This window comes from Heptranchias perlo, chromosome 27, assembly GCF_035084215.1.
Source record: "Heptranchias perlo isolate sHepPer1 chromosome 27, sHepPer1.hap1, whole genome shotgun sequence".
In the NCBI taxonomy this organism is placed as follows: domain Eukaryota; kingdom Metazoa; phylum Chordata; class Chondrichthyes; order Hexanchiformes; family Hexanchidae; genus Heptranchias; species Heptranchias perlo.
Window position 1 is genome coordinate 32,369,820 of NC_090351.1, and position 72,089 is coordinate 32,441,908.

General features: G+C 39.3%; 4 pseudogenes; all 4 read left to right on the forward strand.

Annotated features, from left to right (window-relative positions):
* Window positions 1-8,348: 8,348 nt before the first annotated feature.
* On the forward strand, window positions 8,349-15,813 carry LOC137344540 (pepsin A-like; annotated as a pseudogene).
* An 8,865-nt stretch (window positions 15,814-24,678) lies between these two features.
* Window positions 24,679-32,662, forward strand: LOC137344729 (pepsin A-like; annotated as a pseudogene).
* An 8,654-nt stretch (window positions 32,663-41,316) lies between these two features.
* Window positions 41,317-49,539, forward strand: LOC137344730 (pepsin A-like; annotated as a pseudogene).
* Window positions 49,540-58,193: 8,654 nt separating this feature from the next.
* On the forward strand, window positions 58,194-65,749 carry LOC137344731 (pepsin A-like; annotated as a pseudogene).
* Window positions 65,750-72,089: the final 6,340 nt, after the last annotated feature.

Consider the following 72,089-nt stretch of genomic DNA (forward strand, 5'->3'; position numbering starts at 1 on the left):
GCCCTTGACATCAAGGCAACATCCCAGCAAGTGTGGCACCAAGGAGCCCTAATAAAGCTGAAGTCCATGGGGATCAGGGGATAAACTCTCCAATGGCTGAAGTCATACCTGACAAAAGGAAGATGGCTGTGATTGTTGGAGGCCCATCTTCTCAGCCCCAAAACATTGCTGCATGAGTTCCTCACGGCAGCACCCTCGGCCCAACTATCTTCAGCAATGACCATTCCTCCTTCGTAAGGTCAGAAGTGGGCTGTTTGCTGATGATTGTACAGTGTTCAGCTCCATTTGCAATTCCACAGATAATGAAGCAGTCCATGCCTGCATGCAGCAAGACCTCGACAACAACCAGGCTTGTACTGATAAGTGCCAAATAACATCCGTGCCACACAAGTGTCAGGCAATGACCATCTCCAACAAGAAGGAGCATAACTACCTCCCCTTGACATTCAATGGCATTACCATTGCTGAGCCCTCCAACATCACCATCTTGGAGGTCACCATTGACCAGAAACTCAAATGGACCAGCCACAAATAATGCCGTGCCCACGAGAGCAGATCAGAGGCTGGATACTCTGCAGTGAGTGGCTCATCTCCTGACTCTCAAAAATCTTTCTCCCACCCAATAGGCACAAGTCAAGATTGTGATGGAATACTCTCCAGTTGCCTTGACGGGTGCAGCTCCAACAATACACAAGAAGCTCGACACTTTCCAGGACAAAGTAGTCGCTTCATCCACCACCCACCCACTGGCTTAAACAAACACTCCCTCCACATCCGGCGTACTGTGGCTGCAGTGTGTCCTACCCACATGATGCACTGCAGCAAACTCGCCACGGTTTCTTCAGCAGCACCTCCCAAACCCGCGTCCTCCACCAACCAGATGCAGAAGGGCAGCAGGGGCATGGGAACATCATTACCTCCAAGTTCCCCTGCAAGTCACACCATCTTGACTTAAAGGAACTTCGTTCATTTAATGAGCAGCCTCCTACTGTTCCTTTAAGGCTGCTCTTTGTCGGTACGAATGGGTGGAGAACGTACGGTGCACATTCACCCATTTTTACATCAAAACTTCCTTCAGTTACCCATTTTTACCTCAAAACTTCCTTCAGTTACCTGACATTAAACTTAAAACACGAATCAAATGTATTAAAGAAGCAAGCACATTACCCAACAGTGATAATATAATTCTATATTTACAGCAGAAAGCCTATTATATAACTCCTCCAGTGAACAAAATTTTAAAAGTTGGAACTCGAAGAAACATTTGAAAAAAAAATCTTTCAGATAAACAGTGATTCCTTTATTTCTGGAATATTTTTCTGACCGATTCCTTCTCTTCGAGATTTTCAAACTGACCCCCTCGATTCAAACTGAATCGCTCCTTTTATATTCCAGAAAAGTTACTGCGACTTCTAGGACTTTGAATATCGGACTGCTCAAACTTAAATCGGAAATTATTACTCATATACAAACCAAGCCAATCATACCACATTGTTTCAGTTAGAATTATTGCTCTCCAGCCTGAAAGTGAAAAAAATCTTTCAAAGCTGTATCGAAATGAGTTTGGTATATGAATTTGAGCTGCATTTGATATATTTTATAAATTGCTTAAGTACAATGACGGAATTTAAAAAGAACAGGCACAAACCGAAAAGTGGACAATATTCCTCATTTTCGTTGCAACCTCCATCCCCTCCCAATATGTAATCAAGTGAAACTACCAGAATATCGACATAACCACAGTAACCTCGTCATTCAACTGTGGCCATTTGCCTTCCACAGATGGCGCTCCGCGGTTCCAGCAGTGGAAAATTAAATTACCGATCCTGCATTTTTAGTTAATAAGTGCAATTGAAAATAAGAGAGACACAGGCTGTGAGTTCCATGGTGAAATAGCAAGATCAGTGTTGCATTAAATTCAGGGATTTTCAGGAAATAAGCAACACAACTTATTTCATGAATGAAACTGTTTCTTTGCTCTATTATTTGGTTCTGAATTATTTTCATCTAGAGTTAAAGAATGTGCACTTTGTTTAGCAAATTAACTTTCATGGATCGGAATGGGCAAGGATTAGAGAATTTCAAACACCTTAAAAAGATAATTTATTCACTATAATATCACATATAATTGAGATATATTGGATGATGTTAAATTACATCTTCAGTGAATAACTTTGGACAGATTTAAGTAAATACAAACCTAACAAGACATGTGTAAGATTACTGGTTGTACGTACCTAATGATCAATACACGGAGTGCACGTATTCTGTATAATGTGAGTCAGTGCAGATTTCATATAGTACATGAATAATGATCTCACCATCTGGTGGAGAAGGTCGGTAGTAACAATATTTTGATCAAATTCAATCAAATATAAATTTCATAGGACAGCCTTCCATCTTCAACGAGCTGCATTAATGAGTAAAAGACTATTTTCCTTCAAAGCTATAACATTCACAGCGTGCAGGAAGGGCTCTCTGGAAAAAAATCATTTGAACCGCTTGATTCCTCACTAGTTTGCTCTCAAGTGCCCTGGTTCAGGTGCCTTATTACTTAATGTGTAGCAAATGGCAGTGCTACATTGGAATTTCCCTTCAGAGTCTCTGATTTAGTCCTTTGTCTTTTTCTTTTGGGGTTCAGGAGTCCATGTGCACATTCAAACAATTGCCTTTGAAAGGGAAGCAGCCAGTTAAAGGGAAGCGTCACTCTTCTGGGAGAATGGCTGAAGCAGTCGCAGCTGGAAACTATCGCAGATTCTTGGATTCAAGTCCAGGGGTCCTTTTATCAGAAGCCTCAGCCAAAAGAGCGCGATTTTGGGCCTTGAGGGCAGGAACCCCAATGAAAGGTTGGTGCAGTGTGTCTGGAGGGAGGAGGCAGAAGCAGTCAGTGCGACCTCCACCACCCCAAGAAATGTCACACAATCCTAGAAGAGGTTCAATGATGGAACAAGGGTAGCTAAGGTAAGTCTAGACACTCTTGCCACTGCACATCTTCTACCACTCAGGAAGCTTTCCTTCATCTCCTTACCTCTCATATTCACTTTCTCTCTGCATCGATGTGTCAAGAGAACTCACAACTGCAAAGGGCAACCCCTACAAACACTCCAACACCTTCATTACTCAAAAACTCTCTGCCAACTCATATTGCCTGCCACATGTGCTACAGCTAGTCTTCAAGGACAGCTGATTTAAAGGGACCTTCACATTTCATCATCTTAGGACGCATGCACCTCTGCTACTCATATGCCCGTAACATTGTTTTCTCTTCTTCCAAAGGAAATGGTTCATACAGGGCATGTGGTGACAGGGCTGTGCCATGAGATTCAGAGGCACAAATGACAACATGGGTACAATCAATAACCTCCTCAATCCTGGGAATGCCAACAGATCTGTAGAATTCTCTTGCCATAACACTTTGCTGCAGTTGGTCAACAGTGAACTTGATGGTCATAGCTGAATAATGTATCGAAGAGGTTACAGATGCATCTGTGGTTAGCAAAGTGGCTGACACGATAGGTATCCCCAGTGCTAGCCTATAAGGAACCCAATCTGTAAGTGCTTACACAATCACAGTGCTACGTTGATCTGCAATGTTGTCTGGAGGTTATCCTGAAGTGGATGGCATAGCTCCATCATTGCCTCCCTGCTCAGCTGCAGTCTCTTTTGACACATCTCTTCTATAATTCCAAAATAGCTGTGCCTCATATGGTAGACTTGGTATATTGTATTGGTGGAACATGACAGTTCGTCTTACATGCCACCTAACAAAACGGTAACCTTATGCATGCCCCAGTATTAACAATCTACCAGTCTATTGCTGGGTATAGAATGGAAATAGTACAGGATGCACACCATATGCCCCTGACCTGTCTGATCGGTAGAATAACACCTTTCTAACAAATCATATATTTCAGGTTAAATTACAAAACACATTTCTTCTAAGATATAAATTTGTACAGAATTATAGAAAAACTTCATTAATCATGGGGCTATCAATGTCGTTACTGAGTTATTTATATTTTGTGTATTCAATGCGTCATCCATTGCACCTGAATATTTTGTAATGTCCAAAAATGAAGTGATTGCTCAATGAATTAACCAGCGTAAAATACACTTGCTAGTTCTTGCTGTCAAAAATTGTCCAATAGAAGATCTCTCAGAATTCAGAGCTCTCCAGAAGAACTGATAAGAGCTGCACTGTTAAATTCATTGGCACAACTTTTTTAAATGTTATAATTCTTCTGTAAGAAAAAATAAAGGCAAACATTGAATACAATTTCCCACATTTTCTTTACTTTTGTTAACACTTCGCCATGTTCAGTTCATCAATGAAAATGATTGGTGATCGTTTCTTTCCTTCTCAAATCCCTGAAAGACGTTACATTAAAAGCCGGCAACGGTAAGATTTCCAACTACTCATGTGTCAGCCTTGGCTTAGTAGCAACACTCTTGTCTCTAAATCATAAAATTGTGGGATCAAGCCCCACTCCAAAGACTTGAGCATATAATCTAGGCTAACACTCCAGTTCAGTACTGAAGGAATGCTGCACTGTCGGAGGTACTGTCTTTTGGTTGAAATGTTAAACAGAGACTTCTCTGCCTTCTCAGGTGGATGTAAAGATCCCATATCACTATCTGAGGAAGAGCAGGGCAGTTCTCCTGGTAACCTGGCCAGCATTCCTCTGTCAAGCAACACCACTGAAGCACATTACTTGGTCACTTATTTCATTGCTGTTTGTGGGACCTTGCTGTGTGCAAACTGGCTGCTATGTGTCCCTACATTATAACAGTGACTGCACTTCAAAACTATTTCAGTTACTGCAAAGCACTTGTGCGACATCCTGAGGTTGTGAAAGGGGCTATATAAATGCAAGTTATTTACTTCTTTACACTTACACAAATTACACATTTCTCAAGTAAATTTCGCCAAAATTTAGTGCACGAATAAATTAACATTCCTCAATGGAAAATGTCAATGCAAATGTTTGCAGGATTTTTTGACATCAAAAACTGTTTTCTTGTGAAAGCTTTAACTTGAAGTCATGAGCGATTAATAGCAAAATGCTGAACAAGAAGAGTAATTGTTAAATCAAAGGTTCTAACCAATTAAAAGAAAAAAAAATTAACCATTAACAGTATTTCTAAATTACATGGGAAAATTAATACTGAGGATTGTACTGTGTAAGTGTGGCATAATTTAATGACTCCTTCATGTGCACAGAGAATCAGACCTATAAATTGGTTGGCTGTAAATCGCAAAATTGCATGAGCCAGCAGCTCTTAGAGGGCTGCTGTTATGCCCTTGAAGGAGAGTTGTCTCAAATTGTTCAGCTGAAGAGAGCAACCAATTTGAAAGCATCATGTGTGCAATGAGGACTGCACCAGAGACTCCTGCCTTCAAATACAACTCCTTGGAAGTGATAGTTGGCAGCATGTGGAGTGCGATAGTTTGAGAATTTCTGCTGGAAATTTTAGCATACATACGCTGATTTTGAACTAACACTGTGAGGACTTGCAACTGGGAATTTGGTGAGTATGGGAATTCACTGGTAGGTGTGTTTTATTTTTTTATCAAACTGAAATTTAACTGAGATTAAACTTAGTTGACTAATTTTAAAAAGCTGTAAGTCAGTGGCAGTTAATAGTTAGCAGACAATCAGCTGTAAGTAGGTTCCTGACTAGGTATTAATAATTTTGGGTGGAAGTTGACTCACCAATTGTAACTAGGATGTGTCAGAATGGTTATATAGTACAAGGAGCTTTGCAAAAGCACAGAGCTTGGTAAAGACAGAAAGTGAACCATTCACGGGTGAATTGCTAACAGAGTGAGGACTTTCAATGGGAATTTAGTGAGCGTGGGAAGGAGGTGCAGAGGGGGAAGGAAGCGCAAAGTGATTTAAACCAAGGGACTATAAACTAATCTATCAACTTTTAAAACTCAAATAAAAAGTACATAACATTTTTAAAAATTAATTACTAATTTTTTTGATATTAAAGCTTAATCCATTTACCAAATATGATCTAGATCTCAAGTGATTCTATTAGTCCTAGATATAAACTACTGATTAAATAAATAAAAACTAGAGATGGCAGTACAGGGTGTGTGTTGGAATTGTAGTATGTGGGAGTTTGTGGACAGCAAGACCATCCCGGATTGCCACATCTACAGTAAAGATTGATGAGGGCAATGCGGTTGATGTGATGCATATGGACTTGCAAAAGGTGTTTGATAAAGTGCTGCATAATAGGCTCGTCATCAAGATTGAAGCCCATGGAATAAAAGGGCAGTAGCAGCATGGATACAAAATTGGCTAAGAAACAGGAAGCAGAGACAAGTGGTGAACGGTTGTTTTTCGGACTGGAGGGAGGTGTACAGTGGTGTTCCCCAGGGGTCGGTACTGGGATCACTGCTTTTCTTGATATATATTAATGACTTGGACTTGGGTGTACAGGGCACAATTTCCAAATTTGCAGATGACACTAAACTCGGAAGTGTAGTGAACAGTGAGGAGGATACTGATAGACTTCAAGAGGATATAGACAGGCTGATGCAATGGACGGACACGTAGCCGATGAAATTTAATGCAGAAAAATGCAAAGTGATAAATTTCGGTAGAAAGAATGAGGAATGGCAATATAAACTACAGGGCACAATTCTAAAAGGGGTACAGGAACAGAGAGATCTAGGGGTATATGTGCACAAATCATTGAAAGTGGCAGGGCAGGTTGAGAAAGCTATTAAAAAAGCATACGGGATCCTGGGCTTTATAAATAGTGTACAAAAGCATGGAAGTCATGATGAACCTTCATAAATCGCTGAGCTAGTCTGACCCATTTCTCTGCCCTTGTTGGGTCAGCTAAATTAATAGATTATGCATTAGAGCAATAAATAGTAAGTTAAATATTACCCATTGCAGAAAGGGCAACAGGTTATCAAACAAAGAAAGAGTTGATAGTCCTGTGTAAAGAAGGCAGTCATTCCTCCTTAATGGAAAAAAACGGCTAGAGTTTCTTGGGCAACAAAATAATACAAGGTGACTAACGGCAACTTAAGTGGATGGCATATCTTACAAGAACCGACAGGAAAACAGGGGACATTTGACTGTGTTACATCTGTTCATTTGCCTCAGCAGAACATGATGGGAGTTACCCAGAGGTCTCCAGTATGGCTTTATGCGCAATGTACACATTTCCTCTTTTGTCTCCAAAAAAGTGCAGACATATGTTGAGGTTCTCATTTATTGGCAGCTGCTGAATTCACCCACGTTCCCATTCTTGACTTGAGCTGTTACAGTGAGTGCAAGTGGGCTGTTGGGCATAGGGGCGATCACAGCAGAGCCTAATCCTCTCCTTATCCAATGTCCATGGATGCAACCTTCCAACAGAGTCCATTGGATAACAATCAGGAGTGGGAATCTTGGTGTTGTCCCTTTCACGGGCTGGAAAATGCTGGAATCAATTGCATTACTGCGATTAAAATCAGCTAACACACAAATGTCGAAACTGTTGTTTTGTAGGCATTATAGCAAAGTCCCACAAACATCAATGAAATGAATGACCAGTTAATCTATTTTGTTCCTGTTGGCTGAGGGATGAATGTTGGGTAGTACACTGGGAGAATTACTACTCTTTTTTGAAACAGTCCACCTGAACAGTAGAAGGGTCCAGGGTTTAATATCTCATCTGAAAGGCAACACCTCTGACAATGCAGCATTCCCTCAATGCATCATTGAAGTGCAATCCTAGATTATGTGCTCGAGTCCTGGACTGGAGCTTAAAGCTTTATGAACCAGTGGTGTGATTTTTACCAATAAGCCAATATCTACGCTTGACATAAGAGCATATTTCAAATGCACAAAATATCCTTTTGACATATCTAATTGAGCAGTGCATCGCTCTTGCAGCTAATGGTGTCAATTGAACCCCCTCAATTAAAGTAAAACCAAGTAGCGCACTCCTGGGCATTCAGTAACGGATATGTTTCAACATCCGCGTGGCTAAACAGCTAAATGTTATATCCAGCAGTGAAGCAGTTAATTTATCTTGTGATGTACACGTGGCAATACTATTTTGTGGTTTTGATAAGACTGTTTTTAACCCAATTTGCAAATATATTTATGATTGCTTTATCAGTTATAAGGCTAATCTTTAATAATACAACACTTAACATGGTTTATTTTAATACAACTTATATTAATTAAGTGCCTTTTAAGTTGAAGAGTGTCCTTAATAAAAGGGATTGTGTTTGAGATAAACTAACCATGAGTACATTAATATTTACTTCTCATGTTGAATGATCTTATCTGGGTCCTCGTGACAATGGAATAGGTTGGTCTGAGCGAGTATAAATGTTGCTGCATAGACCCCAAACTTTAAGTTCCGAAGAGTGTCTGAACCAATTCAACGGACAAGATGAAGTGGCTACTCATCACGCTCGCTTGCATTCAGCTCTCTGAATGTTTATTCAAGTAGGAAATCATCTGATTTTTGGCTAAATTTTGGAGAATATATTTCTTTGATGAAAAAATTAATGAAATATCTTCCTTGTGTGCGTTTGGAGCCCCCACGGCTGTAACTGCAAGAAAAAGAGGGCTGGTGTCCAGCAACTCCCTGTCATGGGTCAGACTTGGATGTGGTAGTGAATGTTGATAAGCACCTGTGGAACCATATTACAGTAAAGAGCCAACATCTTTAGGAAAGGAGAGGAGCGGGGAAAAGTGACAAAGAAAAAGGATTCTGTAGTTACATTTTTAACTTCATTACCTAAGGTTAAGAGATAGAAAGAATAATTTGTCAGCAAGGAACATTAAAAGTTGATGAAATTTCAAACTTACTTCTTATCTTTACAGAGTGCCCTTGATTAAGGGTAAACCTGTCCGTCAAGTTCTTCAGGAGAAGGGACTTCTTGAGGACTTCCTCAAGAATCATCCATATGATCCCTGTTCCAAATTTGAAGGACCCTCCCAATCCCTGGGATCAACTGAACCATTGATTAACTTCCTGGATGTAAGTAATCTGTGAGTTTTGTAAACAAAAGTTGGAAAATATTAATATATTTATATTAAACTTACATTTATTGCAGCTATCGCCTATAATTTGTATTCTGCTCAGAGCTAGGTATTATTCAAAGGTAAAAATTCATTAGCAGATAGTTTGTGCTGATATAATTTAAATATAAGACAGCATGGTCAAAACGCTCAACATCATCTCAACCATGAAATACATTATCAGTATAATACATAGAAATAGAGTGATTTCTTCTTCTTACTCATTATCTCTCTTCAATTTAAATGGCCTGTAGACTTCTGATTCTGTACCACGTGATTTCAAAAGCAGTGATCGGGGGATTTACCATTACTGATGGATACAGAGGAATATTAACCTAATATCACATGGGTATATTCCCACTTGATACATTGTGGACATTTTGTTTTTGCTGACAGTTGTCGTACTATGGAGCAATCAGCATTGGGAATCCACCACAGAGCTTCACCGTCATCTTTGATACTGGCTCATCCAATCTTTGGGTTCCATCAATTTACTGTTCCCAACGACCATGCAGTAAGTAAATTTTACCCTGCTGTTAAACAAGCTTATGCTCTTGACTTTCCTAATCGTTAGAGGGCTATTGCTAATCCCAACCGATAGTTAAGCAGTAAACTGAACAAAGTCAACAATCAACAATAAAGACACATTCTCCATAATGCTGTGTCTGGTTGAAGTTTAAGGTTAAATTAGATTTAGGTTTAAGCTTAAATTCACTGAGTAGGCTAACAAGAGGACAGCTGACCGTACCTGGCCCAACATGTAGTATCTTCCTTCACACAGACACATATACACTCACAAACCATACTCTGACACACTCACACACATATACACTTCCACAAAGCCAGCCCCCCACCCCAACACACCCACCCCACCACCCCAACACACCCACACACACACACACGTGCACACACACGCGCACACACACATTTTATTTCAGGCTCCCTTAAAAAAAAAAATCCATGCAAGTTCCTGATCCTCTTCATGTACCTGGGTCTCCCTCCAAGAAAATGGCAACCAGTAATACACTTATGAGGCTACAGAAAATTGGATGGGATGCTTGGTAACAAAAATAAATTATATCTTCAATGTGACAATTTAGATTATTTTTTGGCACAAATATTTGAACCAGCATTGGATTAAATGCTGAAACCTTTATAATAATTTGATGAAATGGATGTTTCTTTGCAGTGGACCATCACCGATTCAACCCAAAAAAGTCCTCAACATATAAGTCAAATGACCAGTCCTTATCTATCCAGTATGGCACAGGCAGCATGACTGGTATACTGGGATATGACACTGTCAGAGTAAGTAGACTGTGATCCTCATCAAGTAAATCAAATCCCGTAACAGTGATAATTGCTTTCCAAAAGTTACAGGTTCAAGTCAAAGATACAAAGATTTTGGAATCAAACATAATGAGTTGGATCAGTTGAAAAGCCGGACAGTTGAGTGGATGTCTAATGATGATGTAGCAGAGGGTATCGCGAGCTTCAAGTTGATGATTTGAAATAAAAGATTTATTTATAAAATATATAAAATATAAATATAAAGTGTAAGATCGACTTTCATAAATTTATTGACAGAACTCCTTTTTGTTGGAGCATCATAGAAATTTCATGAAAATACTCTCTTGATCTAACCATTCAGTTCAACTCAGACCTTTACGCCTATTTGTGTTGTATGTGGGATCTGACAGCCTTTGCTCAGTGGTAGCACTGAGTCAGCAGATCGTGGATTCAAGCCCACTTGAGCACATCATCCAGACTGAGAGTGATGTACTGTTGGAGGTATCATCTTTCGGATGAGACGAAAGTTCTCAGGATGGATGTAAATGATCCCAAGGTACTATTCAAAGAAACGCAGGAAAGCTCTCCCACTGTCCTGGCCAACATTTATCCCTCAACCATCACTACCAAAAAAAAGTAGAATTGGTCATCTATCTCATTGCTGTAATTGCTTGGCTGTGAAGTGTTTTGGGACATCCTAAGGTGCGATATAAATGCAAATTTGTTCTCTTTCATTAAATTCTGATTTTAGATACAAAGAGTAAAATAAAAGTACTGCAATAATATTTAACAAATAGTGTAGAATCGTCTTAAAAAATTTAATTTAAGAAAGCATGATTTAAACAGATGAATAAAAGCGGATGTTTACTAATGTTCTCCTGATTTTTATCCTGATTTTATCCGCTGGATAATTAACTCCAAACTTGGCTCTTCTGCAATAGTTTTAGAGGCGAGTTTTATATTGATAGGAGGTACACTAGAAATTGTGAAGTTAACTGGAGAAAAGCAAACTTCAATTCTTGCCTCCCAACTCTACAACTAAAATCTCTTGTAAGTACCAAAGAACTGAAATCATGGGGTCACTTCCAAATTATTTGCACTTTGCAACAAAAGGGCATCAAATTGACCACGAGATGGAACTATCAATGGCAGGAGGTTGTGAAAAACCTACTCGCCATGTGTGATCAATTTATGAAGAGGATGTCATCATGTCATGAAATTTGAAGTTCGAGTCTAAACATCTGTGCTCTAAACTGTTTGTACATAGTTACATATCATAGGGGCAGTCAGCATGGTTTCAAAAGCAGGAGACAAATCCCCACCAACTTATTAAAACTATTGCAGAAGAGCCAAGTTTGGAGTTAATTATCCAGCGGATATAATTCACTGGATAAGATTTTGGTTAATTCCTCATGATTTATCACATTATCTTGTTTTTCTAGCTTTCAAACGTAGCTATCAGCAACCAAGAATTTGGTTTAAGTGAGACCGAACCAGGCAGTTTCTTTACCTACAGTAAATTCGATGGAATTCTGGGCTTGGGCTATGCATCTCTTGCAGCATCAGGTGCCACGACTGTGTTTGATAACATGATGTCTCAACAATTGGTGCAGAAGCCCCTCTTCGCTGTGTACCTATCCAGGTAAACATTTCGTATGTCTTTGTTTCTCCATCGTATAACCCCTAAATGAAGCAGGTACTGTTTTTTTATGCTTTCACCCAAAAAAACTCAGCTTGACTCAGTTGGTAACACTTTTACCTCTGTGTCCGAAGGTCTTGGCTTCAATCCTACTGCAAAATTTCAGCACATACTCCAGGCTGATGAGTCAGTGTGGTATTGACATTGTCGGACATACTCTGCAGTTTTAAGAATGTACGGCATTATTAGAGGTATTGTCTTTCTGACGAGATGTTAAATTGAAGCCCCGCCTACCTGTTCAGGTGGGTGTAAAAGGTCCCAAGGTATTACTAGGTGTCCTGTCCAACGGAAATCCCTCAATCTATTTGTGGCACTCTGCTGTGTACAAACCGACTGCTGCATTTATCTATAGAACAGTGACTATACTTCAAAAGCATTCATTGGTTGAGGAGCACTTTGAGCCATCCTGAGGATGTGAAAGGCACTACATAAATGCAAGAGCTTTCTATCAAAGTTATTCGTTTTCAAACCTTGCATCCCTTCTCTGGTGCTATCAGCCCAATTTAGAATTGAATCCAATAGGATCCCAAAGGTCACAGATTAAATCCTGTATAATTTATTTAAAAGGCATAGTTGCTTTATTTGAGCAGATAGAATCCTATTGGATGGCATGAGTTTCCTGGAGTATTTATGGCAAGGATACTGACACATTGCAATTAATTACTTTTAATAACTGATTTGGAAAAATGATGATTTAGATACAATATCCAATGGGCAGTGACATCACCAAGTGCTAAACCTCTAAACCAGAAATATTTCAATGTGAATGAAATTGTTTCTTTGTCTCTGAACTTTTTTTAAAAATCTATGTTTTACAGAGAGGATGGTCAGTCCGGAAGTGAAGTTGTATTTGGTGGAATTGATCCAAACCACTACACCGGTCAAATTAACTGGGTTCCCGTTACTCATGAAGCCTATTGGCAAATCCTCATTGACCAGTGAGTGATTTTCCCATCTACAACTGGGATACTTCTGAAAGTGGCGTTCGACAAATCAACCATATCAAAAGATAAAACTTTTATTGAGACAATGTGCTGAGGATGTCACTAATAATATTTTTCAGGTGAAAACATTTTTGGAAGGCTGATTACAGTAGAGAGCACATTCACTGTATTTCAGTCTTGCAATCAATGTTTAATCCAATGGTTTGAAAATAAGTAGCCAGAGGCGACATGAGGATGCATTTGATCAGACGAGTGAGTTGTAATGATCTGGAATTCACTGCCTGAATGGGTGGTGGAAGCAGATTCAACAGCAACTTTCAAAAGGGAATTGGATAAATACTTGAAGGAAAAACATTTACATGGCTATGGGAAAAGAGCAGGGGAATGGGTCTAATTGGATAGCAGTTTCAAAGAGCCAGCACAGGCACGATGGGCTGAATGGCCTCCTCCTGTGCTGTACCTACTCTGATACTATGATACCATGAAGTACATATATTTTACTTGAAGAGCTTTTTGTCAATAGCGACCATATGAAAATTCTGTTGGTCGTGAAAGGCCAAAGATCATGTTAATTGAATTCAACTCTCATTCATAAAATGAGGGCAAGTGTCTGTCTGTGGCACCCATAACCTTATACTGTATTGGCATTTTTGTTATCTTATTGATTGGACAGGGGCAACTGCACCTGACATATGGGCCTGTGGTTGTCCTGCAATTTTACACACAATGGCGTCCAAGTGTGCCACCTATTGGTGGAACTATTGGATCTTTACAAACCACTCTTGGTCGGTTCACAGCTGTGCCCATGAATGAGGTTTCCCATCACACTGTCAGGAAGTGGGAAATGGGGCACCTGTTCTTGGCATCATTGGACCAAAAGGCATTAGTGCCAGTGGACGGTAGAACTTGATACTGTCTGCTTCTCTACTGAAAACTGATTTTACCAAACTATGTTGAAACATACAAGCTAAAAGAAATGAAGGATTAAAATACTGAGTCTGTTTTAAAAATGTCAGTTGTGTCAGCATTTACTGAAGATATAACGTATATCATAGCTGATTAGGAACCCCAGCTTGGTATTACTTGTTCAATTGGTCTAATAAGTGTAGTTTTTTTAGATCTTTGACTAACTCTTGATCCAATTATCTCCCTCAGAGTAACAATTAATGGCCAGGTTGTGGCTTGCGATGGAGGTTGTCCTGCCATTGTTGATACTGGCACTTCTCTTCTTGTTGGTTCCAGCTCAGCCATCGACACAATTCAGCAGTATATTGGAGCAACTCCAAATTCCTATGGCGAGGTAGAGATGCCATGTTACAGTATCTGGTGCAGTGAAGGATTGTCTGAGAGTGCATCAATGATTGTTTCACACTGTAGCCTGTCGCAGACAATTTCAGAATTTAAGTACTTACAAAGTGGAAATTGATATATTTTAATAATATTGCAATTTCTCATATATAATTGGCTCTGCAAAAATTCCCTCAGCCTCTTTGGGGGTATTAAATTACATTCCATACAAATGAGGCAACAATCACTGTAGCACAGATGTACGGCCCCAGAAATGCTTGGAGTTGCATCACCATTTGTTGCAAGTGCAAGGTAAAGAATCTTTACATATTTGAGTCTATTCACTCAAGGACAAAAAATAGTGCTGGAATAGGCCACAGTGTCAACACAAGAAATCCACAACCTACAATCCTATTATTGCTTTAACATTTAGATGAGCTCTAATATTTAGAAAGGTTTAGTGTGTTGTTGCTTAATTTATCTTAAATATATTCTGGTAACTGGCAATATTCCTCGATAACAATTTTCTTTCAGCTTGCTTGTTTTTTCCAATTTCACCTCACATTAATTCCAATAGTGATTAACTAGTTATTCCATTTAATTATAGATGATTGGTTGTAAATCCCTACGCTGAAACAATCACTATAAACTGTTGCTATTTTCTTCCAGTACTCCATAAACTGTAACAATATCAACAGCATGCCTGATGTGGTTTTCACCATCAATGGAGTTGACTATCCTCTTCCTGCCAAAGCATACACGTTGAAGGTATGTGTTGATGTCTTTATTGCAATATATCCTTTTAATTAGTCTTATAACAGATACAATTTTTGGATGGGAGCTTATTTTTGTTTATTTGCCATTGTCAACCACTTTTGACATTTAAGTTTGTGCCATTTACTGTGGGGCTGCCAATTTTCTCTCTCTGTCTGAAGAGGAAAGAGAGAAAGAGCACAGAGTCTCTCCTCTGACCCCTTCCCTCGCTCTGTGTGTTGATGCTTCACTTGGTGAGCTGCCAATCAAAGTTAGCATCTTGCACAAGAATCCACCTGCTTGGTGTGGAAGCTTCTGGTACTGGTATTGCCCATTTACCTTGATGGCCATATTGAATTGGAAGCCATTCCCGCAGCAAGCTGCAAACTGCTCTGGAATTTGCTCAATATCTTCTCATTGTCACAGCACTGACACAAGGTGCAGAAGTAAACAGTTTCACCCCTTGTCCCATTTCCTTTTGGAATACTCATTAACATTTCCAACAATTTTCAAAAGATATAAAGGAGTAATTGTTCAGAGATTAATCAAACATGCTGTAGAGATCACTCAAGGAGATAGACAAATGACCCAGTATTAATTGTTCCCCCTTTTCTTACAGTACACTTACAGCGACCAAGTCAGCTGCACAAGTGGTTTTGGCGGCTCTGGTGGATACCTCTGGATTCTGGGAGATGTGTTCATTGGAGAATATTACTCCATTTTCGACAGTGGCAACAACCGTGTGGGCTTGGCTAAGGCTGTCTAATTTATTCATCTATATTCTCATTGAAAGCTCACCCTGATTCCCATTTTCATGTTGACTTAACCAGTCACCTGATTCCCCATTGCAGCAATTGACACCTGGCTGCCCAGTGTGAGAGATGAAGTCATCACATCTTGGATGACTAAAAACAAAGATACACCGTTGACTGCTTGGCTGTGTGTTGGTGCTCAGCAGTGCTGTCCACTAAGTTACAACTGAAAGGCAATGAAAAATTAAATAAATGTCTTGTCAGGGTGGGCTTTTAAAGATCACTAGTTCTGGATTGGAAATGAGAATGTTGATATAGTCTAATTATATCTCCTCTTTGATTGTGTAGCACTTTTACTCAGTTCTTTCTTGGTTTGGACATTCAGCTGTGATATATTATTGGTGCAGTGCTTCACTCCAGAGCCATACACATTTCTGTTGAAGGTGGATGACCTCTGCAGTGAAACCTGATTTGATGTAAATGTGATCCTAACATCACACAGCTGGTTTTTCTATCCTTTGGAATCTCTTTATTAGTGTAGTTCCTAAAATTGCTCAATAAAATAGAATCATGAAATGCACACTCCTGGATTTCCTGTCTCTTTTTTCTTTCATGTCTGTGTGCGGGGAGGGCACCTCAATTCATTTTCACATTTGCGTTGATCGATGCTGTGGCTAACTCATGGAAACAATTACAAAACACAGACAGGAATTTGCAGATCAGATGAGAAGTAGTTGTTGAATGATGTTCTCAGTAATTTGAACAGGTGGTCATGGAGTCCAGGTTTGGCTATCATTGAGGTATCGGTAAAATTCAGATGCAAGTCACCATTGATTCAAGATGACAAACCTGGTTTACATTTTGGATTGAAAGTTAGTGGACCCTGGCCTAGAACATCCAATGGAGCCATCAAGATTTCCCAAGTTTCTGAGAAACAGTTTGTGATGAAATTAAACATAAACACAGAGGAGGTCAGCATCTAAAAGTTAAGTTTGTGTTTAAGATTACCTCCTTGAAGTGTTCACTGGAGATGTCTATATTACGATAACCTCCAACCCAATAATCCAATTATACTTATGGATTTCAACATCAACAAGATGGAAGCTCCGGACAGACTTAAAAAGGTTATAAACTAACAATTCACAGGGAACTAAGGAAGTCAAGGGATGAGATTTGTGAAGTGCTGACAGTCATCATGAAATAGTTATAGGCAGATTCCATTGGATTGGAAACAAGCCGGTATCATATCCATATTCAGTAAAGGTGAAGAATCTAATTTGGCAAATTGCAGATGTTCTCACATCAATAACAGGCCATGTATTGCAATCAGTTATCAGGAACAAATGAGAATTAACTGTATAATAACCTAATAAATAAAAGCCAACTCTGTTTCAGTAAGGGAAGATCCTGTCAGGGTAACCTCACTGACCTTCCTTTTCACATGGCCTATCTGGGCTCTTAGAAAGCTTTTGACTACTCTCCTCATGTTAGGCTGCTACATGTCTGAACACAATGGGAATTCAAGACAACAGCTTTGGAATGGACAAGAAATTTGCTGAAAGATAGGAATCAGTAGATGTTTGCTGGTGGACTGATGTCAGAGTGGGAAGAAGTACTGAGTGGAGTGCCCCAAAGATCGGTGCTGGGTCTCCTATTGTTTCTAATTTACATCGACCTGGAGATGCTCAGTACAACTCAATTGGCCAAGTTTACAGATGATAGTAAACTAGTGGAGGCAGCTGAGACTTTCCTCTTTTTACATTCGAACTATCTTGTGATGAACATCCCGTTAGTCTTTTTGATCAATTTTTGCACCATGGAGCAAGCTTTTAATAACTTTTGAATAAGTACCTGGATCCCTAAACCTGAGCATGCACCTTGTCAAACGCTGCTTGAGAATAAAACATTGCATTTGAAATTTGGCATTGTTTGATTATTTTGTAACATTTTCAGATTGGCTGAGGTAGTTGAATCTCTTTCATTCATGATGATATGACAGTAAACACAAAAAATGTGAACAGGAACAGAGAAAGGGTTAAGTATAATAGGTTTATTAATGAGTTATAACAAGTAGCAAAGATGGTTAAAATACAATAGTATAATTAAGTATGCTGGTTAGATTGATACAACCTGGCTGATTATTCATGAAACAAGTACTTCAGGGTGTGCACCCGCCAGAGTACTAATCAATGGGGAGTCCAGCTGTGCCTCCAGAACATTCTGCCTCATTACCAAAAAACACCTCACTTATATATGTTTGAAAGACAAACTACTCTGTATGTCTGAGCTTCCCATCAATCATCTCCTGTGTCTCAAAATGGAGGCAATCAGCCTCACTCCCATACTCCCAACATTCAGCACAGCAACACTCCTTTCTGGTTCCCCAGCACTAATCTTAACAACCTTCTGCATTCCTCCAATGATACCACCATTAAGGTGACCCAGGTGCTAGTTAACCAAAAGGGTGTTCTCTCTCAAGGTTGTGAGCAGCTTGTTTTGACACAAACAACAAGCCCTTTGTTCACAGCTGATTTAACATGTATTCTACATTAACATAAGATTTATAATAATAATATAGAAAGGTTGTGTAGTGCTTTTCTTACACTGCCCTTGACATCAAGGCAACATCCCAGCAAGTGTGGCACCAAGGAGCCCTAATAAAGCTGAAGTCCATGGGGATCAGGGGATAAACTCTCCAATGGCGGAAGTCATACCTGACAAAAGGAAGATGGCTGTGATTGTTGGAGGCCCATCTTCTCAGCCCCAAAACATTGCTGCAGGAGTTCCTCAGGGCAGCACCCTCGGCCCAACTATCTTCAGCAATGACCATTCCTCCTTCGTAAGGTCAGAAGTGGGCTGTTTGCTGATGATTGTACAGTGTTCAGCTCCATTTGCAATTCCACAGATAACGAAGCAGTCCATGCCTGCATGCAGCAAGACCTCGACAACAACCAGGCTTGTACTGATAAGTGCCAAATAACATCCGTGCCACACAAGTGTCAGGCAATGACCATCTCCAACAAGAAGGAGCATAACTACCTCCCCTTGACATTCAATGGCATTACCATTGCTGAGCCCTCCAACATCACCATCTTGGAGGTCACCATTGACCAGAAACTCAAATGGACCAGCCACAAATAATGCCGTGCCTACTAGAGCAGATCAGAGGCTGGATACTCTGCAGTGAGTGGCTCATCTCCTGACTCTCAAAAATCTTTCTCCCACCCAATAGGCACAAGTCAAGATTGTGATGGAATACTCTCCAGTTGCCTTGACGGGTGCAGCTCCAACAATACACAAGAAGCTCCACACTTTCCAGGACAAAGTAGTCGCTTAATCCACCACCCACCCACTGGCTCAAACAAACACTCCCTCCACATCCGGCGTACTGTGGCTGCAGTGTGTCCTACCCACATGATGCACTGCAGCAAACTCGCCACGGTTTCGTCAGCAGCACCTCCCAAACCCGCGTCCTCCACCAACCAGATGCAGAAGGGCAGCAGGGGCATGGGAACATCATTACCTCCAAGTTCCCCTGCAAGTCACACCATCTTGACTTAAAGGAACTTCGTTCATTTAATGAGCAGCCTCCTACTGTTCCTTTAAGGCTGCTCTCTGCTGGTACGAATGGGTGGAGAATGTACGGTGCACATTCCACCCATTTTTACCTCAAAACTTCCTTCAGTTACCTGACATTAAACTTAAAACACGAATCAAATGTATTAAAGAAGCAAGCACATTACCCAACAGTGATGATATAATTCTACATTTACAGCAGAAAGCCTATTATATAACTCCTCCAGTGAACAAAATTTTAAAAGTTGGAACTCTAAGAAACATTTGAAAAAAATCTTTCAGATAAACAGTGATTCCTTTAATTCTGGAATATTTTTCTGACCGATTCCTTCTCTTCGAGATTTTCAAACTGAACCCCTCGATTCAAACTGAATCGATCCTTTTATATTTCAGAAAAGTTACTGCGACTTCTAGGATTTTGAATATCGGACTGCTCAAACTTAAATAGGAAATTATTACTCATATACAAACCAAGCCAATCATACCACATTGTTTCAGTTAGAATTATTGCTCTCCAGCCTGAAAGTGAAAAAAATCTTTCAACGCTGTATCGAAATGAGTTTGGTATATGAATTTGAGCTGCATTTGATATATTTTATAAATTGCTTAAGTACAATGACGGAATTTAAAAAGAACAGGCACAAACCAAAAAGTGAACAATATTCCTCATTTTCGTTGCAACCTCCATCCCCTCCCAATATGTAATCAAGTGAAACTACCAGAATATCGACATAACCACAGTAACCTCGTCATTCAACTGTGACCATTTGCCTTCCACAGATGGCACTCCGCGGTTCCAGCAGTGGAAAATTAAATTACCGATCCTGCATTTTTAGTTAATAAGTGCAATTGAAAATAAGAGAGACACAGGCTGTGAGTTCCATGGTGAAATAGCAAGATCAGTGTTGCATTAAATTCAAGGATTTTCAGGAAATAAGCAACACAACTTTTTTCATGAATGAAACTGTTTCTTAGCTCTATTATTTGGTTCTGAATTATTTTCATCTAGAGTTAAAGAATGTGCTCTTTGTTTAGCAAATTAACTTTCATGGATCGGAATGGGCAAGGATCGGAGAATTTCAAACACCTTAAAAAGACAATTTATTCACTATAATATCACATATAATTGAGATATATTGGATGATGTCAAATTACATCTTCAGTGAATAACTTTGGATATATTTAAGTAAATACAAACCTAATAAGACATGTGTAAGAGTACTGGTTGTACGTACCTAATGATCAATACACGGAGTGCACGTATTCTGTAGAATGTGAGTCAGTGCAGATTTCATATAGTACATGAATAATGATCTCACCATCTGGTGGAGAAGGTCGGTAGTAACAATATTTTGATCAAATTCAATCAAATATAAATTTCATAGGACAGCCTTCCATCTTCAACGAGCTGCATTAATGAGTAAAAACTATTTTCCTTCAAAGCTGTAACATTCACAGCGTGCAGGAAGGGCTCTCTGGAAAAAAATCATTTGAACCGCTTGATTCCTCACTGGTTGCTCTCAAGTGCCCTGGTTCAGGTGCCTTATTACTTAATGTGTAGCAAATGGCAGTGCGACATTGGAATTTCCCTTCAGAGTCTCTGATTTAGTCCTTTGTCTTTTTCTTTTGGGGTTCAGGAGTCCATGTGCACATTCAAACAGGAAGAGCAGGGCAGTTCTCCTGGTAACCTGGCCAGTATTCCTCTGTCAAGCAACACCACTGAAGCACATTACTTGGTCACTTATTTCATTGCTGTTTGTGGGACCTTGCTGTGTGCAAACTGGATGCTATGTGTCCCTGCATTATAACAGTGACTACACTTCAAAACTATTTCAGTTACTGCAAAGCACTTGTGCGACATCCTGAGGTTGTGAAAGGGGCTATATAAATGCAAGTTATTTACTTCTTTACACTTACACAAATTACACATTTCTCAAGTAAATTTCGCCAAAATGTCAATGCAAATGTTTGCAGGATTTTTTGACATCAAAAACTGTTTTCTTGTGAAAGCTTTAACTTGAAGTCATGAGCGATTAATAGCAAAATGCTGAACAAGAAGAGTAATTGTTAAATCAAAGGTTCCAACCAATTAAAAGAAAAAAAATTAACCATTAACAGTGTTTCTAAATTACATGGGAAAATTAATACTGAGGATTGTACTGTGTAAGTGTGGCATAATTTAATGACTCCTTCATGTGCACAGAGAGTCAGACCTATAAATTGGTTGGCTGTGAATCGCAAAATTGCATGAGCCAGCAGCTCTTAGAGGGCTGCTGTTCGGCCCTTGAAGGATAGTTGTCTCAAATTGTTCAGCTGAAGAGAGCAACCAATTTGAAAGCATCATGTGTGCAATGAGGACTGCACCAGAGACTCCTGCCTTCAAATACAACTCCTTGGAAGTGATAGTTGGCAGCATGTGGAGTGCGATAGTTTGAGAATTTCTGCTGGAAATTTTAGCATACATATGCTGATTTTGAACTAACACTGTGAGGACTTGCAACTGGGAATTTGGTGAGCATGGGAATTCACTGGTAGGTGTGTTTTATTCTTTTATCAAACTGAAATTTAACTGAGATTAAACTTAGTTGACTAATTTTAAAAAGCTGCAAGTCAGTGGCAGTTAATAGTTAGCAGACAATCAGCTGTAAGTAGGTTCCTGACTAGGTATTAATAATTTTGGGTGGAAGTTGACTCACCAATTGTAACTAGGATGTGTCAGAATGGTTATATAGTACAAGGAGCTTTGCAAAAGCACAGAGCTTGGTAAAGACAGAAAGTGAACCATTCACGGGTGAATTGCTAACAGAGTGAGGACTTTCAATGGGAATTTAGTGAGCGTGGGAAGGAGGTGCAGAGGGGGATGGAAGCGCAAAGTGATTTAAACCAAGGGACTATAAACTAATCTATCAACTTTTAAAACTCAAATAAAAAGTACATAACATTTTTAAAAATTAATTACTAATTTTTTTGATATTAAAGCTTAATCCATTTACCAAATATGATCTAGATCTCAAGTGATTCTATTAGTCCTAGATATAAACTACTGATTAAATAAATAAAAACTAGAGATGGCAGTACAGGGTGTGTGTTGGAATTGTAGTATGTGGGAGTTTGTGGACAGCAAGACCATCCCGGATTGCCACATCTACAGTAAAGATTGATGAGGGCAATGCGGTTGATGTGATGCATATGGACTTGCAAAAGGTGTTTGATAAAGTGCTGCATAATAGGCTCGTCATCAAGATTGAAGCCCATGGAATAAAAGGGCAGTAGCAGCATGGATACAAAATTGGCTAAGAAACAGGAAGCAGAGACAAGTGGTGAACGGTTGTTTTTCGGACTGGAGGGAGGTGTACAGTGGTGTTCCCCAGGGGTCGGTACTAGGATCACTGCTTTTCTTGATATATATTAATGACTTGGACTTGGGTGTACAGGGCACAATTTCCAAATTTGCAGATGACACTAAACTCGGAAGTGTAGTGAACAGTGAGGAGAATACTGATAGACTTCAAGAGGATATAGACAGGCTGATGCAATGGACGGACACGTAGCTGATGAAATTTAATGCAGAAAAATGCAAAGTGATAAATTTCGGTAGAAAGAATGAGGAATGGCAACATAAACTACAGGGCACAATTCTAAAAGGGGTACAGGAACAGAGAGATCTAGGGGTATATGTGCACAAATCATTGAAAGTGGCAGGGCAGGTTGAGAAAGCTATTAAAAAAGCATACGGGATCCTGGGCTTTATAAATAGTGTACAAAAGCATGGAAGTCATGATGAACCTTTATAAATCGCTGAGCTAGTCTGACCCATTTCTCTGCCCTTGTTGGGTCAGCTAAATTAATAGATTATGCATTAGAGCAATAAATAGTAAGTTAAATATTACCCATTGCAGAAAGGGCAACAGGTTATCAAACAAAGAAAGAGTTGATAGTCCTGTGTAAAGAAGGCAGTCATTCCTCCTTAATGGAAAAAAACGGCTAGAGTTTCTTGGGCAACAAAATAATACAAGGTGACTAACGGCAACTTAAGTGGATGGCATATCTTACAAGAACCGACAGGAAAACAGGGGACATTTGACTGTGTTACATCTGTTCATTTGCCTCAGCAGAACATGATGGGAGTTACCCAGAGGTCTCCAGTATGGCTTTATGCGCAATGTACACATTTCCTCTTTTGTCTCCAAAAAAGTGCAGACATATGTTGAGGTTCTCATTTATTGGCAGCTGCTGAATTCACCCACGTTCCCATTCTTGACTTGAGCTGTTACAGTGAGTGCAAGTGGGCTGTTGGGCATAGGGGCGATCACAGCAGAGCCTAATCCTCTCCTTATCCAATGTCCATGGATGCAACCTTCCAACAGAGTCCATTGGATAACAATCAGGAGTGGGAATCTTGGTGTTGGCCCTTTCACGGGCTGGAAAATGCTGGAATCAATTGCATTACTGCGATTAAAATCAGCTAACACGCAAATGTCGAAACTGTTGTTTTGTAGGCATTATAGCAAAGTCCCACAAACATCAATGAAATGAATGACCAGTTAATCTATTTTGTTCCTGTTGGCTGAGGGATGAATGTTGGGTAGTACACTGGGAGAATTACTACTCTTTTTTGAAAAAGTCCACCTGAACAGTAGAAGGGTCCAGGGTTTAATATCTCATCTGAAAGGCAACACCTCTGACAATGCAGCATTCCCTCAATGCATCATTGAAGTGCAATCCTAGATTATGTGCTCGAGTCCTGGACTGGAGCTTAAAGCTTTATGAACCAGTGGTGTGATTTTTACCACTAAGCCAATATCTACGCTTGACATAAGAGCATATTTCAAATGCACAAAATATCCGTTTGACATATCTAATTGAGCAGTGCATCGCTCTTGCAGCTAATGGTGTCAATTGAACCCCCTCAATTAAAGTAAAACCAAGTAGCGCACTCCTGGGCATTCAGTAACGGATATGTTTCAACATCCATGTGGCTAAACAGCTAAATGTTATATCCAGCAGTGAAGCAGTTAATTTATCTTGTGATGTACACGTGGCAATACTATTTTGTGGTTTTGATAAGACTGTTTTTAACCCAATTTGCAAATATATTTATGATTGCTTTATCAGTTATAAGGCTAATCTTTAATAATACAACACTTAACGTGGTTTATTTTAATACAACTTATATTAATTAAGTGCCTTTTAAGTTGAAGAGTGTCCTTAATAAAAGGGATTGTGTTTGAGATAAACTAACCATGAGTACATTAATATTTACTTCTCATGTTGAATGATCTTATCTGGGTCCTCGTGACAATGGAATAGGTTGGTCTGAGCGAGTATAAATGTTGCTGCATAGACCCCAAACTTTAAGTTCCGAAGAGTGTCTGAACCAATTCAACGGACAAGATGAAGTGGCTACTCATCACGCTCGCTTGCATTCAGCTCTCTGAATGTTTATTCAAGTAGGAAATCATCTGATTTTTGGCTAAATTTTGGAGAATACATTTCTTTGATGAAAAAATTAATGAAATATCTTCCTTGTGTGCGTTTGGAGCCCCCACGGCTGTAACTGCAAGAAAAAGAGGGCTGGTGTCCGGCAACTCCCTGTCATGGGTCAGACTTGGATGTGGTAGTGAATGTTGATAAGCACCTGTGGAACCATATTACAGTAAAGAGCCAACATGTTTAGGAAAGGAGAGGAGCGGGGAAAAGTGACAAAGAAAAAGGATTCTGTAGTTACATTTTTAACTTCATTACCTAAGGTTAAGAGATAGAAAGAATAATTTGTCAGCAAGGAACATTAAAAGTTGATGAAATTTCAAACTTACTTCTTATCTTTACAGAGTGCCCTTGATTAAGGGTAAACCTGTCCGTAAAGTTCTTCAGGAGAAGGGACTTCTTGAGGACTTCCTCAAGAATCATCCATATGATCCCTGTTCCAAATTTGAAGGACCCTCCCAATCCCTGGGATCAACTGAACCATTGATTAACTTCCTGGATGTAAGTAATCTGTGAGTTTTGTAAACAAAAGTTGGAAAATATTAATATATTTATATTAAACTTACATTTATTGCAGCTATCGCCTATAATTTGTATTCTGCTCAGAGCTAGGTATTATTCAAAGGTAAAAATTCATTAGCAGATAGTTTGTGCTGATATAATTTAAATATAAGACAGCATGGTCAAAACGCTCAACATCATCTCAACCATGAAATACATTATCAGTATAATACATAGAAATAGAGTGATTTCTTCTTCTTACTCATTATCTCTCTTCAATTTAAATGGCCTGTAGACTTCTGATTCTGTACCACGTGATTTCAAAAGCAGTGATAGGGGGATTTACCATTACTGATGGATACAGAGGAATATTAACCTAATATCACATGGGTATATTCCCACTTGATACATTGTGGACATTTTGTTTTTGCTGACAGTTGTCGTACTATGGAGCAATCAGCATTGGGAATCCACCACAGAGCTTCACCGTCATCTTTGATACCGGCTCATCCAATCTTTGGGTTCCATCAATTTACTGTTCACAACGACCATGCAGTAAGTAAATTTTACCCTGCTGTTAAACAAGCTTATGCTCTTGACTTTCCTAATCGTTAGAGGGCTATTGCTAATCCCAACCGATAGTTAAGCAGTAAACTGAACAAAGTCAACAATCAACAATGAAGACACATTCTCCATAATGCTGTGTCTGGTTGAAGTTTAAGGTTAAATTAGATTTAGGTTTAAGCTTAAATTCACTGAGTAGGCTAACAAGAGGACAGCTGACCGTACCTGGCCCAACATGTAGTATCTTCCTTCACACAGACACATATACACTCACAAACCATACTCTGACACACTCACACACATATACACTTCCACAAAGCCAGCCCCCCACCCCAACACACCCACCCCCCCACACACACACACACACACACACACACATTTTATTTCAGGCTCCCTTAAAAAAAAATCCACGCAAGTTCCTGATCCTCTTCATGCACCTGGGTCTCCCTCCAAGAAAATGGCAACCAGTAATACACTTATGAGGCTACAGAAAATTGGATGGGATGCTTAGTAACAAAAATAAATTATTTCTTCAATGTGACAATTTAGATTATTTTTTGGCACAAATATTTGAACCAGCATTGGATTAAATGCTGAAACCTTTATAATAATTTGATGAAATGGATGTTTCTTTGCAGTGGACCATCACCGATTCAACCCAAAAAAGTCCTCAACATATAAGTCAAATGACCAGTCTTTATCTATCCAGTATGGCACAGGCAGCATGACTGGGATACTGGGATATGACACTGTCAGAGTAAGTAGACTGTGATCCTCATCAAGTAAATCAAATCCCGTAACAGTGATAATTGCTTTCCAAAAGTTACAGGTTCAAGTCAAAGATACAAAGATTTTGGAATCAAACATAATGAGTTGGATCTGTTGAAAAGCCAGACAGTTGAGTGGATGTGTAATGATGATGTAGCAGAGGGTATCGCGAGCTGCAAGTTGATGATTTGAAATAAAAGATTTATTTATAAAATATATAAAATATAAATATAAAATGTAAGATCGACTTTCATAAATTTATTGACAGAACTCCTTTTTGTTGGAGCATCATAGAAATTTCATGAAAATACTCTCTTGATCTAACCATTCAGTTGAACTCAGACCTTTACGCCTATTTGTGTTGTATGTGGGATATGACAGCCTTTGCTCAGTGGTAGCACTGAGTCAGCAGATCGTGGATTCAAGCCCACTTGAGCACATCATCCAGACTGAGAGTGATGTACTGTTGGAGGTATCATCTTTCGGATGAGACGAAAGTTCTCAGGATGGATGTAAATGATCCCAAGGTACTATTCAAAGAAACGCAGGAAAGCTCTCCCACTGTCCTGGCCAACATTTATCCCTCAACCATCACTACCAAAAAAAAGTATGATTGGTCATCTATCTCATTGCTGTAATTGCTTGGCTGTGAAGTGTTTTGGGACATCCTAAGGTGCTATATAAATGCAAATTTGTTCTCTTTCATTAAATTCTGATTTTAGATACAAAGAGAAAAATAAAAGTACGAGAAGAATATTTAACAAATAGTGTAGAATCACCTTAAAAAATTAAATTTAAGAAAGCACGATTTAAACAGATGAATAAAAGCGAATGTTACTAATGTTCTCCTGATTTTTATCCTGATTTTATCCGCTGGATAATTAACTCCAAACTTGGCTCTTCTGCAATAGTTTTAGAGGCGAGTTTTATATTGATAGGAGGTACACTAGAAATTGTGAAGTTAACTGGAGAAAAGCAAACTTCAATTCTTGCCTCCCAACTCGACAACTAAAATCTCTTGTAAGTACCAAAGAACTGAAATCATGGGGTCACTTCCAAATTACTTGCACTTTGCAACAAAAGGGCATCAAATTGACCACGAGATGGAACTATCAATGGCAGGAGGTTGTGAAAAACCTACTCGCCATGTGTGATCAATTGATGAAGAGGATGTCATCATGTCATGAAATTTGAAGTTCGAGTCTAAACATCTGTGCTCTAAACTGTTTGTACATAGTTACATATCATAGGGGCAGTCAGCATGGTTTCAAAAGCAAGAGACAAATCCCCACCAACTCATTAAAACTATTGCAGAAGAGCCAAGTTTGGAGTTAATTATCCAGCGGATATAATTCACTGGATAAGATTTTGGTTAATTCCTCATGATTTATCACATGATCTTGTTTTTCTAGCTTTCAAACGTAGCTATCAGCAACCAAGAATTTGGTTTAAGTGAGACCGAACCAGGCAGTTTCTTTACCTACAGTAAATTCGATGGAATTCTGGGCTTGGGCTATGCATCTCTTGCAGCATCAGGTGCCACGACTGTGTTTGATAACATGATGTCTCAACAATTGGTGCAGAAGCCCCTCTTCGCTGTGTACCTATCCAGGTAAACATTTCGTATGTCTTTGTTTCTCCATCTTATAACCCCTAAATGAAGCAGGTACTGTTTTTTTATGCTTTCACCCAAAAAAACTCAGCTTGACTCAGTTGGTAACACTTTTACCTCTGTGTCCGAAGGTCTTGGCTTCAATCCTACTGCAAAATTTCAGCACATACTCCAGGCTGATGAGTCAGTGTGGTATTGACATTGTCGGGCATACTCTGCAGTTTTAAGAATGTACGGCATTATTAGAGGTATTGTCTTTCTGACGAGATGTTAAACTGAAGCCCTGCCCACCTGTTCAGGTGGGTGTAAAAGGTCCCAAGGTATTACTAGGTGTCCTGTCCAACGGAAATCCCTCAATCTATTTGTGGCACTCTGCTGTGTACAAACCGACTGCTGCATTTATCTATATAACAATGACTATACTTCAAAAGCATTCATTGGTTGAGGAGCACTTTGGGCCATCCTGAGGATGTGAAAGGCACGACATAAATGCAAGAGCTTTCTATCAAAGTTATTCATTTTCAAACCTTGCATCCCTTCTCTGGTGCTATCAGCCCAATTTAGAATTGAATCCAATAGGATCCCAAAGGACACAGATTAAATCCTGTATAATTTATTTAAAAGGCATAGTTGCTTTATTTGAGCAGATAGAATCCTATTGGATGGTATGAGTTTCCTGGAGTATTTATGGCAAGGATACTGACACATTGCAATTAATTACTTTTAATAACTGATTTGGAAAAATGATGATTTAGATACAATATCCAATGGGCAGTGACATCACCAAGTGCTAAACCTCTAAACCAGAAATATTTCAATGTGAATGAAATTGTTTCTTTGTCTCTGAACTTTTTTTAAAAATCTATGTTTTACAGAGAGGATGGTCAGTCCGGAAGTGAAGTTGTATTTGGTGGAATTGATCCAAACCACTACACCGGTCAAATTAACTGGGTTCCCGTCACTCATGAAGCCTATTGGCAAATCCTCATTGACCAGTGAGTGATTTTCCCATCCACAACTGGGATACTTCTGAAAGTGGCGTTCGACAAATCAACCATATCAAAAGATAAAACTTTTATTGAGACAATGTGCTGAGGATGTCACTATTAATAATTTTCAGGAGAAAACATTTGTGGAAGGCTGATTACAGTAGAGAGCTCATTCACTGTATTTCAGTCTTGCAATCAATGTTTAATCCAATGGTTTGAAAATAAGTAGCCGGAGGCGACATGAGGATGCATTTTATCACACGAGTGAGTTGTAATGATCTGGAATTCACTGCCTGAATGGGTGGTGGAAGCAAATGCAACAGGAACTTTCAAAAGGGAACTGGATAAATACTTGAAGGAAAAACATTTACATGGCTATGGGAAAAGAGCAGGGGAATGGGTCTAATTGGATAGCTGTTTCAAAGAGCCAGCACAGGCATGATGGGCTGAATGGCCTCCTCCTGTGCTGTATGTACTCTGATACTATGATACCATGAAGTACATATATTTTACTTGAAGAGCTTTTTGTCAATAGCGACCATATGAAAATTCTGTTGGTCGTGAAAGGCCAAAGATCATGTTAATTGAATTCAACTCTCATTCATAAAATGAGGGCAAGTGTCTGTCTGTGGCACCTGTAACCTTATACTGTATTGGCATTTTTGTTATCTTATTGATTGGACAGGGGCAACTGCACCTGACATATGGGCCTGTGGTTGTCCTGCAATTTTACACACAATGGCGTCCAAGTGTGCCACCTATTGGTGGAACTATTGGATCTTTACAAACCACTCTTGGTCGGTTCACAGCTGTGCCCATGAATGAGGTTTCCCATCACACTGTCAGGAAGTGGGAAATGGGGCACCTGTTCTTGGCATCATTGGACCAAAAGGCATTAGTGCCAGTGGACGGTAGAACTTGATACTGTCTGCTTCTCTACTGAAAACTGATTTTACCAAACTATGTTGAAACATACAAGCTAAAAGAAATGAAGGATTAAAATACTGAGTCTGTTTTAAAAATGTCAGTTGTGTCAGCATTTACTGAAGATATAACGTATATCATAGCTGATTAGGAACCCCAGCTTGGTATTACTTGTTCAATTGGTCTAATAAGTGTAGTTTTTTTAGATCTTTGACTAACTCTTGATCCAATTATCTCCCTCAGAGTAACAATTAATGGCCAGGTTGTGGCTTGCGATGGAGGTTGTCCTGCCATTGTTGATACTGGCACTTCTCTTCTTGTTGGTTCCAGCTCAGCCATCGACACAATTCAGCAGTATATTGGAGCAACTCCAAATTTCTATGGCGAGGTAGAGATGCCATGTTACAGTATCTGGTGCAGTGAAGGATTGTCTGAGAGTGCATCAATGATTGTTTCACACTGCAGCCTGTCGCAGACAATTTCAGAATTTAAGTACTTACAAAGTGGAAATTGATATATTTTAATAATATTGCAATTTCTCATATATAATTGGCTCTGCAAAAATTCCCTCAGCCTCTTTGGGGGTATTAAATTACATTCCATACAAATGAGGCAACAATCACTGTAGCACAGATGTACGGCCCCAGAAATGCTTGGAGTTGCATCACCATTTGTTGCAAGTGCAAGGTAACGAATCTTTACATATTTGAGTCTATTCACTCAAGGACAAAAAATAGTGCTGGAATAGGCCACAGTGTCAACTCAAGAAATCCACAACCTGCAATCCTATTATTGCTTTAACATTTAGATGAGCTCTAATATTTAGAAAGGTTTAGTGTGTTGTTGCTTAATTTATCTTAAATATATTCTGGTAACTGGCAATGTTCCTCGATAACAATTTTCTTTCAGCTTGCTTGTTTTTTCCAATTTCACCTCACATTAATTCCAATAGTGATTAACTAGTAATTCCATTTAATTATAGATGATTGGTTGTAAATCCCGAAGCTGAAACAATCACTAAAAACTGTTGCTATTTTCTTCCAGTACTCCATAAACTGTAACAATATCAACAGCATGCCCGATGTGGTTTTCACCATCAATGGAGTTGACTATCCTCTTCCTGCCAAAGCATACACGTTGAAGGTATGTGTTCATGTCTTTATTGCAATATATCCTTTTAATTACAGTCTTATAACAGATACAATTTTTGGATGGGAGCTTATTTTTGTTTATTTGCCATTGTCAACCACTTTTGACATTTAAGTTTGTGCCATTTACTGTGGGGCTGCCAATTTTCTCTCTCTGTCTGAAGAGGAAAGAGAGAAAGAGCACAGAGTCTCTCCTCTGACCCCTTCCCTCGCTCTGTGTGTTGATGCTTCACTTGGTGAGCTGCCAATCAAAGTTAGCATCTTGCACAAGAATCCACCTGCTTGGTGTGGAAGCTTCTGGTACTGGTATTGCCCATTTACCTTGATGGCCATATTGAATTGGAAGCCATTTCCGCAGCAAGCTGCAAACTGCTCTGGAATTTGCTCAATATTTTCTCATTGTCACAGCACTGACACAAGGTGCAGAATGTAAACAGTTTCACCCCTTGTCCCATTTCCTTTTGGAATACTCATTAACATTTCCAACAATTTTCAAAAGATATAAAGGAGTAATTGTTCAGAGATTAATCAAACATGCTGTAGAGATCACTCAAGGAGATAGACAAATGACCCAGTATTAATTGTTCCCCCTTTTCTTACAGTACACTTACAGCGACCAAGTCAGCTGCACAAGTGGTTTTGGCGGCTCTGGTGGATACCTCTGGATTCTGGGAGATGTGTTCATTGGAGAATATTACTCCATTTTCGACAGTGGCAACAATCGTGTGGGCTTGGCTAAGGCTGTCTAATTTATTCATCTATATTCTCATTGAAAGCTCACCCTGATTCCCATTTTCATGTTGACTTAACCAGTCACCTGATTCCCCAGTGCAGCAATTGATACCTGGCTGCCCAGTGTAAGAGATGAAGTCATCACATCTTGGATGACTAAAAACAAAGATACACCGTTGACTGCTTGGCTGTGTGTTGGTGCTCAGCAGTGCTGTCCACTAAGTTACAACTGAAAGGCAATGAAAAATTAAATAAATGTCTTGTCAGGGTGGGCTTTTAAAGGAACAGTCTTAGATCACTAGTTCTGGATTGGAAATGAGAATGTTGATATAGTCTAATTATATCTCCTCTTTGATTGTGTAGCACTTTTACTCAGTTCTTTCTTGGTTTGGACATTCAGCTGTGATATATTATTGGTGCAGTGCTTCACTCCAGAGCCATACACATTTCTGTTGAAGGTGGATGACCTCTGCAGTGAAACCTGATTTGATGTAAATGTGATCCTAACATCACACAGCTGGTTTTTCTATCCTTTGGAATCTCTTTATTAGTGTAGTTCCTAAAATTGCTCAATAAAATAGAATCATGAAATGCACACTCCTGGATTTCCTGTCTCTTTTTTCTTTCATGTCTTTGTGCGGGGAGGGCACCTCAATTCATTTTCACATTTGCGTTGATCGATGCTGTGGCTAACTCATGGAAACAATTACAAAACACAGACAGGAATTTGCAGATCAGATGAGAAGTAGTTGTTGAATGATGTTCTCAGTAATTTGAACAGGTGGTCATGGAGTCCAGGTTTGGCTATCATTGAGGTATCGGTAAAATTCAGATACAAGTCACCATTGATTCAAGATGGCAAACCTGGTTTACATTTTGGATTGAAAGTTAGTGGACCCTGGCCTAGAACATCCAATGGAGCCATCAAGATTTCCCAAGTTTCTGAGAAACAGTTTGTGATGAAATTAAACATATAAACACAGAGGAGGTCAGCATCTAAAAGTTAAGTTTGTGTTTAAGATTACCTCCTTAAAGTGTTCACTGGAGATGTCTATATTACGATAACCTCCAACCCAATAATCCAATTATACTTATGGACTTCAACATCAACAAGATGGAAGCTCCGGACAGACTTAAAAAGGTTATAAACTAACAATTCACAGGGAACTAAGGAAGTCAAGGGATGAGATTTGTGAAGTGCTGACAGTCATCATGAAATAGTTATAGGCAGATTCCATTGGATTGGAAACAAGCCGGTATCATATCCATATTCAGTAAAGGTGAAGAATCTAATTTGGCAAATTGCAGATGTTCTCACATCAATAACAGGCCATGTATTGCAATCAGTTATCAGGAACAAATGAGAATTAACTGTATAATAACCTAATAAATAAAAGCCAACTCTGTTTCAGTAAGGGAAGATCCTGTCAGGGTAACCTCACTGACCTTCCTTTTCACATGGCCTATCTGGGCTCTTAGAAAGCTTTTGACTACTCTCCTCATGTTAGGCTGCTACATGTCTGAACACAATGGGAATTCAAGACAACAGCTTTGGAATGGACAAGAAATTTGCTGAAAGATAGGAATCAGTAGATGTTTGCTGGTGGACTGATGTCAGAGTGGGAAGAAGTACTGATTGGAGTGCCCCAAAGATCGGTGCGGGGTCTCCTATTGTTTCTAATTTACATCGACCTGGAGATGCTCAGTACAACTCAATTGGCCAAGTTTACAGATGATAGTAAACTAGTGGAGGCAGCTGAGACTTTCCTCTTTTTACATTCGAACTTTCTTGTGATGAACATCCCGTTAGTCTTTTTGATCAATTTTTGCACCATGGAGCAAGCTTTTAATAACTTTTGAATAAGTACCTGGATCCCTAAACCTTTTTGATCCTGAACCCTTCCCCCAGTGCTGTCCTATTCAGATTACACTTCCATCTAACATTCTTATGTCCAAAGTACTGCCTCATATGTTAATTTGCATCTGCCATTGTCCTAGACACTCAATTAATCTATTTATGTTCTTTTACAACTTTCTGCTCTCTTCATAATTTTATATAACTCCTAGATTAGTATTATCTGCAAAGTTGGATAGAATCTCTTCTATTCCCTAACACATGTCATTTATATACAGTGTGAAAAGCTGGGGCCCAGCAATGGTTCCTGAGCATGCACCTTGTCAAACGCTGCTTGAGAATAAAACATTGCATTTGAAATTTGGCATTGTTTGATTATTTTGTAACATTTTCAGATTGGCTGAGGTAGTTGAATCTCTTTCATTCATGATGATATGACAGTAAACACAAAAAATGTGAACAGGAACAGAGAAAGGGTTAAGTATAATAGGTTTATTAATGAGTTATAACAAGTAGCAAAGATGGTTAAAATACAATAGTATAATTAAGTATGCTGGTTAGATTGATACAACCTGGCTGATTATTCATGAAACAAGTACTTCAGGGTGTGCACCCGCCAGAGTACTAATCAATGGGGAGTCCAGCTGTGCCTCCAGAACATTCTGCCTCATTACCGAAAAACACCTCACTTATATATGTTTGAAAGACAAACTACTCTGTATGTCTGAGCTTCCCATCAATCATCTCCTGTGTCTCAAAATGGAGGCAATCAGCCTTACTCCCATACTCCCAACATTCAGCACAGCAACACTCCTTTCTGGTTCCCCAGCACTTATCTTAACAACCTTCTGCATTCCTCCAATGATACCACCATTAAGGTGACCCAGGTGCTAGTTAACCTAAAGGGTGTTCTCTCTCAAGGTTGTGAGCAGCTTGTTTTGATACAAACAACAAGCCCTTTGTTCACAGCTGATTTAACATGTATTCTACATTAACATAAGATTTATAATAATAATATAGAAAGGTTGTGTAGTGCTTTTCTTACACTGCCTTTGACATCAAGGCAACATCCCAGCAAGTGTGGCACCAAGGAACCCTAATAAAGCTGAAGTCCATGGGGATCAGGGGATAAACTCTCCAATGGCTGAAGTCATACCTGACAAAAGGAAGATGGCTGTGATTGTTGGAGGCCCATCTTCTCAGCCCCAAAACATTGCTGCAGGAGTTCCTCAGGGCAGCACCCTCGGCCCAACTATCTTCAGCAATGACCATTCCTCCTTCGTAAGGTCAGAAGTGGGCTGTTTGCTGATGATTGTACAGTGTTCAGCTCCATTTGCAATTCCACAGATAATGAAGCAGTCCATGCCTGCATGCAGCAAGACCTCGACAACAACCAGGCTTGTACTGATAAGTGCCAAATAACATCCGTGCCACACAAGTGTCAGGCAATGACCATCTCCAACAAGAAGGAGCATAACTACCTCCCCTTGACATTCAATGGCATTACCATTGCTGAGCCCTCCAACATCACCATCTTGGAGGTCACCATTGACCAGAAACTCAAATGGACCAGCCACAAATAATGCCGTGCCTACTAGAGCAGATCAGAGGCTGGATACTCTGCAGTGAGTGGCTCATCTCCTGACTCTCAAAAATCTTTCTCCCACCCAATAGGCACAAGTCAAGATTGTGATGGCATACTCTCCAGTTGCCTTGACGGGTGCAGCTCCAACAATACACAAGAAGCTCCACACTTTCCAGGACAAAGTAGTCGCTTAATCCACCACCCACCCACTGGCTCAAACAAACACTCCCTCCACATCCGGCGGACTGTGGCTGCAGTGTGTCCTACCCACATGATGCACTGCAGCAAACTCGCCACGGTTTCGTCAGCAGCACCTCCCAAACCCGCGTCCTCCACCAACCAGATGCAGAAGGGCAGCAGGGGCATGGGAACATCATTACCTCCAAGTTCCCCTGCAAGTCACACCATCTTGACTTAAAGGAACTTCGTTCATTTAATGAGCAGCCTCCTACTGTTCCTTTAAGGCTGCTCTCTGTCGGTACGAATGGGTGGAGAACGTACGGTGCACATTCACCCATTTTTACCTCAAAACTTCCTTCAGTTCCCTGACATTAAACTTAAAACACGAATCAAATGTATTAAAGAAGCAAGCACATTACCCAACAGTGAGAATATAATTCTACATTTACAGCATAAAGCCTATTATATAACTCCTCCAGTGAACAAAATTTTAAAAGTTGGAACTCTAAGAAACATTTGAAAAAAATCTTTCAGATAAACAGTGATTCCTTTAATTCTGGAATATTTTTCTGACCGATTCCTTCTCTTCGAGATTTTCAAACTGACCCCCTCGATTCAAACTGAATCGCTCCTTTTATATTCCAGAAAAGTTACTGCGACTTCTAGGATTTTGAATATCGGACTGCTCAAACTTAAATAGGAAATTATTACTCATATACAAACCAAGCCAATCATACCACATTGTTTCAGTTAGAATTATTGCTCTCTTCAGCCTGAAAGTGAAAAAAATCTTTCAACGCTGTATCGAAATGAGTTTGGTATATGAATTTGAGCTGCATTTGATATATTTTATAAATTGCTTAAGTACAATGACGGAATTTAAAAAGAACAGGCACAAACCGAAAAGTGAACAATATTCCTCATTTTCGTTGCAACCTCCATCCCCTCCCAATATGTAATCAAGTGAAACTACCAGAATATCGACATAACCACAGTAACCTCGTCATTCAACTGTGACCATTTGCCTTCCACAGATGGCGCTCCGCGGTTCCAGCAGTGGAAAATTAAATTACCGATCCTGCATTTTTAGTTAATAAGTGCAATTGAAAATAAGAGAGACACAGGCTGTGAGTTCCATGGTGAAATAGCAAGATCAGTGTTGCATTAAATTCAGGGATTTTCAGGAAATAAGCAACACAACTTATTTCATGAATGAAACTGTTTCTTAGCTCTATTATTTGGTTCTGAATTATTTTCATCTAGAGTTAAAGAATGTGCACTTTGTTTAGCAAATTAACTTTCATGGATAGGAATGGGCAAGGATCGGAAAATTTCAAACACCTTAAAAAGATAATTTATTCACGATAATATCACATATAATTGAGATATATTGGATGATGTCAAATTACATCTTCAGTGAATAACTTTGGACAGATTTAAGTAAATACAAACCTAATAAGACATGTGTAAGATTACTGGTTGTACGTACCTAATGATCAATACACGGAGTGCACGTATTCTGTAGAATGTGAGTCAGTGCAGATTTCATATAGTACATGAATAATGATCTCACCATCTGGTGGAGAAGGTCGGTAGTAACAATATTTTGATCAAATTCAATCAAATATAAATTTCATAGGACAGCCTTCCATCTTCAACGAGCTGCATTAATGAGTAAAAAACTATTTTCCTTTAAAGCTGTAACATTCACAGCGTGCAGGAAGGGCTCTCTGGAAAAAAATCATTTGAACCGCTTGATTCCTCACTAGTTGCTCTCAAGTGCCCTGGTTCAGGTGCCTTATTACTTAATGTGTAGCAAATGGCAGTGCGTCATTGGAATTTCCCTTCAGAGTCTCTGATTTAGTCCTTTGTCTTTTTCTTTTGGGGTTCAGGAGTCCATGTGCACATTCAAACAGGAAGAGCAGGGCAGTTCTCCTGGTAACCTGGCCAGCATTCCTCTGTCAAGCAACACCACTGAAGCACATTACTTGGTCACTTATTTCATTGCTGTTTGTGGGACCTTGCTGTGTGCAAACTAGCTGCTATGTGTCCCTACATTATAACAGTGACGACACTTCAAAACTATTTCAGTTACTGCAAAGCACTTGTGCGACATCCTGAGGTTGTGAAAGGGGCTATATAAATGCAAGTTATTTACTTCTTTACACTTACACAAATTACACATTTCTCAAGTAAATTTCGCCAAAATTTAGTGCACGAATAAATTAACATTCCTCAATGGAAAATGTCAATGCAAATGTTTGCAGGATTTTTTGACATCAAAAACTGTTTTCTTGTGAAAGCTTTAACTTGAAGTCATGAGCGATTAATAGCAAAATGCTGAACAAGAAGAGTAATTGTTAAATCAAAGGTTCCAACCAATTAAAAGAAAAAAAATTAACCATTAACAGTGTTTCTAAATGACATGGGAAAATTAATACTGAGGATTGTACTGTGTAAGTGTGGCATAATTTAATGACTCCTTCATGTGCACAGAGAGTCAGACCTATAAATTGGTTGGCTGTGAATCGCAAAATTGCATGAGCCAGCAGCTCTTAGAGGGCTGCTGTTCGGCCCTTGAAGGATAGTTATCTCAAATTGTTCAGCTGAAGAGAGCAACCAATTTGAAAGCATCATGTGTGCAATGAGGACTGCACCAGAGACTCCTGCCTTCAAATACAACTCCTTGGAAGTGATAGTTGGCAGCATGTGGAGTGCGATAGTTTGAAAATTTCTGCTGGAAATTTTAGCATACATACGCTGATTTTGAACTAACACTGTGAGGACTTGCAACTGGGAATTTGGTGAGTATGGGAATTCACTGGTAGGTGTGTTTTATTCTTTTATCAAACTGAAATTTAACTGAGATTAAACTTAGTTGACTAATTTTAAAAAGCTGCAAGTCAGTGGCAGTTAATAGTTAGCAGACAATCAGCTGTAAGTAGGTTCCTGACTAGGTATTAATAATTTTGGGTGGAAGTTGACTCACCAATTGTAACTAGGATGTGTCAGAATGGTTATATAGTACAAGGAGCTTTGCAAAAGCACAGAGCTTGGTAAAGACAGAAAGTGAACCATTCACGGGTGAATTGCTAACAGAGTGAGGACTTTCAATGGGAATTTAGTGAGCGTGGGAAGGAGGTGCAGAGGGGGATGGAAGCGCAACGTGATTTAAACCAAGGGACTATAAACTAATCTATCAACTTTTAAAACTCAAATAAAAAGTACATAACATTTTTAAAAATTAATTACTAATTTTTTTGATATTAAAGCTTAATCCATTTACCAAATATGATCTAGATCTCAAGTGATTCTATTAGTCCTAGATATAAACTACTGATTAAATAAATAAAAACTAGAGATGGCAGTACAGGGTGTGTGTTGGAATTGTAGTATGTGGGAGTTTGTGGACAGCAAGACCATCCCGGATTGCCACATCTACAGTAAAGATTGATGAGGGCAATGCGGTTGATGTGATGTATATGGACTTGCAAAAGGTGTTTGATAAAGTGCTGCATAATAGGCTTGTCATCAAGATTGAAGCCCATGGAATAAAAGGGCAGTAGCAGCATGGATACAAAATTGGCTAAGAAACAGGAAGCTGAGACAAGTGGTGAACGGTTGTTTTTCGGACTGGAGGGAGGTGTACAGTGGTGTTCCCCAGGGGTCGGTACTAGGATCACTGCTTTTCTTGATATATATTAATGACTTGGACTTGGGTGTACAGGGCACAATTTCCAAATTTGCAGATGACACTAAACTCGGAAGTGTAGTGAACAGTGAGGAGGATACTGATAGACTTCAAGAGGATATAGACAGGCTGATGCAATGGACGGACATGTAGCTGATGAAATTTAATGCAGAGAAATGCAAAGTGATAAATTTCGGTAGAAAGAATGAGGAATGGCAATATAAACTACAGGGCACAATTCTAAAAGGGGTACAGGAACAGAGAGATCTAGGGGTATATGTGCACAAATCATTGAAAGTGGCAGGGCAGGTTGAGAAAGCTATTAAAAAAGCATACGGGATCCTGGGCTTTATAAATAGTGTACAAAAGCATGGAAGTCATGATGAACCTTCATAAATCGCTGAGCTAGTCTGACCCATTTCTCTGCCCTTGTTGGGTCAGCTAAATTAATAGATTATGCATTAGAGCAAGAAATAGTAAGTTAAATATTACCCATTGCAGAAAGGGCAACAGGTTATCAAACAAAGAAAGAGTTGATAGTCCTGTGTAAAGAAGGCAGTCATTCCTCCTTAATGGAAAAAAACGGCTAGAGTTTCTTGGGCAACAAAATAATACAAGGTGACTAACGGCAACTTAAGTGGATGGCATATCTTACAAGAACCGACAGGAAAACAGGGGACATTTGACTGTGTTACATCTGTTCATTTGCCTCAGCAGAACATGATGGGAGTTACCCAGAGGTCTCCAGTATGGCTTTATGCGCAATGTACACATTTCCTCTTTTGTCTCCAAAAAAGTGCAGACATATGTTGAGGTTCTCATTTATTGGCAGCTGCTGAATTCACCCACGTTCCCATTCTTGACTTGAGCTGTTACAGTGAGTGCAAGTGGGCTGTTGGGCATAGGGGCGATCACAGCAGAGCCTAATCCTCTCCTTATCCAATGTCCATGGATGCAACCTTCCAACAGAGTCCATTGGATAACAATCAGGAGTGGGAATCTTGGTGTTGTCCCTTTCACGGGCTGGAAAATGCTGGAATCAATTGCATTACTGCGATTAAAATCAGCTAACACACAAATGTCGAAACTGTTGTTTTGTAGGCATTATAGCAAAGTCCCACAAACATCAATGAAATGAATGACCAGTTAATCTATTTTGTTCCTGTTGGCTGAGGGATGAATGTTGGGTAGGACACTGGGAGAATTACTACTCTTTTTTGAAAAAGTCCACCTGAACAGTAGAAGGGTCCAGGGTTTAATATCTCATCTGAAAGGCAACACCTCTGACAATGCAGCATTCCCTCAATGCATCATTGAAGTGCAATCCTAGATTATGTGCTCGAGTCCTGAACTGGAGCTTAAAGCTTTATGAACCGGTGGTGTGATTTTTACCACTAAGCCAATATCTACGCTTGACATAAGAGCATATTTCAAATGCACAAAATATCCTTTTGACATATCTAATTGAGCAGTGCATCGCTCTTGCAGCTAATGGTGTCAATTGAACCCCCTCAATTAAAGTAAAACCAAGTAGCGCACTCCTGGGCATTCAGTAACGGATATGTTTCAACATCCGCGTGGCTAAACAGCTAAATGTTATATCCAGCAGTGAAGCAGTTAATTTATCTTGTGATGTACACGTGGCAATACTATTTTGTGGTTTTGATAAGACTGTTTTTAACCCAATTTGCAAATATATTTATGATTGCTTTATCAGTTATAAGGCTAATCTTTAATAATACAACACTTAACATGGTTTATTTTAATACAACTTATATTAATTAAGTGCCTTTTAAGTTGAAGAGTGTCCTTAATAAAAGGGATTGTGTTTGACATAAACTAACCATGAGTACATTAATATTTACTTCTCATGTTGAATGATCTTATCTGGGTCCTCGTGACAATGGAATAGGTTGGTCTGAGCGAGTATAAATGTTGCTGCATAGACCCCAAACTTTAAGTTCCGAAGAGTGTCTGAACCAATTCAACGGACAAGATGAAGTGGCTACTCATCACGCTCGCTTGCATTCAGCTCTCTGAATGTTTATTCAAGTAGGAAATCATCTGATTTTTGGCTAAATTTTGGAGAATATATTTCTTTGATGAAAAAATTAATGAAATATCTTCCTTGTGTGCGTTTGGAGCCCCCACGGCTGTAACTGCAAGAAAAAGAGGGCTGGTGTCCGGCAACCCCCTGTCATGGGTCAGACTTGGATGTGGTAGTGAATGTTGATAAGCACCTGTGGAACCATATTCCAGTAAAGAGCCAACATCTTTAGGAAAGGAGAGGAGCGGGGAAAAGTGACAAAGAAAAAGGATTCTGTAGTTACATTTTTAACTTCATTACCTAAGGTTAAGAGATAGAAAGAATAATTTGTCAGCAAGGAACATTAAAAGTTGATGAAATTTTAAACTTACTTCTTATCTTTACAGAGTGCCCTTGATTAAGGGTAAACCTGTCCGTCAAGTTCTTCAGGAGAAGGGACTTCTTGAGGACTTCCTCAAGAATCATCCATATGATCCCTGTTCCAAATTTGAAGGACCCTCCCAATCCCTGGGATCAACTGAACCATTGATTAACTTCCTGGATGTAAGTAATCTGTGAGTTTTGTAAACAAAAGTTGGAAAATATTAATATATTTATATTAAACTTACATTTATTGCAGCTATCGCCTATAATTTGTATTCTGCTCAGAGCTAGGTATTATTCAAAGGTAAAAATTCATTAGCAGATAGTTTGTGCTGATATAATTTAAATATAAGACAGCATGGTCAAAACGCTCAACATCATCTCAACCATGAAATACATTATCAGTATAATACATAGAAATAGAGTGAGTTCTTCTTCTTACTCATTATCTCTCTTCAATTTAAATGGCCTGTAGACTTCTGATTCTGTACCACGTGATTTCAAAAGCAGTGATCAGGGGATTTACCATTACTGATGGATACAGAGGAATATTAACCTAATATCACATGATGTGGAGATGCCGGTGATGGACTGGGGTTGACAATTGTAAACAATTTTACAACACCAAGTTATAGTCCAGCAATTTTATTTTAAATTCACAAGCTTTCGGAGGCTTCCTCCTTCGTCAGGTGAACGATGTCTGACGAAGGAGGAAGCCTCCGAAAGCTTGTGAATTTAAAATAAAATAGCTGGACTATAACTTGGTGTTGTAATATCACATGGGTATATTCCCACTTGATACATTGTGGACATTTTGTTTTTGCTGACAGTTGTCGTACTATGGAGCAATCAGCATTGGGAATCCACCACAGAGCTTCACCGTCATCTTTGATACCGGCTCATCCAATCTTTGGGTTCCATCAATTTACTGTTCCCAACGACCATGCAGTAAGTAAATTTTACCCTGCTGTTAAACAAGCTTATGCTCTTGACTTTCCTAATCGTTAGAGGGCTATTGCTAATCCCAACCGATAGTTAAGCAGTAAACTGAACAAAGTCAACAATCAACAATGAAGACACATTCTCCATAATGCTGTGTCTGGTTGAAGTTTAAGGTTAAATCAGATTTAGGTTTAAGCTTAAATTCACTGAGTAGGCTAACAAGAGGACAGCTGACCGTACCTGGCCCAACATGTAGTATCTTCCTTCACACAGACACATATACACTCACAAACCATACTCTGACACACTCACACACATATACACTTCCACAAAGCCAGCCCCCCACCCCAACACACCCACCACCCCCCACACACACACACACACACACACGTGCACGCGCACACACACACGCACACACACATTTTATTTCAGGCTCCCTTAAAAAAAAATCCATGCAAGTTCCTGATGCTCTTCATGAACCTGGCTCTCCCTCCAAGAAAATGGCAACCAGTAATACACTTATGAGGCTACAGAAAATTGGATGGGATGCTTAGTAACAAAAATAAATTATTTCTTGAATGTGACAAATTAGATTATTTTTTGGCACAAAAATTTGAACCAGCATTGGATTAAATGCTGAAACCTTTATAATAATTTGATGAAATGGATGTTTCTTTGCAGTGGACCATCACCGATTCAACCCAAAAAAGTCCTCAACATATCAGTCAAATGACCAGTCCTTATCTATTCAGTATGGCACAGGCAGCATGACTGGTATACTGGGATATGACACTGTCAGAGTAAGTAGACTGTGATCCTCATCAAGTAAATCAAATCCCGTAACAGTGATAATTGCTTTCCAAAAGTTACAGGTTCAAGTCAAAGATACAAAGATTTTGGAATCAAACATAATGAGTTGGATCAGTTCAAAAGCCAGACAGTTGAGTGGATGTGTAATGATGATGTAGCAGAGGGTATCGCGAGCTGCAAGTTGATGATTTGAAATAAAAGATTTATTTATAAAATATATAAAATATAAATATAAAATGTAAGATCGACTTTCATAAATTTATTGACAGAACTCCTTTTTGTTGGAGCATCATAGAAATTTCATGAAAATACTCCCTTGATCTAACCATTCAGTTCAACTCAGACCTTTACGCTTATTTGTGTTGTATGTGGGATATGACAGCCTTTGCTCAGTGGTAGCACTGAGTCAGCAGATCGTGGATTCAAGCCCACTTGAGCACATCATCCAGACTGAGAGTGATGTACTGTTGGAGGTATCATCTTTCGGATGAGACGAAAGTTCTCAGGATGGATGTAAATGATCCCAAGGTACTATTCAAAGAAACGCAGGAGAGCTCTCCCACTGTCCTGGCCAACATTTATCCCTCAACCATCACTACCAAAAAAAAGTATAATTGGTCATCTATCTCATTGCTGTAATTGCTTGGCTGTGAAGTGTTTTGGGACATCCTAAGGTGCTATATAAATGCAAATTTGTTCTCTTTCATTAAATTCTGATTTTAGATACAAAGAGAAAAATAAAAGTACGAGAATAATATTTAACAGATAGTGTGGAATCACCTTAAAAAATTAAATTTAAGAAAGCATGATTTAAACAGATGAATAAAAGCGAATGTTACTAATGTTCTCCTGATTTTTATCCTGATTATATCCACTGAATAATTAAATCCAAACTTGGCTCTTCTGCAATAGTTTCAGAGGCGAGTTTTATATTGATAGGAGGTACACTAGAAATTGTGAAGTTAACTGGAGAAAAGCAAACTTCAATTCTTGCCTCCCAACTCGACAACTAAAATCTCTTGTAAGTACCAAAGAACTGAAATCATGGGGTCACTTCCAAATTATTTGCACTTTGCAACAAAAGGGCATCAAATTGACCACGAGATGGAACTATCAATGGCAGGAGGTTGTGAAAAACCTACTCGCCATGTGTGATCAATTTATGAAGAGGATGTCATCATGTCATGAAATTTGAAGTTCGAGTCTAAACATCTGTGCTCTAAACTGTTTGTACATAGTTAGATATCATAGGGGCAGTCAGCATGGTTTCAAAAGCAAGAGACAAATCCCCACCAACTCATTAAAACTATTGCAGAAGAGCCAAGTTTGGAGTTAATTATCCAGCGGATATAATTCACTGGATAAGATTTTGGTTAATTCCTCATGATTTATCACATTATCTTGTTTTTCTAGCTTTCAAACGTAGCTATCAGCAACCAAGAATTTGGTTTAAGTGAGACCGAACCAGGCAGTTTCTTTACCTACTGTAAATTCGATGGAATTCTGGGCTTGGGCTATGCATCTCTTGCAGCATCAGGTGCCACGACTGTGTTTGATAACATGATGTCTCAACAATTGGTGCAGAAGCCCCTCTTCGCTGTGTACCTATCCAGGTAAACATTTCGTATGTCTTTGTTTCTCCATCTTATAACCCCTAAATGAAGCAGGTACTGTTTTTTTATGCTTTCACCCAAAAAACTCAGCTTGACTCAGTTGGTAACACTTTTACCTCTGTGTCCGAAGGTCTTGGCTTCAATCCTACTGCAAAATTTCAGCACATACTCCAGGCTGATGAGTCAGTGTGGTATTGACATTGTCGGGCATACTCTGCAGTTTTAAGAATGTACGGCATTATTAGAGGTATTGTCTTTCTGACGAGATGTTAAACTGAAGCCCTGCCCACCTGTTCAGGTGGGTGTAAAAGGTCCCAAGGTATTACTAGGTGTCCTGTCCAACGGAAATCCCTCAATCTATTTGTGGCACTCTGCTGTGTACAAACCGACTGCTGCATTTATCTATATAACAATGACTATACTTCAAAAGCATTCATTGGTTGAGGAGCACTTTGGGCCATCCTGAGGATGTGAAAGGCACGACATAAATGCAAGAGCTTTCTATCAAAGTTATTCGTTTTCAAACCTTGCATCCCTTCTCTGGTGCTATCAGCCCAATTTAGAATTGAATCCAATAGGATCCCAAAGGACACAGATTAAATCCTGTATAATTTATTTAAAAGGCATAGTTGCTTTATTTGAGCAGATAGAATCCTATTGGATGGTATGAGTTTCCTGGAGTATTTATGGCAAGGATACTGACACATTGCAATTAATTACTTTTAATAACTGATTTGGAAAAATGATGATTTAGATACAATATCCAATGGGCAGTGACATCACCAAGTGCTAAACCTCTAAACCAGAAATATTTCAATGTGAATGAAATTGTTTCTTTGTCTCTGAACTTTTTTAAAAAATCTATGTTTTACAGAGAGGATGGTCAGTCCGGAAGTGAAGTTGTATTTGGTGGAATTGATCCAAACCACTACACCGGTCAAATTAACTGGGTTCCCGTTACTCATGAAGCCTATTGGCAAATCCTCATTGACCAGTGAGTGATTTTCCCATCCACAACTGGGATACTTCTGAAAGTGGCGTTCGACAAATCAACCATATCAAAAGATAAAACTTTTATTGAGACAATGTGCTGAGGATGTCACTATTAATAATTTTCAGGAGAAAACATTTGTGGAAGGCTGATTACAGTAGAGAGCTCATTCACTGTATTTCAGTCTTGCAATCAATGTTTAATCCAATGGTTTGAAAATAAGTAGCCAGAGGCGACATGAGGATGCATTTTATCACACGAGTGAGTTGTAATGATCTGGAATTCACTGCCTGAATGGGTGGTGGAAGCAAATGCAACAGTAACTTTCAAAAGGGAACTGGATAAATACTTGAAGGAAAAACATTTACATGGCTCTGGGAAAAGAGCAGGGGAATGGGTCTAATTGGATAGCTGTTTCAAAGAGGCAGCACAGGCACGATGGGCTGAATGGCCTCCTCCTGTGCTGTACCTACTCTGATACTATGATACCATGAAGTACATATATTTTACTTGAAGAGCTTTTTGTCAATAGCGACCATATGAAAATTCTGTTGGTCGTGAAAGGCCAAAGATCATGTTAATTGAATTCAACTCTCATTCATAAAATGAGGGCAAGTGTCTGTCTGTGGCACCCATAACCTTATACTGTATTGGCATTTTTGTTATCTTATTGATTGGACAGGGGCAACTGCACCTGACATATGGGCCTGTGGTTGTCCTGCAATTTTACACACAATGGCGTCCAAGTGTGCCACCTATTGGTGGAACTATTGGATCTTTACAAACCACTCTTGGTCGGTTCACAGCTGTGCCCATGAATGAGGTTTCCCATCACACTGTCAGGAAGTGGGAAATGGGGCACCTGTTCTTGGCATCATTGGACCAACAGGCATCAGTGCCAGTGGACGGTAGAACTTGATACTGTCTGCTTCTCTACTGAAAACTGATTTTACCAAACTATGTTGAAACATACAAGCTAAAAGAAATGAAGGATTAAAATACTGAGTCTGTTTTAAAAATGTCAGTTGTGTCAGCATTTACTGAAGATATAACGTATATCATAGCTGATTAGGAACCCCAGCTTGGTATTACTTGTTCAATTGGTCTAATAAGTGTAGTTTTTTTAGATCTTTGACTAACTCTTGATCCAATTATCTCCCTCAGAGTAACAATTAATGGCCAGGTTGTGGCTTGCGATGGAGGTTGTCCTGCCATTGTTGATACTGGCACTTCTCTTCTTGTTGGTTCCAGCTCAGCCATCGACACAATTCAGCAGTATATTGGAGCAACTTCAAATTCCTATGGCGAGGTAGAGATGCCATGTTACAGTATCTGGTGCAGTGAAGGATTGTCTGAGAGTGCATCAATGATTGTTTCACACTGTAGCCTGTCGCAGACAATTTCAGAATTTAAGTACTTACAAAGTGGAAATTGATATATTTTAATAATATTGCAATTTCTCATATATAATTGGCTCTGCAAAAATTCCCTCAGCCTCTTTGGGGGTATTAAATTACATTCCATACAAATGAGGCAACAATCACTGTAGCACAGATGTACGGCCCCAGAAATGCTTGGAGTTGCATCACCATTTGTTGCAAGTGCAAGGTAAAGAATCTTTACATATTTGAGTCTATTCACTCAAGGACAAAAAATAGTGCTGGAATAGGCCACAGTGTCAACTCAAGAAATCCACAACCTACAATCCTATTATTGCTTTAACATTTAGATGAGCTCTAATATTTAGAAAGGTTTAGTGTGTTGTTGCTTAATTTATCTTAAATATATTCTGGTAACTGGCAATGTTCCTCGATAACAATTTTCTTTCAGCTTGCTTGTTTTTTCCAATTTCACCTCACATTAATTCCAATAGTGATTAACTAGTAATTCCATTTAATTATAGATGATTGGTTGTAAATCCCTAAGCTGAAACAATCACTAAAAACTGTTGCTATTTTCTTCCAGTACTCCATAAACTGTAACAATATCAACAGCATGCCCGATGTGGTTTTCACCATCAATGGAGTTGACTATCCTCTTCCTGCCAAAGCATACACGTTGAAGGTATGTGTTGATGTCTTTATTGCAATATATCCTTTTAATTACAGTCTTATAACAGATACAATTTTTGGATGGGAGCTTATTTTTGTTTATTTGCCATTGTCAACCACTTTTGACATTTAAGTTTGTGCCATTTACTGTGGGGCTGCCAATTTTCTCTCTCTGTCTGAAGAGGAAAGAGAGAAAGAGCACAGAGTCTCTCCTCTGACCCCTTCCCTCGCTCTGTGTGTTGATGCTTCACTTGGTGAGCTGCCAATCAAAGTTAGCATCTTGCACAAGAATCCACCTGCTTGGTGTGGAAGCTTCTGGTACTGGTATTGCCCATTTACCTTGATAGCCATATTGAATTGGAAGCCATTCCCGCAGCAAGCTGCAAACTGCTCTGGAATTTGCTCAATATCTTCTCATTGTCACAGCACTGACACAAGGTGCAGAAGTAAACAGTTTCACCCCTTGTCCCATTTCCTTTTGGAATACTCATTAACATTTCCAACAATTTTCAAAAGATATAAAGGAGTAATTGTTCAGAGATTAATCAAACATGCTGTAGAGATCACTCAAGGAGATAGACAAATGACCCAGTATTAATTGTTCCCCCCTTTCTTACAGTACACTTACAGCGACCAAGTCAGCTGCACAAGTGGTTTTGGCGGCTCTGGTGGATACCTCTGGATTCTGGGAGATGTGTTCATTGGAGAATATTACTCCATTTTCGACAGTGGCAACAACCGTGTGGGCTTGGCTAAGGCTGTCTAATTTATTCATCTATATTCTCATTGAAAGCTCACCCTGATTCCCATTTTCATGTTGACTTAACCAGTCACCTGATTCCCTATTGCAGCAATTGACACCTGGCTGCCCAGTGTAATAGATGAAGTCATCATATCTTGGATGACTAAAAACAAAGATACACCGTTGACTGCTTGGCTGTGTGTTGGTGCTCAGCAGTGCTGTCCACTAAGTTACAACTGAAAGGCAATGAAAAATTAAATAAATGTCTTGTCAGGGTGGGCTTTTAAAGGAACAGTCTTAGATCACTAGTTCTGGATTGCAAATGAGAATGTTGATATCGTCTAATTATATCTCCTCTTTGATTGTGTAGCACTTTCACTCAGTTCTTTCTTGGTTTGGACATTCAGCTGTGATATATTATTGGTGCAGTGCTTCACTCCAGAGCCATACACATTTCTGTTGAAGGTGGATGACCTCTGCAGTGAAACCTGATTTGATGTAAATGTGATCCTAACATCACACAGCTGGTTTTTCTATCCTTTGGAATCTCTTTATTAGTGTAGTTCCTAAAATTGCTCAATAAAATAGAATCATGAAATGCACACTCCTGGATTTCCTGTCTCTTTTTTCTTTCATGTCTGTGTGCGGGGAGGGCACCTCAATTCATTTTCACATTTGCGTTGATCGATGCTGTGGCTAACTCATGGAAACAATTACAAAACACAGACAGGAATTTGCAGATCAGATGAGAAGTGGTTGTTGAATGATGTTCTCAGTAATTTGAACAGGTGGTCATGGAGTCCAGGTTTGGCAATCATTGAGGTATCGGTAAAATTCAGATACAAGTCACCATTGATTCAAGATGGCAAACCTGGTTTACATTTTGGATTGAAAGTTAGTGGACCCTGGCCTAGAACATCCAATGGAGCCATCAAGATTTCCCAAGTTTCTGAGAAACAGTTTGTGATGAAATTAAACATATAAACACAGAGGAGGTCAGCATCTAAAAGTTAAGTTTGTGTTTAAGATTACCTCCTTGAAGTGTTCACTGGAGATGTCTATATTACGATAACCTCCAACCCAATAATCCAATTATACTTATGGATTTCAACATCAACAAGATGGAAGCTCCGGACAGACTTAAAAAGGTTATAAACTAACAATTCACAGGGAACTAAGGAAGTCAAGGGATGAGATTTGTGAAGTGCTGACAGTCATCATGAAATAGTTATAGGCAGATTCCATTGGATTGGAAACAAGCCGGTATCATATCCATATTCAGTAAAGGTGAAGAATCTAATTTGGCAAATTGCAGATGTTCTCACATCAATAACAGGCCATGTATTGCAATCAGTTATGAGGAACAAATGAGAATTAACTGTATAATAACCTAATAAATAAAAGCCAGCTCTGTTTCAGTAAGGGAAGATCCTGTCAGGGTAACCTCACTGATCTTCCTTTTCACATGGCCTATCTGGGCTCTTAGAAAGCTTTTGACTACTCTCCTCATGTTAGGCTGCTACATGTCTGAACACAATGGGAATTCAAGACAACAGCTTTGGAATGGACAAGAAATTTGCTGAAAGATAGGAATCAGTAGATGTTTGCTGGTGGACTGATGTCAGAGTGGGAAGAAGTACTGAGTGGAGTGCCCCAAAGATCGGTGCTGGGTCTCCTATTGTTTCTAATTTACATCGACCTGGAGATGCTCAGTACAACTCAATTGGCCAAGTTTACAGATGATAGTAAACTAGTGGAGGCAGCTGAGACTTTCCTCTTTTTACATTCGAACTATCTTGTGATGAACATCCCGTTAGTCGTTTTGATCAATTTTTGCACCATGGAGCAAGCTTTTAATAACTTTTGAATAAGTACCTGGATCCCTAAACCTTTTTGATCCTTAACCCTTCCCCCAGTGCTGTCCTATTCAGATTACACTTCCATCTAACATTCCTATGTCCAAAGTACTGCCTCATATGTTAATTTGCATCTGCCATTGTCCTAGACACTCAATTAATCTATTTATGTTCTTTTACAACTTTCTGCTCTCTTCATAATTTTATATAACTCCTAGATTAGTATTATCTGCAAAGTTGGATAGAATCTCTTCTATTCCCTAACACATGTCATTTATATACAGTGTGAAAAGCTGGGGCCCAGCAATGGTTCCTGAGCATGCACCTTGTCAAACGCTGCTTGAGAATAAAACATTGCATTTGAAATTTGGCATTGTTTGATTATTTTGTAACATTTTCAGATTGGCTGAGGTCGTTGAATCTCTTTCATTCATGATGATATGACAGTAAACACAAAAAATCTGAACAGGAACAGAGAAAGGGTTAAGTATAATAGGTTTATTAATGAGTTATAACAAGTAGCAAAGATGGTTAAAATACAATAGTATAATTAAGTATGCTGGTTAGATTGATACAACCTGGCTGATTATTCATGAAACAAGTACTTCAGGGTGTGCACCCGCCAGAGTACTAATCAATGGGGAGTCCAGCTGTGCCTCCAGAACATTCTGCCTCATTACCGAAAAACACCTCACTTATATATGTTTGAAAGACAAACTACTCTGTATGTCTGAGCTTCCCATCAATCATCTCCTGTGTCTCAAAATGGAGGCAATCAGCCTTACTCCCATACTCCCAACATTCAGCACAGCAACACTCCTTTCTGGTTCCCCAGCACGAATCTTAACAACCTTCTGCATTCCTCCAATGATACCACCATTAAGGTGACCCAGGTGCTAGTTAACGAAAAGGGTGTTCTCTCTCAAGGTTGTGAGCAGCTTGTTTTGATACAAACAACAAGCCCTTTGTTCACAGCTGATTTAACATGTATTCTACATTAACATAAGATTTATAATAATAATATAGAAAGGTTGTGTAGTGCTTTTCTTACACTTCCCTTGACATCAAGGCAACATCCCAGCAAGTGTGGCACCAAGGAGCCCTAATAAAGCTGAAGTCCATGGGGATCAGGGGATAAACTCTCCAATGGCTGAAGTCATACCTGACAAAAGGAAGATGGCTGTGATTGTTGGAGGCCCATCTTCTCAGCCCCAAAACATTGCTGCAGGAGTTCCTCAGGGCAGCACCCTCGGCCCAACTATCTTCAGCAATGACCATTCCTCCTTCGTAAGGTCAGAAGTGGGCTGTTTGCTGATGATTGTACAGTGTTCAGCTCCATTTGCAATTCCACAGATAACGAAGCAGTCCATGCCTGCATGCAGCAAGACCTCGACAACAACCAGGCTTGTACTGATAAGTGCCAAATAACATCCGTGCCACACAAGTGTCAGGCAATGACCATCTCCAACAAGAAGGAGCATAACTACCTCCCCTTGACATTCAATGGCATTACCATTGCTGAGCCCTCCAACATCACCATCTTGGAGGTCACCATTGACCAGAAACTCAAATGGACCAGCCACAAATAATGCCGTGCCTACTAGAGCAGATCAGAGGCTGGATACTCTGCAGTGAGTGGCTCATCTCCTGACTCTCAAAAATCTTTCTCCCACCCAATAGGCACAAGTCAAGATTGTGATGGCATACTCTCCAGTTGCCTTGACGGGTGCAGCTCCAACAATACACAAGAAGCTCCACACTTTCCAGGACAAAGTAGTCGCTTAATCCACCACCCACCCACTGGCTCAAACAAACACTCCCTCCACATCCGGCGGACTGTGGCTGCAGTGTGTCCTACCCACATGATGCACTGCAGCAAACTCGCCACGGTTTCTTCAGCAGCACCTCCCAAACCCGCGTCCTCCACCAACCAGATGCAGAAGGGCAGCAGGGGCATGGGAACATCATTACCTCCAAGTTCCCCTGCAAGTCACACCATCTTGACTTAAAGGAACTTCGTTCATTGACTGAGCAGCCTCCTACTGTTCCTTTAAGGCTGCTCTCTGCTGGTACGAATGGGTGGAGCACGTACGGTGCACATTCCACCCATTTTTACCTCAAAATTTCCTTCAGTTACCTGGCATTAAACTTAAAACACGAATCAAATGTATTAAAGAAGCAAGCACATTACCCAACAGTGAGAATATAATTCTATATTTACAGCAGAAAGCCTATTATATAACTCCTCCAGTGAACAAAATTTTAAAAGTTGGAACTCTAAGAAACATTTGAAAAAAATCTTTCAGATAAACAGTGATTCCTTTAATTCTGGAATATTTTTCTGACCGATTCCTTCTCTTCGAGATTTTCAAACTGACCCCGTCGATTCAAACTGAATCGCTCCTTTTATATTCCAGAAAAGTTACTGCGACTTCTAGGATTTTGAATATCGGACTGCTCAAACTTAAATAGGAAATTATTACTCATATACAAACCAAGCCAATCATACCACATTGTTTCAGTTAGAATTATTGCTCTCCAGCCTGAAAGTGAAAAAAATCTTTCAAAGCTGTATCGAAATGAGTTTGGTATATGAATTTGAGCTGCATTTGATATATTTTATAAATTGCTTAAGTACAATGACGGAATTTAAAAAGAACAGGCACAAACCGAAAAGTGGACAATATTCCTCATTTTCGTTGCAACCTCCATCCCCTCCCAATATGTAATCAAGTGAAACTACCAGAATATCGACATAACCACAGTAACCTCGTCATTCAACTGTGACCATTTGCCTTCCACAGATGGCACTCCGCGGTTCCAGCAGTGGAAAATTAAATTACCGATCCTGCATTTTTAGTTAATAAGTGCAATTGAAAATAAGAGAGACACAGGCTGTGAGTTCCATGGTGAAATAGCAAGATCAGTGTTGCATTAAATTCAGGGATTTTCAGGAAATAAGCAACACAACTTATTTCATGAATGAAACTGTTTCTTAGCTCTATTATTTGGTTCTGAATTATTTTCATCTAGAGTTAAAGAATGTGCACTTTGTTTAGCAAATTAACTTTCATGGATAGGAATGGGCAAGGATTGGAGAATTTCAAACACCTTAAAAAGATAATTTATTCACGATAATATCACATATAATTGAGATATATTGGATGATGTCAAATTACATCTTCAGTGAATAACTTTGGACAGATTTAAGTAAATACAAACCTAATAAGACATGTGTAAGAGTATTGGTTGTACGTACCTAATGATCAATACACGGAGTGCACGTATTCTGTATAATGTGAGTCAGTGCAGATTTCATATAGTACATGAATAATGATCTCACCATCTGGTGGAGAAGGTCGGTAGTAACAATATTTTGATCAAATTCAATCAAATATAAATTTCATAGGACAGCCTTCCATCTTCAACGAGCTGCATTAATGAGTAAAAGACTATTTTCCTTCAAAGCTGTAACATTCACAGCGTGCAGGAAGGGCTCTCTGGAAAAAAATCATTTGAACCGCTTGATTCCTCACTAGTTTGCTCTCAAGTGCCCTGGTTCAGGTGCCTCATTACTTAATGTGTAGCAAATGGCAGTGCGACATTGGAATTTCCCTTCAGAGTCTCTGATTTAGTCCTTTGTCTTTTTCTTTTGGGGTTCAGGAGTCCATGTGCACATTCAAACAGGAAGAGCAGGGCAGTTCTCCTGGTAACCTGGCCAGCATTCCTCTGTCAAGCAACACCACTGAAGCACATTACTTGGTCACTTATTTCATTGCTGTTTGTGGGACCTTGCTGTGTGCAAACTGGCTGCTATGTGTCCCTACATTATAACAGTGACTACACTTCAAAACTATTTCAGTTACTGCAAAGCACTTGTGCGACATCCTGAGGTTGTGAAAGGGGCTATATAAATGCAAGTTATTTACTTCTTTACACTTACACAAATTACACATTTCTCAAGTAAATTTCGCCAAAATTTAGTGCACGAATAAATTAACATTCCTCAATGGAAAATGTCAATGCAAATGTTTGCAGGATTTTTTGACATCAAAAACTGTTTTCTTGTGAAAGCTTTAACTTGAAGTCATGAGCGATTAATAGCAAAATGCTGAACAAGAAGAGTAATTGTTAAATCAAAGGTTCCAACCAATTAAAAGAAAAAAAATTAACCATTAACAGTGTTTCTAAATGATATGGGAAAATTAATACTGAGGATTGTACTGTGTAAGTGTGGCATAATTTAATGACTCCTTCATGTGCACAGAGAGTCAGACCTATAAATTGGTTGGCTGTGAATCGCAAAATTGCATGAGCCAGCAGCTCTTAGAGGGCTGCTGTTCGGCCCTTGAAGGATAGTTGTCTCAAATTGTTCAGCTGAAGAGAGCAACCAATTTGAAAGCATCATGTGTGCAATGAGGACTGCACCAGAGACTCCTGCCTTCAAATACAACTCCTTGGAAGTGATAGTTGGCAGCATGTGGAGTGCGATAGTTTGAGAATTTCTGCTGGAAATTTTAGCATACATACGCTGATTTTGAACTAACACTGTGAGGACTTGCAACTGGGAATTTGGTGAGTATGGGAATTCACTGGTAGGTGTGTTTTATTCTTTTATCAAACTGAAATTTAACTGAGATTAAACTTAGTTGACTAATTTTAAAAAGCTGTAAGTCAGTGGCAGTTAATAGTTAGCAGACAATCAGCTGTAAGTAGGTTCCTGACTAGGTATCAATAATTTTGGGTGGAAGTTGACTCACCAATTGTAACTAGGTTGTGTCAGAATGGTTATATAGTACAAGGAGCTTTGCAAAAGCACAGAGCTTGGTAAAGACAGAAAGTGAACCATTCACGGGTGAATTGCTAACAGAGTGAGGACTTTCAATGGGAATTTAGTGAGCGTGGGAAGGAGTTGCAGAGGGGGATGGAAGCGCAAAGTGATTTAAACCAAGGGACTATAAACTAATCTATCAACTTTTAAAACTCAAATAAAAAGTACATAACATTTTTAAAAATTAATTACTAATTTTTTTGATATTAAAGCTTAATCCATTTACCAAATATGATCTAGATCTCAAGTGATTCTATTAGTCCTAGATATAAACTACTGATTAAATAAATAAAAACTAGAGATGGCAGTACAGGGTGTGTGTTGGAATTGTAGTATGTGGGAGTTTGTGGACAGCAAGACCATCCCGGATTGCCACATCTACAGTAAAGATTGATGAGGGCAATGCGGTTGATGTGATGCATATGGACTTGCAAAAGGTGTTTGATAAAGTGCTGCATAATAGGCTTGTCATCAAGATTGAAGCCCATGGAATAAAAGGGCAGTAGCAGCATGGATACAAAATTGGCTAAGAAACAGGAAGCAGAGACAAGTGGTGAACGGTTGTTTTTTGGACAGGAGGGAGGTGTACAGTGGTGTTCCCCAGGGGTCGGTACTAGGATCACTGCTTTTCTTGATATATATTAATGACTTGGACTTGGGTGTACAGGGCACAATTTCCAAATTTGCAGATGACACTAAACTCGGAAGTGTAGTGAACAGTGAGGAGGATACTGATAGACTTCAAGAGGATATAGACAGGCTGATGCAATGGACGGACACGTAGCCGATGAAATTTAATGCAGAAAAATGCAAAGTGATAAATTTCGGTAGAAAGAATGAGGAATGGCAATATAAACTACAGGGCACAATTCTAAAAGGGGTACAGGAACAGAGAGATCTAGGGGTATATGTGCACAAATCATTGAAAGTGGCAGGGCAGGTTGAGAAAGCTATTAAAAAAGCATACGGGATCCTGGGCTTTATAAATAGTGTACAAAAGCATGGAAGTCATGATGAACCTTCATAAATCGCTGAGCTAGTCTGACCCATTTCTCTGCCCTTGTTGGGTCAGCTAAATTAATAGATTATGCATTAGAGCAATAAATAGTAAGTTAAATATTACCCATTGCAGAAAGGGCAACAGGTTATCAAACAAAGAAAGAGTTGATAGTCCTGTGTAAAGAAGGCAGTCATTCCTCCTTAATGGAAAAAAACGGCGAGAGTTTCTTGGGCAACAAAATAATACAAGGTGACTAACGGCAACTTAAGTGGATGGCATATCTTACAAGAACCGACAGGAAAACAGGGAACATTTGACTGTGTTACATCTGTTCATTTGCCTCAGCAGCACATGATGGGAGTTACCCAGAGGTCTCCAGTATGGCTTTATGCGCAATGTACACATTTCCTCTTTTGTCTCCAAAAAAGTGCAGACATATGTTGAGGTTCTCATTTATTGGCAGCTGCTGAATTCACCCACGTTCCCATTCTTGACTTGAGCTGTTACAGTGAGTGCAAGTGGGCTGTTGGGCATAGGGGCGATCACAGCAGAGCCTAATCCTCTCCTTATCCAATGTCCATGGATGCAACCTTCCAACAGAGTCCATTGGATAACAATCAGGAGTGGGAATCTTGGTGTTGTCCCTTTCACGGGCTGGAAAATGCTGGAATCAATTGCATTACTGCGATTAAAATCAGCTAACACACAAATGTCGAAACTGTTGTTTTGTAGGCATTATAGCAAAGTCCCACAAACATCAATGAAATGAATGACCAGTTAATCTATTTTGTTCCTGTTGGCTGTGGGATGAATGTTGGGTAGTACACTGGGAGAATTACTACTCTTTTTTGAAACAGTCCACCTGAACAGTAGAAGGGTCCAGGGTTTAATATCTCATCTGAAAGGCAACACCTCTGACAATGCAGCATTCCCTCAATGCATCATTGAAGTGCAATCCTAGATTATGTGCTCGAGTCCTGGACTGGAGCTTAAAACTTTATGAACCAGTGGTGTGATTTTTACAAATAAGCCAATATCTACGCTTGACATAAGAGCATATTTCAAATGCACAAAATATCCTTTTGACATATCTAATTGAGCAGTGCATCGCTCTTGCAGCTAATGGTGTCAATTGAACCCCCTCAATTAAAGTAAAACCAAGTAGCGCACTCCTGGGCATTCAGTAACGGATATGTTTCAACATCCGCGTGGCTAAACAGCTAAATGTTATATCCAGCAGTGAAGCAGTTAATTTATCTTGTGATGTACACGTGGCAATACTATTTTGTGGTTTTGATAAGACTGTTTTTAACCCAATTTGCAAATATATTTATGATTGCTTTATCAGTTATAAGGCTAATCTTTAATAATACAACACTTAACATGGTTTATTTTAATACAACTTATATTAATTAAGTGCCTTTTAAGTTGAAGAGTGTCCTTAATAAAAGGGATTGTGTTTGAGATAAACTAACCATGAGTACATTAATATTTACTTCTCATGTTGAATGATCTTATCTGGGTCCTCGTGACAATGGAATAGGTTGGTCTGAGCGAGTATAAATGTTGCTGCATAGACCCCAAACTTTAAGTTCCGAAGAGTGTCTGAACCAATTCAACGGACAAGATGAAGTGGCTACTCATCACGCTCGCTTGCATTCAGCTCTCTGAATGTTTATTCAAGTAGGAAATCATCTGATTTTTGGCTAAATTTTGGAGAATATATTTCTTTGATGAAAAAATTAATGAAATATCTTCCTTGTGTGCGTTTGGAGCCCCCACGGCTGTAACTGCAAGAAAAAGAGGGCTGGTGTCCAGCAACTCCCTGTCATGGGTCAGACTTGGATGTGGTAGTGAATGTTGATAAGCACCTGTGGAACCATATTACAGTAAAGAGCCAACATCTTTAGGAAAGGAGAGGAGCGGGGAAAAGTGACAAAGAAAAAGGATTCTGTAGTTACATTTTTAACTTCATTACCTAAGGTTAAGAGATAGAAAGAATAATTTGTCAGCAAGGAACATTAAAAGTTGATGAAATTTCAAACTTACTTCTTATCTTTAAAGAGTGCCCTTGATTAAGGGTAAACCTGTCCGTCAAGTTCTTCAGGAGAAGGGACTTCTTGAGGACTTCCTCAAGAATCATCCATATGATCCCTGTTCCAAATTTGAAGGACCCTCCCAATCCCTGGGATCAACTGAACCATTGATTAACTTCCTGGATGTAAGTAATCTGTGAGTTTTGTAAACAAAAGTTGGAAAATATTAATATATTTATATTAAACTTACATTTATTGCAGCTATCGCCTATAATTTGTATTCTGCTCAGAGCTAGGTATTATTCAAAGGTAAAAATTCATTAGCAGATAGTTTGTGCTGATATAATTTAAATATAAGACAGCATGGTCAAAACGCTCAACATCATCTCAACCATGAAATACATTATCAGTATAATACATAGAAATAGAGTGATTTCTTCTTCTTACTCATTATCTCTCTTCAATTTAAATGGCCTCTAGACTTCTGATTCTGTACCACGTGATTTCAAAAGCAGTGATCGGGGGATTTACCATTACTGATGGATACAGAGGAATATTAACCTAATATCACATGGGTATATTCCCACTTGATACATTGTGGACATTTTGTTTTTGCTGACAGTTGTCGTACTATGGAGCAATCAGCATTGGGAATCCACCACAGAGCTTCACCGTCATCTTTGATACTGGCTCATCCAATCTTTGGGTTCCATCAATTTACTGTTCCCAACGACCATGCAGTAAGTAAATTTTACCCTGCTGTTAAACAAGCTTATGCTCTTGACTTTCCTAATCGTTAGAGGGCTATTGCTAATCCCAACCGATAGTTAAGCAGTAAACTGAACAAAGTCAACAATCAACAATGAAGACACATTCTCCATAATGCTGTGTCTGGTTGAAGTTTAAGGTTAAATTAGATTTAGGTTTAAGCTTAAATTCACTGAGTAGGCTAACAAGAGGACAGCTGACCGTACCTGGCCCAACATGTAGTATCTTCCTTCACACAGACACATATACACTCACAAACCATACTCTGACACACTCACACACATATACACTTCCACAAAGCCAGCCCCCCACCCCAACACACCCACCCCACCACCCCAACACACCCACACACACACACACGTGCACGCGCACACACACGCGCACACACACATTTTATTTCAGGCTCCCTTATAAAAAAAATCCATGCAAGTTCCTGATCCTCTTCATGCACCTGGGTCTCCCTCCAAGAAAATGGCAACCAGTAATACACTTATGAGGCTACAGAAAATTGGATGGGATGCTTGGTAACAAAAATAAATTATTTCTTCAATGTGACAATTTAGATTATTTTTTGGCACAAATATTTGAACCAGCATTGGATTAAATGCTGAAACCTTTATAATAATTTGATGAAATGGATGTTTCTTTGCAGTGGACCATCACCGATTCAACCCAAAAAAGTCCTCAACATATAAGTCAAATGACCAGTCCTTATCTATCCAGTATGGCACAGGCAGCATGACTGGTATACTGGGATATGACACTGTCAGAGTAAGTAGACTGTGATCCTCATCAAGTAAATCAAATCCCGTAACAGTGATAATTGCTTTCCAAAAGTTACAGGTTCAAGTCAAAGATACAAAGATTTTGGAATCAAACATAATGAGTTGGATCAGTTGAAAAGCCGGACAGTTGAGTGGATGTCTAATGATGATGTAGCAGAGGGTATCGCGAGCTTCAAGTTGATGATTTGAAATAAAAGATTTATTTATAAAATATATAAAATATAAATATAAAGTGTAAGATCGACTTTCATAAATTTATTGACAGAACTCCTTTTTGTTGGAGCATCATAGAAATTTCATGAAAATACTCTCTTGATCTAACCATTCAGTTCAACTCAGACCTTTACGCCTATTTGTGTTGTATGTGGGATCTGACAGCCTTTGCTCAGTGGTAGCACTGAGTCAGCAGATCGTGGATTCAAGCCCACTTGAGCACATCATCCAGACTGAGAGTGATGTACTGTTGGAGGTATCATCTTTCGGATGAGACGAAAGTTCTCAGGATGGATGTAAATGATCCCAAGGTACTATTCAAAGAAACGCAGGAAAGCTCTCCCACTGTCCTGGCCAACATTTATCCCTCAACCATCACTACCAAAAAAAAGTAGAATTGGTCATCTATCTCATTGCTGTAATTGCTTGGCTGTGAAGTGTTTTGGGACATCCTAAGGTGCGATATAAATGCAAATTTGTTCTCTTTCATTAAATTCTGATTTTAGATACAAAGAGTAAAATAAAAGTACTGCAATAATATTTAACAAATAGTGTAGAATCGCCTTAAAAAATTTAATTTAAGAAAGCATGATTTAAACAGATGAATAAAAGCGAATGTTTACTAATGTTCTCCTGATTTTTATCCTGATTTTATCCGCTGGATAATTAACTCCAAACTTGGCTCTTCTGCAATAGTTTTAGAGGCGAGTTTTATATTGATAGGAGGTACACTAGAAATTGTGAAGTTAACTGGAGAAAAGCAAACTTCAATTCTTGCCTCCCAACTCTACAACTAAAATCTCTTGTAAGTACCAAAGAACTGAAATCATGGGGTCACTTCCAAATTATTTGCACTTTGCAACAAAAGGGCATCAAATTGACCACGAGATGGAACTATCAATGGCAGGAGGTTGTGAAAAACCTACTCGCCATGTGTGATCAATTTATGAAGAGGATGTCATCATGTCATGAAATTTGAAGTTCGAGTCTAAACATCTGTGCTCTAAACTGTTTGTACATAGTTACATATCATAGGGGCAGTCAGCATGGTTTCAAAAGCAGGAGACAAATCCCCACCAACTTATTAAAACTATTGCAGAAGAGCCAAGTTTGGAGTTAATTATCCAGCGGATATAATTCACTGGATAAGATTTTGGTTAATTCCTCATGATTTATCACATTATCTTGTTTTTCTAGCTTTCAAACGTAGCTATCAGCAACCAAGAATTTGGTTTAAGTGAGACCGAACCAGGCAGTTTCTTTACCTACAGTAAATTCGATGGAATTCTGGGCTTGGGCTATGCATCTCTTGCAGCATCAGGTGCCACGACTGTGTTTGATAACATGATGTCTCAACAATTGGTGCAGAAGCCCCTCTTCGCTGTGTACCTATCCAGGTAAACATTTCGTATGTCTTTGTTTCTCCATCGTATAACCCCTAAATGAAGCAGGTACTGTTTTTTTATGCTTTCACCCAAAAAAACTCAGCTTGACTCAGTTGGTAACACTTTTACCTCTGTGTCCGAAGGTCTTGGCTTCAATCCTACTGCAAAATTTCAGCACATACTCCAGGCTGATGAGTCAGTGTGGTATTGACATTGTCGGACATACTCTGCAGTTTTAAGAATGTACGGCATTATTAGAGGTATTGTCTTTCTGACGAGATGTTAAATTGAAGCCCCGCCTACCTGTTCAGGTGGGTGTAAAAGGTCCCAAGGTATTACTAGGTGTCCTGTCCATCGGAAATCCCTCAATCTATTTGTGGCACTCTGCTGTGTACAAACCGACTGCTGCATTTATCTATAGAACAGTGACTATACTTCAAAAGCATTCATTGGTTGAGGAGCACTTTGAGCCATCCTGAGGATGTGAAAGGCACTACATAAATGTAAGAGCTTTCTATCAAAGTTATTCGTTTTCAAACCTTGCATCCCTTCTCTGGTGCTATCAGCCCAATTTAGAATTGAATCCAATAGGATCCCAAAGGTCACAGATTAAATCCTGTATAATTTATTTAAAAGGCATAGTTGCTTTATTTGAGCAGATAGAATCCTATTGGATGGCATGAGTTTCCTGGAGTATTTATGGCAAGGATACTGACACATTGCAATTAATTACTTTTAATAACTGATTTGGAAAAATGATGATTTAGATACAATATCCAATGGGCAGTGACATCACCAAGTGCTAAACCTCTAAACCAGAAATATTTCAATGTGAATGAAATTGTTTCTTTGTCTCTGAACTTTTTTTAAAAATCTATGTTTTACAGAGAGGATGGTCAGTCCGGAAGTGAAGTTGTATTTGGTGGAATTGATCCAAACCACTACACCGGTCAAATTAACTGGGTTCCCGTCACTCATGAAGCCTATTGGCAAATCCTCATTGACCAGTGAGTGATTTTCCCATCTACAACTGGGATACTTCTGAAAGTGGCGTTCGACAAATCAACCATATCAAAAGATAAAACTTTTATTGAGACAATGTGCTGAGGATGTCACTAATAATATTTTTCAGGTGAAAACATTTTTGGAAGGCTGATTACAGTAGAGAGCACATTCACTGTATTTCAGTCTTGCAATCAATGTTTAATCCAATGGTTTGAAAATAAGTAGCCAGAGGCGACATGAGGATGCATTTGATCAGACGAGTGAGTTGTAATGATCTGGAATTCACTGCCTGAATGGGTGGTGGAAGCAGATTCAACAGCAACTTTCAAAAGGGAATTGGATAAATACTTGAAGGAAAAACATTTACATGGCTATGGGAAAAGAGCAGGGGAATGGGTCTAATTGGATAGCTGTTTCAAAGAGCCAGCACAGGCACGATGGGCTGAATGGCCTCCTCCTGTGCTGTACCTACTCTGATACTATGATACCATGAAGTACATATATTTTACTTGAAGAGCTTTTTGTCAATAGCGACCATATGAAAATTCTGTTGGTCGTGAAAGGCCAAAGATCATGTTAATTGAATTCAACTCTCATTCATAAAATGAGGGCAAGTGTCTGTCTGTGGCTCCCATAACCTTATACTGTATTGGCATTTTTGTTATCTTATTGATTGGACAGGGGCAACTGCACCTGACATATGGGCCTGTGGTTGTCCTGCAATTTTACACACAATGGCGTCCAAGTGTGCCACCTATTGGTGGAACTATTGGATCTTTACAAACCACTCTTGGTCGGTTCACAGCTGTGCCCATGAATGAGGTTTCCCATCACACTGTCAGCAAGTGGGAAATGGGGCACCTGTTCTTGGCATCATTGGACCAACAGGCATTAGTGCCAGTGGACGGTAGAACTTGATACTGTCTGCTTCTCTACTGAAAACTGATTTTACCAAACTATGTTGAAACATACAAGCTAAAAGAAATGAAGGATTAAAATACTGAGTCTGTTTTAAAAATGTCAGTTGTGTCAGCATTTACTGAAGATATAACGTATATCATAGCTGATTAGGAACCCCAGCTTGGTATTACTTGTTCAATTGGTCTAATAAGTGTAGTTTTTTTAGATCTTTGACTAACTCTTGATCCAATTATCTCCCTCAGAGTAACAATTAATGGCCAGGTTGTGGCTTGCGATGGAGGTTGTCCTGCCATTGTTGATACTGGCACTTCTCTTCTTGTTGGTTCCAGCTCAGCCATCGACACAATTCAGCAGTATATTGGAGCAACTCCAAATTCCTATGGCCAGGTAGAGATGCCATGTTACAGTATCTGGTGCAGTGAAGGATTGTCTGAGAGTGCATCAATGATTGTTTCACACTGTAGCCTGTCGCAGACAATTTCAGAATTTAAGTACTTACAAAGTGGAAATTGATATATTTTAATAATATTGCAATTTCTCATATATAATTGGCTCTGCAAAAATTCCCTCAGCCTCTTTGGGGGTATTAAATTACATTCCATACAAATGAGGCAACAATCACTGTAGCACAGATGTACGGCCCCAGAAATGCTTGGAGTTGCATCACCATTTGTTGCAAGTGCAAGGTAACGAATCTTTACATATTTGAGTCTATTCACTCAAGGACAAAAAATAGTGCTGGAATAGGCCACAGTGTCAACTCAAGAAATCCACAACCTACAATCCTATTATTGCTTTAACATTTAGATGAGCTCTAATATTTAGAAAGGTTTAGTGTGTTGTTGCTTAATTTATCTTAAATATATTCTGGTAACTGGCAATGTTCCTCGATAACAATTTTCTTTCAGCTTGCGTGTTTTTTCCAATTTCACCTCACATTAATTCCAATAGTGATTGACTAGTAATTCCATTTAATTATAGATGATTGGTTGTAAATCCCGAAGCTGAAACAATCACTAAAAACTGTTGCTATTTTCTTCCAGTACTCCATAAACTGTAACAATATCAACAGCATGCCCGATGTGGTTTTCACCATCAATGGAGTTGACTATCCTCTTCCTGCCAAAGCATACACGTTGAAGGTATGTGTTCATGTCTTTATTGCAATATATCCTTTTAATTACAGTCTTATAACAGATACAATTTTTGGATGGGAGCTTATTTTTGTTTATTTGCCATTGTCAACCACTTTTGACATTTAAGTTTGTGCCATTTACTGTGGGGCTGCCAATTTTCTCTCTCTGTCTGAAGAGGAAAGAGAGAAAGAGCACAGAGTCTCTCCTCTGACCCCTTCCCTCGCTCTGTGTGTTGATGCTTCACTTGGTGAGCTGCCAATCAAAGTTAGCATCTTGCACAAGAATCCACCTGCTTGGTGTGGAAGCTTCTGGTACTGGTATTGCCCATTTACCTTGATGGCCATATTGAATTGGAAGCCATTTCCGCAGCAAGCTGCAAACTGCTCTGGAATTTGCTCAATATTTTCTCATTGTCACAGCACTGACACAAGGTGCAGAATGTAAACAGTTTCACCCCTTGTCCCATTTCCTTTTGGAATACTCATTAACATTTCCAACAATTTTCAAAAGATATAAAGGAGTAATTGTTCAGAGATTAATCAAACATGCTGTAGAGATCACTCAAGGAGATAGACAAATGACCCAGTATTAATTGTTCCCCCTTTTCTTACAGTACACTTACAGCGACCAAGTCAGCTGCACAAGTGGTTTTGGCGGCTCTGGTGGATACCTCTGGATTCTGGGAGATGTGTTCATTGGAGAATATTACTCCATTTTCGACAGTGGCAACAATCGTGTGGGCTTGGCTAAGGCTGTCTAATTTATTCATCTATATTCTCATTGAAAGCTCACCCTGATTCCCATTTTCATGTTGACTTAACCAGTCACCTGATTCCCCAGTGCAGCAATTGATACCTGGCTGCCCAGTGTAAGAGATGAAGTCATCACATCTTGGATGACTAAAAACAAAGATACACTGTTGACTGCTTGGCTGTGTGTTGGTGCTCAGCAGTGCTGTCCACTAAGTTACAACTGAAAGGCAATGAAAAATTAAATAAATGTCTTGTCAGGGTGGGCTTTTAAAGGAACAGTCTTAGATCACTAGTTCTGGATTGGAAATGAGAATGTTGATATAGTCTAATTATATCTCCTCTTTGATTGTGTAGCACTTTTACTCAGTTCTTTCTTGGTTTGGACATTCAGCTGTGATATATTATTGGTGCAGTGCTTCACTCCAGAGCCATACACATTTCTGTTGAAGGTGGATGACCTCTGCAGTGAAACCTGATTTGATGTAAATGTGATCCTAACATCACACAGCTGGTTTTTCTATCCTTTGGAATCTCTTTATTAGTGTAGTTCCTAAAATTGCTCAATAAAATAGAATCATGAAATGCACACTCCTGGATTTCCTGTCTCTTTTTTCTTTCATGTCTTTGTGCGGGGAGGGCACCTCAATTCATTTTCACATTTGCGTTGATCGATGCTGTGGCTAACTCATGGAAACAATTACAAAACACAGACAGGAATTTGCAGATCAGATGAGAAGTAGTTGTTGAATGATGTTCTCAGTAATTTGAACAGGTGGTCATGGAGTCCAGGTTTGGCTATCATTGAGGTATCGGTAAAATTCAGATACAAGTCACCATTGATTCAAGATGGCAAACCTGGTTTACATTTTGGATTGAAAGTTAGTGGACCCTGGCCTAGAACATCCAATGGAGCCATCAAGATTTCCCAAGTTTCTGAGAAACAGTTTGTGATGAAATTAAACATATAAACACAGAGGAGGTCAGCATCTAAAAGTTAAGTTTGTGTTTAAGATTACCTCCTTGAAGTGTTCACTGGAGATGTCTATATTACGATAACCTCCAACCCAATAATCCAATTATACTTATGGACTTCAACATCAACAAGATGGAAGCTCCGGACAGACTTAAAAAGGTTATAAACTAACAATTCACAGGGAACTAAGGAAGTCAAGGGATGAGATTTGTGAAGTGCTGACAGTCATCATGAAATAGTTATAGGCAGATTCCATTGGATTGGAAACAAGCCGGTATCATATCCATATTCAGTAAAGGTGAAGAATCTAATTTGGCAAATTGCAGATGTTCTCACATCAATAACAGGCCATGTATTGCAATCAGTTATCAGGAACAAATGAGAATTAACTGTATAATAACCTAATAAATAAAAGCCAACTCTGTTTCAGTAAGGGAAGATCCTGTCAGGGTAACCTCACTGACCTTCCTTTTCACATGGCCTATCTGGGCTCTTAGAAAGCTTTTGACTACTCTCCTCATGTTAGGCTGCTACATGTCTGAACACAATGGGAATTCAAGACAACAGCTTTGGAATGGACAAGAAATTTGCTGAAAGATAGGAATCAGTAGATGTTTGCTGGTGGACTGATGTCAGAGTGGGAAGAAGTACTGATTGGAGTGCCCCAAAGATCGGTGCGGGGTCTCCTATTGTTTCTAATTTACATCGACCTGGAGATGCTCAGTACAACTCAATTGGCCAAGTTTACAGATGATAGTAAACTAGTGGAGGCAGCTGAGACTTTCCTCTTTTTACATTCGAACTTTCTTGTGATGAACATCCCGTTAGTCTTTTTGATCAATTTTTGCACCATGGAGCAAGCTTTTAATAACTTTTGAATAAGTACCTGGATCCCTAAACCTTTTTGATCCTGAACCCTTCCCCCAGTGCTGTCCTATTCAGATTACACTTCCATCTAACATTCTTATGTCCAAAGTACTGCCTCATATGTTAATTTGCATCTGCCATTGTCCTAGACACTCAATTAATCTATTTATGTTCTTTTACAACTTTCTGCTCTCTTCATAATTTTATATAACTCCTAGATTAGTATTATCTGCAAAGTTGGATAGAATCTCTTCTATTCCCTAACACATGTCATTTATATACAGTGTGAAAAGCTGGGGCCCAGCAATGGTTCCTGAGCATGCACCTTGTCAAACGCTGCTTGAGAATAAAACATTGCATTTGAAATTTGGCATTGTTTGATTATTTTGTAACATTTTCAGATTGGCTGAGGTAGTTGAATCTCTTTCATTCATGATGATATGACAGTAAACACAAAAAATATGAACAGGAACAGAGAAAGGGTTAAGTATAATAGGTTTATTAATGAGTTATAACAAGTAGCAAAGATGGTTAAAATACAATAGTATAATTAAGTATGCTGGTTAGATTGATACAACCTGGCTGATTATTCATGAAACAAGTACTTCAGGGTGTGCACCCGCCAGAGTACTAATCAATGGGGAGTCCAGCTGTGCCTCCAGAACATTCTGCCTCATTACCGAAAAACACCTCACTTATATATGTTTGAAAGACAAACTACTCTGTATGTCTGAGCTTCCCATCAATCATCTCCTGTGTCTCAAAATGGAGGCAATCAGCCTAACTCCCATACTCCCAACATTCAGCACAGCAACACTCCTTTCTGGTTCCCCAGCACTAATCTTAACAACCTTCTGCATTCCTCCAATGATACCACCATTAAGGTGACCCAGGTGCTAGTAAACCAAAAGGGTGTTCTCTCTCAAGGTTGTGAGCAGCTTGTTTTGATACAAACAACAAGCCCTTTGTTCACAGCTGATTTAACATGTATTCTACATTAACATAAGATTTATAATAATAATATAGAAAGGTTGTGTAGTGCTTTTCTTACACTGCCCTTGACATCAAGGCAACATCCCAGCAAGTGTGGCACCAAGGAACCCTAATAAAGCTGAAGTCCATGGGGATCAGGGGATAAACTCTCCAATGGCTGAAGTCATACCTGACAAAAGGAAGATGGCTGTGATTGTTGGAGGCCCATCTTCTCAGCCCCAAAACATTGCTGCAGGAGTTCCTCAGGGCAGCACCCTCGGCCCAACTATCTTCAGCAATGACCATTCCTCCTTCGTAAGGTCAGAAGTGGGCTGTTTGCTGATGATTGTACAGTGTTCAGCTCCATTTGCAATTCCACAGATAATGAAGCAGTCCATGCCTGCATGCAGCAAGACCTCGACAACAACCAGGCTTGTACTGATAAGTGCCAAATAACATCCGTGCCACACAAGTGTCAGGCAATGACCATCTCCAACAAGAAGGAGCATAACTACCTCCCCTTGACATTCAATGGCATTACCATTGCTGAGCCCTCCAACATCACCATCTTGGAGGTCACCATTGACCAGAAACTCAAATGGACCAGCCACAAATAATGCCGTGCCTACTAGAGCAGATCAGAGGCTGGATACTCTGCAGTGAGTGGCTCATCTCCTGACTCTCAAAAATCTTTCTCCCACCCAATAGGCACAAGTCAAGATTGTGATGGCATACTCTCCAGTTGCCTTGACGGGTGCAGCTCCAACAATACACAAGAAGCTCCACACTTTCCAGGACAAAGTAGTCGCTTAATCCACCACCCACCCACTGGCTCAAACAAACACTCCCTCCACATCCGGCGGACTGTGGCTGCAGTGTGTCCTACCCACATGATGCACTGCAGCAAACTCGCCACGGTTTCTTCAGCAGCACCTCCCAAACCCGCGTCCTCCACCAACCAGATGCAGAAGGGCAGCAGGGGCATGGGAACATCATTACCTCCAAGTTCCCCTGCAAGTCACACCATCTTGACTTAAAGGAACTTCGTTCATTGACTGAGCAGCCTCCTACTGTTCCTTTAAGGCTGCTCTCTGCTGGTACGAATGGGTGGAGCACGTACGGTGCACATTCCACCCATTTTTACCTCAAAATTTCCTTCAGTTACCTGGCATTAAACTTAAAACACGAATCAAATGTATTAAAGAAGCAAGCACATTACCCAACAGTGAGAATATAATTCTATATTTACAGCAGAAAGCCTATTATATAACTCCTCCAGTGAACAAAATTTTAAAAGTTGGAACTCTAAGAAACATTTGAAAAAAATCTTTCAGATAAACAGTGATTCCTTTAATTCTGGAATATTTTTCTGACCGATTCCTTCTCTTCGAGATTTTCAAACTGACCCCGTCGATTCAAACTGAATCGCTCCTTTTATATTCCAGAAAAGTTACTGCGACTTCTAGGATTTTGAATATCGGACTGCTCAAACTTAAATAGGAAATTATTACTCATATACAAACCAAGCCAATCATACCACATTGTTTCAGTTAGAATTATTGCTCTCCAGCCTGAAAGTGAAAAAAATCTTTCAAAGCTGTATCGAAATGAGTTTGGTATATGAATTTGAGCTGCATTTGATATATTTTATAAATTGCTTAAGTACAATGACGGAATTTAAAAAGAACAGGCACAAACCGAAAAGTGGACAATATTCCTCATTTTCGTTGCAACCTCCATCCCCTCCCAATATGTAATCAAGTGAAACTACCAGAATATCGACATAACCACAGTAACCTCGTCATTCAACTGTGACCATTTGCCTTCCACAGATGGCACTCCGCGGTTCCAGCAGTGGAAAATTAAATTACCGATCCTGCATTTTTAGTTAATAAGTGCAATTGAAAATAAGAGAGACACAGGCTGTGAGTTCCATGGTGAAATAGCAAGATCAGTGTTGCATTAAATTCAGGGATTTTCAGGAAATAAGCAACACAACTTATTTCATGAATGAAACTGTTTCTTAGCTCTATTATTTGGTTCTGAATTATTTTCATCTAGAGTTAAAGAATGTGCTCTTTGTTTAGCAAATTAACTTTCATGGATAGGAATGGGCAAGGATTGGAGAATTTCAAACACCTTAAAAAGATAATTTATTCACGATAATATCACATATAATTGAGATATATTGGATGATGTCAAATTACATCTTCAGTGAATAACTTTGGACAGATTTAAGTAAATACAAACCTAATAAGACATGTGTAAGAGTACTGGTTGTACGTACCTAATGATCAATACACGGAGTGCACGTATTCTGCATAATGTGAGTCAGTGCAGATTTCATATAGTACATGAATAATGATCTCACCATCTGGTGGAGAAGGTCGGTAGTAACAATATTTTGATCAAATTCAATCAAATATAAATTTCATAGGACAGCCTTCCATCTTCAACGAGCTGCATTAATGAGTAAAAGACTATTTTCCTTCAAAGCTGTAACATTCACAGCGTGCAGGAAGGGCTCTCTGGAAAAAAATCATTTGAACCGCTTGATTCCTCACTAGTTTGCTCTCAAGTGCCCTGGTTCAGGTGCCTCATTACTTAATGTGTAGCAAATGGCAGTGCGACATTGGAATTTCCCTTCAGAGTCTCTGATTTAGTCCTTTGTCTTTTTCTTTTGGGGTTCAGGAGTCCATGTGCACATTCAAACAGGAAGAGCAGGGCAGTTCTCCTGGTAACCTGGCCAGCATTCCTCTGTCAAGCAACACCACTGAAGCACATTACTTGGTCACTTATTTCATTGCTGTTTGTGGGACCTTGCTGTGTGCAAACTGGCTGCTATGTGTCCCTACATTATAACAGTGACTACACTTCAAAACTATTTCAGTTACTGCAAAGCACTTGTGCGACATCCTGAGGTTGTGAAAGGGGCTATATAAATGCAAGTTATTTACTTCTTTACACTTACACAAATTACACATTTCTCAAGTAAATTTCGCCAAAATTTAGTGCACGAATAAATTAACATTCCTCAATGGAAAATGTCAATGCAAATGTTTGCAGGATTTTTTGACATCAAAAACTGTTTTCTTGTGAAAGCTTTAACTTGAAGTCATGAGCGATTAATAGCAAAATGCTGAACAAGAAGAGTAATTGTTAAATCAAAGGTTCCAACCAATTAAAAGAAAAAAAATTAACCATTAACAGTGTTTCTAAATGACATGGGAAAATTAATACTGAGGATTGTACTGTGTAAGTGTGGCATAATTTAATGACTCCTTCATGTGCACAGAGAGTCAGACCTATAAATTGGTTGGCTGTGAATCGCAAAATTGCATGAGCCAGCAGCTCTTAGAGGGCTGCTGTTCGGCCCTTGAAGGATAGTTGTCTCAAATTGTTCAGCTGAAGAGAGCAACCAATTTGAAAGCATCATGTGTGCAATGAGGACTGCACCAGAGACTCCTGCCTTCAAATAAAACTCCTTGGAAGTGATAGTTGGCAGCATGTGGAGTGCGATAGTTTGAGAATTTCTGCTGGAAATTTTAGCATACATACGCTGATTTTGAACTAACACTGTGAGGACTTGCAACTGGGAATTTGGTGAGTATGGGAATTCACTGGTAGGTGTGTTTTATTCTTTTAT